This window comes from Sciurus vulgaris, assembly GCF_902686455.1.
Source record: "Sciurus vulgaris genome assembly, chromosome: 11".
In the NCBI taxonomy this organism is placed as follows: domain Eukaryota; kingdom Metazoa; phylum Chordata; class Mammalia; order Rodentia; family Sciuridae; genus Sciurus; species Sciurus vulgaris.
Genome location: NC_136472.1, coordinates 37165323 through 37237411, shown reverse-complemented (window position 1 = coordinate 37237411; position 72089 = coordinate 37165323). Strand labels below are relative to the sequence as shown.

At 44.4% G+C, this 72089-nt stretch overlaps 1 protein-coding gene across 1 annotated transcript; it reads right to left on the bottom strand.

Moving 5' to 3' along the window:
• Positions 1-20553: 20553 nt before the first annotated feature.
• On the bottom strand, positions 20554-50789 carry LOC306640414 (inactive serine protease PAMR1-like). Its single transcript, XM_079104674.1, has 3 exons — positions 50519-50789; positions 27973-28149; positions 20554-20792 (listed from the first exon to the last, which is right to left on the bottom strand). The coding sequence occupies exons 1-3, from the start codon at positions 50589-50591 to the stop codon at positions 20656-20658; spliced, it is 387 nt and encodes a 128-aa protein (XP_078960800.1). The 5' UTR covers positions 50592-50789; the 3' UTR covers positions 20554-20655.
• Between the last annotated feature and the right edge of the window lie 21300 nt (positions 50790-72089).

Here is a 72089-nt window from a genome sequence, read left to right as displayed (position 1 = left end):
AAGCAATTATGAAATTCATCTGGAAGAATAAGAAACCTAGAATATCTAAAGCCAATCCTCAGTAGAAAGAGCGACGCAGGGGGTATCGCAATACCAGATCTTCAACTCTATCACAAAGCAATAGTAAAAAAAACAGCATAGTATTGGTACCAAAATATGACAGGTAGATCAATGGTCAGAATAGAGGACATGGACACAACACAAATAAATACAATTTTCTCATACTAGACAAAGGGGGCCAAAAATATGCAAGGGAGAAAAGATAGCCTCTTTAACAAATGGTGCTGGGAGAATTGGAAAACCATATGCAACAGAATGAAATTAAACCCCTATCTCTCACCCTGCACAAAACTAAACTCAAAATGGATCAAGGACCTCGGAATCAGACCAGAGACCCTGCATCTTATGGAAGAAAAAGTAGTCCAAACCTTCAACTTGTTGGCTTAGGATCAGACCTTCCTTAACAGGACTCCCATAGCACAAGAAATAAAAGCAAGAATCAACAACTGGGATAGATTCAAACTAAAAAGCTTTCTCTCAGCAAAGGAAACTATCAGTAATGTGAAGAGAGAGCCTACAGAGTGGGAGAATATCTTTGCCAATCATACTTCAGATAGAGTGCTAATTTCCAGAATCTATAAAGAACTCAAAAAACTACACCAAGAATACAAATAATCCAATCAACAAATGGGCTAAGGAAATGAACAGACACTTCACAGAAGAAGATGTACAAGCAATCAACAGATATATGAAAAAATGTTCACCATCTCTAGTAATAAGAGAAATTCAAATCAAAACTACCCTAAGATTTCATCTCACCCCAATTAGAATGGCGATTATCAAGAACACAAGCAACAATAGGTGTTGGCGAGGATGTGGGGAAAAAGGTACACTCATACATTGCTGGTGGGGCTGCAAATTAGTGCAGCCACTCTGGAAAGCAGTATGGAGATTCCTCAGAAAACTTGGAATGGAACCACCATTTGACCCAGCTATCCCACTCCTTGGCCTATACCCAAAGGACTTAAAATCAGCATACTACAGAGATACAGCCACATCAATGTTCATAGCTGCTCAATTCACCATAGCCAGATTGTGGAACCAACCTAGATGCCCTTCAGTTGATGAATGGATAAAGAAACTGTGGCATATATATACAATGGAATATTACTCTGCCATGAAGAATGATAAAATTATGGCATTTGCAGGCAAATGGATGAAATTGGAGAATATCATGCTAGGTGAGATAAGCCAATCTCAAAAATCTAAAGGATGAATGATCTCACTGATAAGCGGATGAGGACATATAATGGGGGGTAGGAGGGGTTAGTGTTAGGGTTAGGGTTAGGTTTAGGGTTAGGGATAAGGAGGGTGGTAAGAATAGAGGAAGGAAGGACTGTATAGAGGGAAAAGAGGGGTGGGAGGGGTGGGGGGAAGGGAAAAAATAACAGAATGAATCAAACGACATTGCCCTATATAAATTTATGATTACACAAATGGTATGCCTTGACTCCATGTACAAACAGAGAAACAACATGTATCCCATTTGTTTAAATAATAAAAAAAGTCAGTCATTTTAAATTGCTGCATAATTACCCTGTATATGTAAGGGCTCCCCTAAACCCCCATCCCCCACTTTTTTTAAAAATCAGGTTAAACAAATCATCAAGAGCACATGGGGCATCATAAGCTTCACCCAGTCCTTTCTCTGAACTTTCATGCTTAGGAGCAGCCATCTTGGCATCTCTGTATCCAGAATGGGGAATCCATTTACATTAGTCCAGTCCTGGTTCTTGCATAATTCACTTTGAAAAAATGTAAGTTGCTTAACCTCTTAGCCCAGTTTTATGGAATGCCAAAGCAACCAAGACAGGCTGACCAGTGGGCATGGGTCCCATGTATTTGATGAGTGAATGAATGAGGGAGGGAAGGAAGGTTGACAGTCATGATCGCTGTCATCGTCATTATTTTGCACACAGTTTAACTGCCCTGGGACGTGCAGGCGGTTCACTTCAAGTCTCTCTGGCACTGATCTGTTTCTACTGTTCAAAGGATGGACAGACAGTCCCTCCAACATGGGGCGTCCCAGGCAGGGGGCAGGAGCAGCACGGTGACGTGGTCTCCAGGCACAAGGTCTTCAACATAATATATTAAGAAATATGCCACCATGCTGGTAGGAAGGTCCAGCTGAAAGCCTCAAGATTCTTTATGAAGACAAGGGGCAGCCTGTTCCATTCCTGATGGAAACATCACTTGCCAGAGCAGAGGCCCCAGTCAAGACCACCCCAGAAGGTGGCAAAGAAGGGCACTTTCATCAGGTACCAGATCCTCTTCCTTGATGTTAGACCCTGCTTTTGAATCTGCCAAAAATCCCACAGTCCTCCCATTTGACCTCATTTAATAAAAATTTCTACTGAGGGCTTTTTTTTTTTTTTTTTTTTTTTTTTTTTTTTTAACCATCTTGCATTTTATAAGTCTTCTGAGACCAGAAAGAGGGAAAAAAAGAGGCTGGAATGAGAGGGCCATACGATTAGGCAGCTCCAGCTCCTCTCTCATCCCTGCTCCTCCCGCCCTCCTCCTGGGCTGCTGGACTCACCACATTGATGTCCAACAGCACACAACATTCCTGACTGCTGGAGGGTCCAACTGCCAGCTCGAGGGACCGAGAACACACAAAGCCCAGGACAGACAGAAAATACTGAGTCAGAGGTGATGGCGTGCTTCTGGGCACCCTGGTGACTCCATCCTTCCTACTGAGCCTTTGAGAGCCTCCCTGTCACCGAGTGACCCCCAGTCCCAGCCTGTCTGGCTCTCACCCTGGGTGATCTCTGTCTTGCCCATTATTATTTTAGCAAAATAATGACAACTAGAAAGCAAAGACCTGTCGCCCCACTGTGGATGCCAGGGCTGTCATTGGGTTCCTTCAATATCTGGTGTCACACATCTTGTACAAAGGGGAGGGCAAGGGGAGCAAAACACACCAGTGCCCTCCTCCTCTTCCTGCTTTACCAAGCACACAGCTCCATGCTGCGACTCCGCATCTTACTCCTCTGCTCCCTGTTCCCACCCCCCACCAGGGCTGTCTCTGAGTCCTGGGCACACTGGAGCCCAGCTCACTGGATCCTCACAACCAATCAAAGTGGGTTATTATTTTCTTCACTTAACTGATGAGGAAACAGAGTAAACACATTGCCCCAGATCACACAGCTTGGGGGTAAAAGAAGAAAAATGAGAACCCAGCTCTGACTGGGGCAAAAGTCTCCTTCTTACCAATGCAGTAATATGTTGATTTTCAAGAGTTGACTCTTCTGACTTTTGAGAAGAAAACAGCATCAATAAAATATAAATATTTGGGAATCAGAATGCCTCAATTTGAATCCCAGCTCTAGCAGTGATTATGTGACTTTGGGTGAGTTGTTGAATTTTTCTGTCTCGGTTTTCTCATCTGGGAAATGCGGGCACTGGGAAGTACACCAATAGTTGTACTTCTCTAAGGAACACAGGAGCTTACATAATTCTATAGTATAGGGACAATTCCTGCCTTTATTTTATAGATGAGGAAACTGAGGTACAGAGAGGGTAAGTCATATGCCCAAGACTACACAGGTAGTGACCAGTAGAGATAGGATTTAAATTTAGGTAATCTGTTTCCAGAATCAAAGCATTAACCATCATACTGGCCTTGTTCTCAGAGATATCATTGGTAATTCTAAATGGCAACAATGTCCAGCTCTGAGCTGAAACCGTGCCCAGTGTTTCCCATGCATTCCCACGTTTCTTTTCTTAAATTCACAATGTTATTAGGAATTTGCTTCCTATAGGTGAAGAAATTGAGGTTCAGAAAGGTTAAGTATCTCAGCAAGTGGCAGAGCTGAAACTGTGTGCATCAGAAGCCCATGTTCTCCTCTAGACCACTACCTGCATGGAAACCACCTGAGATGCTTGTTAATGAGCCTTATTCCTGGACCCCAATCCAGCCTATTCCCTTAGGATCCCTGGGACTGGAGTCTAAGTCTCTGCCTGCTAGCAAGCATGCTCCTTTTTGAGGATCACAGTCCTGTCCTGCAGCTTAAGTCAGCTGCCCTCCAGGCCACGGGAAGCTGCACCTTGCATTGGTTCTCCCTTTCCACTTACATAAATTGCTGACTGTTTAGTGGTTTTGAAAGGTACTCTGACCTTCTGGGCTGTGCTCTGGACCCACAGTGGAATTTGTCCCCCTTTCTGCTTCCGGGCAACCATAGATCACACACCTTGACACGGCATTTCCCCAAAGCCTCAAGGGGATGGAGACACAGTAATGAGATTGTTGATGTTGCTGCAGTTGCAGATGACAGTAATCACAAAGGTTTGGAAGAAAGACTCCCAATTTGTCATGTATCAACATTATTCTCAGCAAATTTTTTTTTAATCACATCTTTGGCTAAGGTGCAGATGGCTAAAAGAACAAAGGGGATGAGCAAAAATGTGTTCTCAGAGGCTCACACGCCCAGAGAATGGTCAGGCAGGCTGTTTGTGTTTCTAGGGTGGTATTCTGGGTTCTTCCCATTATCTCCTCAGTTTTCTAGTTTCTTTTCTCTAATACATCCTATCTTAGTCTGTTTATTGTTGCTGTAACAAAATACCTGAGACCAGGTAATTTATGAAGAATAGACTTATTTAGTTCCTGGCTCTAGAGGCTGGGAAGTTCAAGAGCAAGCTTTTGGCATCTACTCAGTATCTGCACCTTCTTGTTGCATGACGGGGCAGGACAGAGTAAATGTGCCCAAAAGAGCTCACCTTTAAAACAAAGCTGCTTTCTCCACAACCCATCCATTAATCCAAGAATAGCTTAATACTTTCATGAAGGCAGAGCCAATCACCTCCCAAAGGTCCCACTGCCAACTGACTATGAACTTGGAGATTAAGTTTCCAACATATAAAATTGAGGGAGGGGAGAAATTCAAACCATACCATTTCCTCTTCTGACACCATTTAATAGGACACACCTCACTTCCTACTGCTTCTCTTTAGAAATAGAAATTCCACATCAATAGGCCAGGGGAACAAAACTCAAACTCTAGTGTCTTGGAAGAGCCCCCGGTTGCTATCATCCTCAACGGCTGTGTCACTGAGAATCCCTGAAGGACAGCTGCTGCTGGGTTATTTCAAACATGAGAACATGAACTTAATCGGTCTTATTTTTACTAGCATGGTTGCTATAAGAGTAATTGAATAATGCATCTCCACGTACTTGGCAGTAGAATTCAGCAAACATTGCATAGAACAAAGAATCAGAATGGTTACAGTAAAAACAATACAATTTTTAACATTAAACATCCAACCTAGAATTTCTCAGGCCCAGGCAGTCTGCAGATCATCCCACGCGTTCCTGGTCTTCCACACTTGAAAGTCCTGAGTCAGAGTATATCAGGGCTTCACTGGGGGTCTGAGTCTACCCTAGACGACCTCTGCCAGGAGCTTCCGGAGTTAGCGTCGTTGTCTTCACGTTCGGATTCACCAATGCCAGGCAGAAGCCAGACTCTCCCTCTACTGAAGACAGCTGGCCACAACAGATGTCAAGGGTGAAGGAATGCTAAGCAAAGCCTATGCACTTGCAATGGTATGTCTGTTCAGTCCCTCATCCCTGGACTGGTGGCATCTTAGGGCAGACAGCCCCTCAGCACAGGTACCTCCCCCAGCTCTGCAAGCTAGGACAAGATAAAGGGGAACTTCCCATCACAAAGATTTCTGCAGGCTCCATCCTTGAAGCACAAGTGAACAATGATTAACAACATCGCCACTTCAGACTTTTAAGGGGGCCTCAGTGTCCAGGCTGTGAACTCGCTGTCCCAGAATCACCTACACGGTCCCATAGGAGCCTGCAAGAGTCTGCCCCCGCCCTATATCAAACATAGAGGGACAGCATGTGAAAAGCATTTCCTCAAAGGTCGGGAAGGGGAATGAGGCAACCAAGGGAAGGGGGTGAGCCTCGCAGGATAAGCGTAAGGCAAGTCTTTAGGGTTATCAATAGGGTGGGACCGTGATGAAGTGAGCCTCAAGGTCAAGTTCATCCTACTGTGGATGGAACTCCCAGTACCGCTGCTTCCCAATTCCTTGTGAAATGTGTGCTCATGGGAAAAACAGGAGAAGGGGAGAAGAGTAAGAGAATTTAATTTCCTGAATAATCCCTTACTATCAAGCACTATGCTAAGTATTTTAAATGAATTATCTCATTTAGTACTTTCAATAATCCTGTGATGTAAACACGAATCGCCTCAGCCAGTAGATTGGAATGTAATAAGGCTACCTTAGAAAACTCTCCATGAATGACAGCTGGGACTCAAACCCTGGCCTCTCCCAGGACTCTATACCCCCTGTACATACACATTCATATATATACCCAAACGTATACACATTCACATCTGCACTGGTATTCTTCTGCACATGTAAACAGGAACATATCCATACCAAGAGGTGACAGCCAAGACGGCCCCATGCAAACGGACAGCAGGACTGAATCTTTACAGAGAGGATCATGGGTTCCCATATTCTACATAACAAGGACATCTTTTGTAGAAACAGCTGGTTTTATTCCTCACCCATGGTCACTGTAGTCATCCATCTGAAACAAGACTGGGCAGAGAGACAAAGCAAGCCAAACACGATGGCCAAGACACAATGAGAATGATGTTAGCAAAGGCAGGAAGGAAGTGGCTCCCAGGCAGAGTGAATGAGGGGCCACTAACAACTTAAACTCTTTTATTATTATTAATTTTTTTTTTTTGGCAATACTAGGATTTGAACCCAGGGCCTCGTGCATGCTAAGCAAGTGCTCTACTACTGAGCTGCATCTCTAGCCCTCAGCTTAAACTCATGCACCATCTCTATGGGATACAGACCATTTCTAGGTTGTGCAGATCAGAGTCACGGTGACTGAGCTATACCAGAATTGACAGAATAAATGACATGGGGCTAGAGACAAACCTTTGTGTGTAGGGGGAGGGGGTTAATTGGTGATAAAGGGACCTTGGACTCATTGGCCCCAGGCTTCAGAAGGATGATCACATGTTCTCCTTATTTTTGAAGTGGGGGCAATACATTGAGTTGGGAGGTCAAGACACAGCTCTTGCCCAGAAGGGCCAGGTCACCGTGAGCACACTTTAGACAGGGTCATGCCTTCATCTGTCCAGTGCTCCCAGGCTGACCGCGTTACTTTAAGCAACTTGAATACAGGAAATGAGTTTTGGAAATGATGTTCCAGTTCAGTGCTGGTGAGGACCTGCACATGCACAGCTATGTGGGTGTACCATCATCTCTATGGTCTTTTCAACATCTTAGCGAGCACTGAGTGACAAGGACAGCAGACTTCCTGTCATGTCTCAACAAAAGTCTGAAGAGAAGTTCATGCTTTGCAGATTGCCAGATGCCCTTCTTACCCAATCCTCTGTCCTCCTGAGATATTCTTCAGTGCTTTATTTATTAAGAGCAAGAGAACAGAGTTCATAAAACTTTGTTCCATGGAGCACTAATTCCACTAGATGGTATAACATCACATGCCAAAAAGGGGGGGGGGGGGGAGAAGGAAAGTAAAAGAAAAAAAAAGGCTCTGTGATCAAATATCTTTGTAAAATCTTAATGACACCTTTCTTAGTTGCAGGACTTTGCAAATCTATATATGCTTTGTGTACAACCCATCTCCACATCTCCCAGACTTATTTCATCATTACATCTGTGTTCCATTTGTTTTTTATTAAAATGTCCCAGGATTAGCAATCCCTAAACCCACTCTGGGAAGGAGATGCCAGCCTGGGCCATACATTCTCTCAATAGATTGCAAGGGCTTAAGGAAAACCTGCATTATCTTCTTTTCACCAAGGCAATCCAGTCCCTGGAAACACGCCGAGCACCTGACAGGTGCTTGGTAAAGATTGCCGTGCAGATACCTGGATATGGACTTGGGAGGCATGTGAAGCCCAGGTCAGGCTACCTGTGATGAAGACTGATGTGGGCATCCTCTCTTGCTGTGACTTTTCAGTCTCTAGTGTGCAGTGTGGGCAGCCCGCTGGGTTCGTTATTGCTGAATATTTTTGTTTACAGCAGTTTCTATCTCATTTCCATAAGAACTCAGGACCTACCACTCTGTTCCACCACTAGATTCCCCAGGAACCAGGCTTGCCCAGAAGGGAGGCTGAACGCTACTTGGAAGTCAGCAGTTCACCCCCTAGTGGCGGAAAGCCAGACCAAGCAGATTCTTTATCACCAGCAGTCTTCCCTTCTGTTTGCATCCAGGTGAGCCATGGGCATGCTGGAAAACATGAGAGTAGATGTTTCCAGCTAAAAGCTCAGCTCAGACAACTTGTCCTAGGACACTTTGGGCGCTGTCCACCACCACTGTCAACTCCTGAGGAGCGAGTGACCCCATGATGCTGGGGCTTACTGATAACCTTCAATGGAATCCTCTTAAGTACATGAAAGGGGAACTGGGTTTGAAAAAACGATTCAATTTGTCAGAATCCTCAAAGAATTCATTTGATTTGAAGTAAACAAGGCCACCTTCCCCACACCCTACCATTCAGCATTTCTGTACTAAAATGGCCATAATTTTTTTTAACCAAATGTGCTTTTAGCTTATGAAGACAGTTGTGAGTCTCCCCAGGAGCTCAGCTTGGCTGGAGTGTTCTTCACTGTGTTCTGGCAGTAGCAGTCCTGGTTTTTCAATCACCGAACCAACTGACCAGACTGCTACTTACACAGATGCAGGCTGCCAGACCACTAACTCAACCCTGAGACAGCCAGAACCTCAGAGTAGCGGCGACCGAAACACCAAGCCTGCAGCAGCTGAGATAGCCAACTCCAGAGGCTGAAGAGTGGCAGAAAGAGGTGTCTTCGCTTGCTGCTCAGTCAAGGGTGGTGCTGAGCTGACCTACTTCATATAAGAGCCAGGCCATTGGTATCCACAGACAGTAGGACCATTCAAGGTTGAAATGAATTGCTTAAAGCCCATCCTAGTACTAATGAAGGGAGATCAAGTCTCTGTTCTCTGCAATATCCATCAATTATGTTATGCCAAAAAAGAAGTGGGGGGGATAATTTTCCTTTATTCATTCCAGACCTGCTCCCCACAATTGCATGGCTTAGGAGTGTACACATTGATGAACTTGACAGAACAAATCCTAAAGGAGCAGTGATATATAGTGTCAGGGCCAGACTTAAAATATGTCTTATCCTCAATTCTGTTCCTGTGCAAACGGACACATGACGTGGATTGTAAAAGTTGACCATGGAACAAAGAACTTTCCACGTTCTATGTCTAATCAGAGTGAAATGCATGACACTGGATAGCTATCCCAGAAACTGGTTGGATTTTTGGTCTGCTTAGCGCCTGAGTTTCCTCAAGAGAATGTCTCTGTGAGGATCCACATGGTCCCACCAGAGCTGTTGTCTCTGTTCCTTCTAAGCACCTACTCCTGCTCCATGACAATGAGCATGTGACCTTACGTAGGCCAATCTGAGCGCCTGAAATGTCCAAGGGGTAATCAAACTTCTCTACCAATACTGGGGTCATCATTTAGCCAAGATACAGCCAGCCTATCTGCCACGGTTGAGTCAGTCACTTACTGTGGCAGGATTGTACAGGGTTTCAGGACATGTCTTATGGAGTCAGGCTGTCTGGGTTAAAACACAAACATCTAGCATGTGACCTGATAAGTACCAAACCTTTGTCTGAGTTCTTTTGTGTGTGACACGGAGCTCATTATAACAGTACTTGCCTCCCTGATCTGTTGTAAGGATTAAGTAAATGCACGTACGTGCATTGAAAAGCGTCTGGCACTTACACAAACTCCATTAACTATCTGCATAGCCAATCGTGGGATTAGGTCCTTAAGGTGTGCTTCCACCTTTGGTATTTCTATCGTCCAGGTGAAGAATTTGCTGTGCAACCCCTACCTACACCCCTCTCAGTCCACGCAGGTACTGATTCTGTGCCACACAGGTAATTGCAACCTAGAAAAATAAAAGAAAGGAAGTTGCGGGGAGGGCAGAACGTCTCAATTCCTCAGAGAGTGACCATCTCCAGCCAACTCTTAATCCCCTGCCTTCCTTGAGTAGTTTTGTTCACAGTTATGAAACCTGATCTGTCCTGCATTTTTTACTTCTTTCTCTCCATTCTAAACCTACAGTTTTGGCCTACATCTTGTCAAGGCTGACAAACAGAGTTGCTTAAACATAGACCAGGCTTGGAATCTGGTAGACTTTCTGCCACTGATCTGGTAGCTTTCAATGCTCCAGCTGGCTTCTGGGTCCTCTGCCCTGGAATTCAGGAACTGGAAAGTATAAACACTGTATTTCCCTCCTCTTTAAATTAATCTAAGGAGGGAAGGGCTTGTGACTTTCAAATATCCATATGGTGAGGGTGACAGTTCTCCTACTGGCCCCTCCCCCATGGAGGATATGGGAGGTGTACAACCTCCCCTCATTTATCATGGAAACGACACTTTTCCCAATGTGCACATACATGCCCCAAATTAACTGCAAGTTCTAGAGTCGGTATCAGGGGAGGCAAGCACAGAAGTTTTCTCTTGCATCAGGATTGGTCACCCCCATTGAGGCAGATGGAAATCATTTTCTGACTCAAGGCCAGTCATTAGGTCTCCTAGACATTATTATCTCAGCCAGTCTGTCCCCTCAGTGCAACCCAGATGTAGAGAAGATTAAGTCAAACCCACAGTCCATGCCAGTGACATTCCAAAGGTCTCCCCAGGACTTCTGAGTATTTTCAAAGGACTTACATGCTCTAAATCACCTCTGCTTCTGGGCTCCCATGTCCAAAAGTATTATTTTGGACACACAGTTTATTAAGCACAGTGATAGCACCCAGCTTCTTCCTCAGTTTCCATCAAAAGTTCACACTGATGGTCACTCATGAGAATAAAGTATTGTACCAAAGAGTAGGAGGTCACAGGAAGAGGTGAGATTACATTTCATGAAACACACAAGTTAAAATATAGTCCAGTCTTATAAAAATCTCCTATAGTAGGTGCTTTAAAAAGTCCTGTTAGCCAATCATCCTAAGCAGTTTTATTCACTGTCACTGGTCCCCATTCAGCATCCAGCTTCCACCCCATCCCTCTCAGGAATGGCAATCATAAACTTAAATGCCAGTCAAGACTAGCAGGTAGGTGTCAGGCCACAGAGAGGATCCAGCCTCCCTCAAAGCATTCAGTTCCACACATTTCCAAGCACCCTGTCCTACTAAATACTTCTGCAGGCCATGTGACCTGAAGCCTGCCAGCTTGCAGTCTTCGGTTCTGAAACCTCCCTCTTTGCCACAATCAGTCAAGACAGAGTAACAGGAGCTAGCAAGGGCTCTTCCCCTGCTTCCTGTATGTCCTGGAATCAGCACCACCAACCCACGTGCTAAATGTGAGTGTAAGTCAACCAGCTGACAGGCAAATTTGGGCTTTGATGTTGGACAGGGTTCAACCATCGGCTCCCCTAATCTGCCTATGTAGACTTCGATTATTTTATTGTAGCAAAATGTCTATAACATAAAATTACCTTCTAACTATGTTGAAGTACAGTTTAGTAGCATTAAATACATTCACACAGTTGTACAACAGTCACCCACATCTACTTTTTTGAATTTTTACATCATATCAAAATGAAATTCTGCGCCTATTAAACGATAATATCTGGTCCTTCTTCTTCACTTTCCCTGACAATTCCCATCCCATTGTCTCCACGAATTTGACTACTCTAGGTGCCTCATATAAATGGAATCATGTGATATTTGTCCTTTCGTGTCTGATTTCTTTTATATAGTATACTGTTCTCCAGGTTCATCTATGTTGTACTATAGATCAAAATTTCCTTCATTTTTAAGCACAAGTGATGTCCTATTCTATGCCTATAGCATATTATATGTATCCACCAACAGACATTTGGGTTGTTTCCATCTTTTGACTTTGGGGAATAATATGCCAGGAACATCAGTGTACAAATATCTCTTAGAGTCTCTGCTCTCAATTCTTTTGTGTATATACCCAGAAGTGAAATCACTAGATCAAATGGCCATTCTATGTTGAATTTTTTGAAGAATCATGCCTGCGTGTCCTTGAACCAATCATAGAGCCTATTTGAACTTCATCCGTAAAGCAGGGATGACAATAGCATCTGTTTATTAAGGGGAGGGGGATCTCATAATTAATGCACAAAAGCATTTGGATCAAAGGCTGGGCATATCATAAATGTTCACTAAACATCAGCTGGATGGTCAACTCCTTGTCCTCTGAAAATGAGGGACTCAAACTAAAATGACCACTAAAGTCACTCTCAGCTCCAAAAATCCATGATCCCACCACAAAATTATTTTCCTGTTGGGGTGCCAGAAATTTTCAGAGTATATATTAGGGGAACACCCTCTCCTTGATCCCCTCAAAAACCCACCCTTGCCAAGAAGGCCCAATTTTCCTAGCTCTTTCCTTGGAATGTGCTAACACATCCCATTATAAACTAACATCTCATTTTTCTTGCCACTCCTTCTCCCTAGCTTCCTTTCCACATTCCCCTTCTCAGCTGGCTGCTCCTACCCGCTGAATATCTGCGCTTCAAATTATCTCCCCACTGGCATTTGCGTTCATTCCCCACAGGCTAACGTCTGTTGGAAGTAACACTTGTGAAGTTATCCATATTAAGGTTTCATTTCCCAAGAGACCTATATTTTAAATGAGGTTTTCCTCTTCGGCAGAATCACGCTGGCAGAGCTACTGCTGTTGGGTGAAGTCAGTGGATTGGGTTTCCCTTCTCACATGCTGTTTATGTTAGGTTTATCACTTGGCCCAGGGTCTGGAGTCTCATTCTCCAACATGTATCACATGCTCATGAGCAACAAAATCACCCATCCCATCCCAGTGGATGTGTACATTTCATCAGAAACTCTTTTTAGCAAAGCAATTAGAGAAAATACACTTCCCAGCTTTTCTTGTCAGGGGCCAGATTCAAAATTCCAACAGGGAGTGGACGCGTTCACTACATGAAGAAATATTTTCCTTCTCCTCTATTCCTCCGTCTTCCCTCCAGTTCATCAACTGAAATACCCTTGTTAAACACATGGAACTGCTCTCTGGCTTAGTCAACAGCTTGGCTGACAACAAACCACACACCCTCCCTGAAGCTTTTCCATAGCAAAAGGTAAAAGAGATTTTCAGGTTGGTAAGCAATGGATTTTTCAGATCCTGGGCAGCAGAACTTTGGGTTTTGGTGTTTTTTTGGGGGGGGGTTTTTTTTTTAACTTTTATAGGTTTGGACTGTCTCACCTGCCACGTTATAAAAATGGAGCAGGAACCACTAATGCCACCATGAGGAATCAGATCCACTGAGCCCTGGTACTCAGGCAAGAATCGGGGTCTGTGGAGTTGGTCTGACTAGGCTACCACAGCCTGGAAGTTTGGTGATAGAAGAGGGAGGAGTCCTCAACTTACCTGTGGTCAATTGTTGAGGCTTATGGGTTATCAGCCTGTTGAAGGTCTTTTTCCTTCATTAGTCTTTGGGTGGCTCCAGATGGTTTGGAGGTAAAATTCAAATAAAACTTACCATCTTGATGATAAATCACTAAAGAAGATTTAACTGAGGGCAGGCAGGCTCCAAGTAGACAGAAAGCATTAGCCAAAGTGGGGGGGGGGGGAGTCTTTTCACTGATGATGAGGGATGTATCCTAGGCTGTGTCCCCCCTCCCTGCATCAGGCCATTGAACCTAGCATCCTCAACACCCCACTTATCCTGTCCGTTACTCGGGGGACCACTTGTAGAGATGGTGCGCAGGGCCAGACAGCCACAGAAAGGAGGCAGCAGGTACCTGCTGCTGCACAAAGCTGCCCTGTCTCATCAATCTGTACATCTCATTCAAATTCAGGCCCTACTGGTTCCAAGCCCAGGCTGCTAACTACCACATATTACCATCCTCAATTTGGACCCAAACTCTGCATTATTCTTTTCTTCTAGAAATGTCAGTCACAAAAGGTCACAGCGAGATGAGCCAGTCCGCCTGACTTCACCCAGGTGGTTCCACAGTCTTCCAGGAGTTGCCCCTTAGGTCTGTAACACGCCACTTCCGGAGACTTTTAGCCCTCCTTCCCCTCTTAAATTGGCTCTTAATCCTTCCTCTTTATGGCTCAGGTAGCAGCCCGCACAAATCATCTTCTCTGATATTCTAACAACACAAACATTTTGGGGCATGGCTTCTAGCCAATTCCTCTTGCTCCTCTGCCTCTGTCCAAAATATGACTAAGAATAAACGTATTAAGGGCCTGTAATCTCTCCCCCTAAATCCCTTCTCATCTGGGTTGCTTTCCTAACCTTCTTAGATCCCCCAACATCCTTCAGGGACTGAACAGTTGGGACCTCTGTGATGCTAGCTATGAATGTAGCATCCTGGGTGGCCCTGGACCCCCACAAAGCTCATCTCTTCTGTGGTTAAGGAACTCAGCCCAAGGGCTAAGTTAAATAAACACCCCTCCAGGGGTCAGCAGCGGAGGTCGGCAGAGTGGTGGACTTAAGAACTCAACTTTCCAGCTAGGCAGCACTGAGAGGAAGCCTTGGTTTTGACTTTAGAGACCGGTACCTCTAACAGCCACACCTGGATCACAGATCCTAGTACTATTCCCCACTAAAAGGAACCCAGATTCATGGGGAATGGCTGGTTCCAGGAGCTGGGCGCAGGGGAAAAGATGATTGCATTTCCAGGGAACAAGAAAATAAGGATGTGCTCAAAGTTAATGACGTGGTTGAGCTGGTTTGAAGGGTCTTCACTAGCCAAATCTGGGACAATTGGGCAGTCAAACCAAGAAGTTATGATAACGTTAAGAAAAGCAGAAATTTTTTTAAATTTATGAGTCACGGTATAGCAAAAAAAAAAGAAAGAAAGAAAGAAAAAGAAAACCAGACCTAGAAAATGATAATATTTTATGAATCCAGGTAGAGCATATGGATGTATACTGTCCTGGAATCTCTCTGTAGATATGAAATTTTTCAGATGAAAAAGTTTGGAAAGGGAAGAAAGAACAGTTCATTCTTGTGGTAATAAAATATCTCCAGCTCCTGGGTGTTCTGAGATTACTAAACCCATCTTTGCTGGGTGAGAAGATGCGAATGGTCCTCTGCTGGGCTCTGGCCTCTGGCTCTCTGCCTGTTCTGGATGATACTAGCTGCCGTGGTTACCAATGGGCACTCCACATGAGTTAAGGCTGTCGGGAGGTGTACTACCATAACATTGTCAAGACAGGGAGCAAATGACTGCATCTGCTCCATGCCACACGCTCTATAACTCCAGTATAACCACTTTGATCCTTTCTGGCACTTGTCTGTCACTCCTCCTTCGTTCTAAGGCACTATATGGTACTCAGGAGAAAAAATGGCAGTGCCCTGCAGATGGAACTCAGCAAGGAGCCCACCTCCTCGGTACTGGGAAATGGAATTGACCAAATGTATGTTGTGTGCTTGTACAAATATGTCACAATGTATCCCGCTGCTATGTGCAATTAAAGTGCATCAATTAAAATGTTTTAAAAATTAAATAAAAATAAATAAATCTCCTTCAGGATAAAGGGTGGCCTCAAAGGATTGCTTGAGCGCCATCTACTGGTCAAATGCTTGTACTGCCGTGTGATCCTGTGCTGTGACTCAGTCTTGAGTCACCCACGTGCTCAGTTCACCCTTAACGCAGAAGGCACCACAGTGTCCAGCCCCAGGCAAACATTCAACAAATAATGAAATGAATAACTTCTTCCTATGAATCCTCTTACTTATGCAATGCCCCTAAGAACCTTATAACATTACACCGATGTCTTCTTGGGTCGACCTTCTTAGGTTTCTAGGAATGGATTGTACATTCCTTGAGGGCCATCTTATTATTTGGTGACTAGTCCAGTGCTCCACAGGAAATGTTCCATAAGCAATTGTGACTGTGACAACATACACTGCATGCAACGAAGCTTTCAGCACAAAATAATGAAGGGGCTGGGCATGTAGCTCAGTGGAAAAGCACTTACCCTGCATGTGCAAGGCCCAGGATTCAGTCCCCAGCACAGGGGGCAGGAAATTGAACAATCCTAATGGAATTGAACAAGATAGGGATCTAGCCATTATTCCATTTGTTTACTTCGTAGCATTAGTGCATATTTTTTTATGTCTCTTTTCTAAATTGCAAACTCTAGGAGGTAGAGATCACATCTCTCTTCTTAATCCTTGTATGTACGGCACCTAGGAGTATCCATTCATGAAATATTTTTTGAATGCGTTAATAAATGAATGAATAAAGGCATGAGCTCTCTGCTCTGCTTTACTACTGGCAATAACTGGCTGCTCTGAATCAGTCCTGCTGTCCTTGATAAACACATGTCTTGATCACACACATGGGCATCGACGTCAGCCAATCAGACTGTATACAGCCAGCTGTCATGCTGAAGTTCAACCCAGGACTCAGGCAATAGGTGCTTTTTGGAGAGGCACAGGTGCAGGATTTCTCTGAGCAACTGCTGTCTGTCTGTCTGTCTGTCTTATTACCGTGTGTTTTACTGACCTCCTGCCTGCGAATGTTCTTCCTTTTCCCGATTCCCCAAACAAACCCACTTACAAATACAAAGTGACAGGAGCTTTGCTTAGGAAATGCTTGTCCCCTCCCAGCTGGGTCGGCATGCCTGGCCTACTTCAGTGATGTGGAGCTGAGCCACGTGACTTCTTCAGCCCACGGAACGTGAGTGAACGTGATGCTGGCAACCACCTTAAATGTCCTCTGTGTCTGGCTTGGGGCTCCTGGGATCCACCCTGAGAAGAGGACACCCCAAGTAGCTGCTGCCCCAACTGCTTGAGCCCTGCAGCCTGGAGCTCAACCCAGGAAGTGGACCCGTCATGGCCACTGCCCTCAAAAGTTTCAACCTAGAAATTCCAGTCTGGCCACGGCCCCCTTTCTCCCCTGCTTTAATACCACTAAACCTGATTGTCCACCTCCTAAGACCTCCAGACTCTATTCTCCCTCTATAGGCTGCTTCTGGTTTCCTGTCCTTCCCAACCTGGGTCCCTGGGCAGTCATATCTTGGCCAACTCCAGGATCCACCAAACAGCTGGTGTTCTCCACCCCTGCCTCACACTGCTGGAGACCATCACCCTCCATCCAAACTGACTACATCACCCACACAAGGGCTCTGGCTGCTGTGGGGTCCCTCTCTGGTGCCTTTTCTTGTTCCTTACATGGCTGTCCTATGCCTTTGGTACTCTCAAGCCCTGAACTCACTCCACTCTCAGCAGAAATTTCACTTCTGAGTTTCCAAATAAAACAGTCATTAGAGGGGAACTCACCAGTGGGAAGTAGGAGAGTAATTAAGAAAAAGGGGTCTGTAATTGCATGGGCTTTGGTTCCCCTGGGCTTTATCCTTCACTGTGTGACCTTGGGCAAGTTACTTAACATCTCTGAGCTTCAGTTTCATCAGGTCTATAAGAATATAGATATGATGAAGCAATTAATTATACAGATAAATAAATAGGGACATTGCACATAAGGTGGGTAGCACATTCCTATGCTACAGTAAGTAACAACTGGATATATGTTGCTGATAAACAATGCTTGCCTATTTCCTCCTCTCCCCAATCCTTCTTCCACTTGTGTGTGAATGTCGCTACTGCTAAGGGTCCATCACTGCCAGATGCCAAATCAGAAAACATTTTTCCTATCCATGTCCTGCTTTTCCTTCTGTCTTATTTGGAAACTCTTCTCCCCGCTTCCAAAAGGCCACTCCCTCCTGCTTTTTCCCACCTTTCTGTCTATTCTCTCTCACCTCTTCCTATTTTTCTTGCTGTTTATCTCTTTCCTCTGACAATGGCTCTCTGCTGTCTTAGGCTCCCAAGTCTCCCTGGGGAATCTCAGCTAACCCCACGGCTGTGTCTTCACTCTGCAAAGTTCTCTCAAGTTCCGGGGTGTTTCTAAACGCCCGTAGGGTCTCTTACAGATGCTAGATTTCCATGGATCTCAGGTGGGACTCCCTTCTCTCCCACACACCTCTTCTCTTCTATTATCCACTCAACAGCACCCACTTCTGCAGAGTTGCTCAGTCTAGGAAGCTCAGCCATGGTCAAGGTGCCTCGCTCAGAGAGTCGGTGAGTCCTGCCGCTTCTTTGCTCACATCTTGCCCACCCCCGTGCCCTGAACCACCCAAACAGCACTGCTAACCACCACCTTTGACACGACCTTGACTCCACTCCAATGGACCCACCGGGTGCTCCAGTGTCCCTTCCGGGTCGACCTTTGAATGCACCCTGCCCACCATCCTCAGAATGAGCTCTGAGGTCTGCTTCCCTTTGAGGTCTGGTCTCTCCTACCTTTCCAGGTGCACTTCTCACTGCTCCCTAACACTGTCACCCAGATCTAGCCACACCAACATCACACACTCCCCTGAAGACTCATTTTCACACACCTGACCAACCTGCTGCCTCTGCCTGGAGTGTTGTCTGTTCTGCCAGCACCTGGGCAAAGGCACAGCTCAGCCATCACCTGCCAGAGCTTCCCGGCCCTCCCTGCCTGTGGTTAACTGTCCTCTTACCTTCTCAGAGCCTGAAACCCAAGCCTTGTTCACAGCTCTTCCTTGGCTTCCAAGGGCACCTGAACGACATCTGAATTCTTTACCAAATGCACGTCCTTACAAGGCCATGCATGATGGGACCTGCTGAGCACCCCAGCCCCTTCCCATCCTCCCACCCACTCATGCACAAAGAGAAAGAGCAGTCTTCTATAGCATCCCCACACAAGGAAAAACTACGGTTCTTAGAGACTCCAAGATCAACGTGAAATCCAAAGCCATGCATTAAACTCTTTATTAAACTCTTTTTTTGAAAGTATTTTTATTTTTGGACCTCTTATTAACTCAACAATTAAGGAGCATATAGGAAAATAATGATATGTGCATTGCATTGATTGAACCTTTTACTATTGCTAGGCAGAGGACTAATGCTTCACATGCATTTCTCATTGAATCCTTCAGTCAGCCCTATGACTTCCTATTTTGAAAGAGAGGACATTGCTATTAGCAAGGCCAAATGATTCGCTAAGGTCACCTTTAGTACAGACAAAGCCACTATGTAAGCCCAGTCTGTGTCATCTGGATCTTGGGTTCTGATCATCGTACTCATACACACCTGAGCAGCCGCAGAAGAAAACCAGGGTTAAATCTTGCAGCTGACCTACCTGGAAGATAGTCTACCAACTCCAAAATCAAATTTCCTAAAACCACCTGCAATGGCATCTATGTTGTAAACCTGCACCTAATATTAGCACTTTGGTTTGGTTTGGTTTTGTGTTTTGGGGTTTTTGTTTTGTTCTGTTTTGTTTTTTGTTTTCAGAATTCCACTTTTTTAAGTTAATGCTTTATGTTTTTATTAGTGCACTAATAAATTATTATGCACAATGGTAGGGGTTCACTGTGACCTTCATATATGCTAGTCCCTTAGCCTTCCCCTTGGAGTCTCAATTCTGTCCTACAGACTGAGAGACCAGCACTACAAACGTTAGCCACATTCTAGAATTCCCAGGTTCACACTAATGTGCTGACTAAGCCCTTTTCTCCTGGGCGTGGTTGAGTTCCTCAGCTCCAGAACTTTGCTCTAGACACTTGGAACTCATGGTATTTTACTCTAGGTGGGATCAGGCAAAAAAATATCAATACCGCTTCAACCAGCATCTCTGGAAACTGGCAGTAACAGTCCTGGAAGTAAAACTACTCAGATGGTAAGACCATCCAACTGCTCCTGATTCACATAGAGAGCATAGAAAACAGGTTCAACAAAATCATAGCAATTTTTACATTGCTCCAGTTACAGACTCTCACAGGGACAGTCAGCCAAAGGGCATCACACGAAATTTTAGAAAGAGGGAGCGGCTAGATTTCCACTCTGTTTTCAAAGAATTATTGAAGCTCAGAGGGAACTCTAATAAAGATTTAAGTAATTCTTTGAGATCAAGTAGCTTCCAGAAAGAATCCCTTTCTTAGGATAAATCATATACTGGCAATTGCTGTGGATTCCAGGAATTTAGCTTGAGATTCAAGAAGTTTACCAATGGAGAGTCATATTAAAAGGTGTTATGGACAACTTTTTTTTTTTTTTTTTTTTTTTTTTTTTTTTACCAGGGATGACCCCAGGGGCACATCATCCCCAGCCCTTTTTATATTTTTATTTTGAAACAGGGTCTCGCCAAGTTGCTTAGGGCCTCACTAAGTTGCTGAGGCTGACTCTAAGTGCCTCAGCCTCCGAGCCACTGGGATTACAGGCATGCACCGCTGCACCCAGCAAATCCACATTTTTGAAGGACTTATTCACTGTTTGCTGGCCAGTGCCACCACTTTTGCCTCTGGAAGGAACACAGGTCACACTGAGTGCAGATCACCTGGGTTTCATCCAGGAGCAAGGCCAGCTTGAAGAGTGGATAGAAACCTCTCGGGGCCAAAAATTCAGAATAAACAGATGTCCACAGCCCACACCCAGCAGATGGAAACATATCTTTGTTTTCATAGTCTTGCCTAGAAAGCCTGCTGACCCCATGCTTTCCAAAACTCAGATTCCAACAAGATAAAGTTGAGTCCCTTGTCAAGTGAAACTGTAAGCAGTGTGCATTGAGACGGAGCCGTCTCCAGTCTACTCACGCATGCAGTCTCCTCCGTACCAGCCCGCTCTGCATTCTGCACAGTAGAAGCCCTTCACGTAGAAGTCATCCAGGGTGCCCCCCCACGAGCCATTCCGGCAGCTCTTGCAGTTTTCAAAAATGGTACAACCTGAAACATTTCCAAGAAGAGCCTTAGTCTCCATGCTTGCAGGTTCCGATGGTCTGCGGGAGAGACATACATGCACCTGCTCAGAGCCCTGGCTCTCCTAGGGGCATCGGGACCTAGCACGATGCCCACAGTCATTCCAAGAAGATGCCAGGCTCACCAGATTTAGACTAGAGAATTTAGGAGTGATCCGAACCATCCTTCCCAGATAGTGGTTGATGTTTAAAGCAATAAGAAATCACTCAGAGTAAAAGAGAATTGATCAATATAGTGTAATTTTTTGTCTTTATAGAAATATTCCATGTTTCTGTGGAATAGTTAGAAAATCATGACAATCAAAAAGAATTCAATTTAAAAAAAAAACTAAAATCCTAACATCTAGCCAGGTGTGGTGACACATGCCTATAAGCCCAGCAAATTAGGAGGTTGAAGCAGGAGGATTACAAGTTTGAAGCCAGTCTCAGCAAGTTAGCAAGACTCTAAGTAACTTAGCGAGACCCTGTCTCTATATAAAATACAAAAAAAGACTGAGGATGTTGCTCAGTGTTTAAGCACCCCGAGTTCAATCCCCAGTATCAAAAAAATAAAATTACTAAAAGAGCTGGGGCATATAGCTTAGTGCAAAGTGCCCCTTGGTTTAATCCCAGCATCCCCACACACACACACAAACACACACACACACACACACACACACATACACACACACACACAAATATCTTATGACCTAGAGGATTCTACCACTAATACTCTTTCTCTGCATGTACATATACACACATCATTTTAAAAGCTAGGCTTATAACTATATTCTGTTCATCCTCTTTTTATAACTCACTTTTTAATTTAATAACAGATAGTAAATGTCTTCCTGTGTTATTAGACACTCTTCTATGACATATCTCTCTATACCCAGAGTTTGCCACTGAAAACACCCCAAGGCCTGACATTATTCTCACCCTCAAAGTGTCAGGAAGCCCCAACCAGCAGGCCACACCACAGGCACTGAGAAATCCCCAGGCATAAATCTTTCAAAATTATGGTCTCTTGAGGGGCTGGGAATAATGAGGAAAGGTATAAATAATTCTTTCCCATTCATCAAAAACAGAGCTAATTTCTGACTCTGCCATTGTCCAACCAGGTGTCCTTGAGCAAATTCTTTAAAGTCTTCATGCCTAGTGCCCTCACCTGTCAAGCTGGGAATAAAAATTGCATTTACCTCCTAAGATTGTTTAAAATTAAATGAATACAGGTAAAGTGTCTGGCACATTAGTAAGAACTTCCAAGGTGTGACTATATACTATTCTGTTCCCCCATCACCCCACCTGGCTTATCTCTATGATGGCCAGTGTATTAGTCAGGGTTCTCTAGAGGAACAGAATCAACAGGAAGTATGATTATAAAAAGGCGATTTATTAGATTGACTTACACAACCAGAAGCTGGATAGTCCACAATGACCGTCTGCAGGCTAAAGAGCTGGAAGAACCAGCAGCTAAACAGTCCAAGAGGCAGAAGCCCCAGAACAAGAAGTATCAACAGTGCTACCCTAGTCCCAGACCAAGACTTCTGGAAACTACCTGGAGAATCACTGGCAGAGTCTGCTTTGGAAGAGTGAAGAAGCGAGAGTCTGATATCCTCAGATAATTGAAGCAGCAATCAAAAACCCGTTCAAGAAGAATGGAGTTTGCATCTGCATCGGCTACCTTGTTCTTCCAACTTTATTCCATCCAAGCTACCTCCTACTGAACAGTGCTGCCCATACTTAGGGAGGGCCTCCACTTCAGTTCACTATCCCACATGCCAATCATTCCTAGACACACCCTCATTGACACACCTGGAAGCCTCTTAATCATCCACATCTCTTAATCCAATCAAGCTGACAATTCAAATTAACCGTTACAGCCAGTATCATGCTTAATTTTCACTGCCTATGACCTGTCATCCTATAATAGACTCAAGTCAAGAACATATCTTGCTCAATATTGTATTCTCAGCACCTAATACAGTGGTGGCACACAGGAAGTGCTCAATAAATATTATTTGAGTGGCTGAATGAACAAATGAACACCTAATGAACTGCTCCTAATAGCATGTCCTTCAGCATCAGTGTGCTTCTTTACTGTCAACAGAAATTAGGTTTGTCATGAACCTGTGATGTGCATGTTTGCACGTGCTTGCGTGTGTGCATGTGGGTGTGTGTTTATGTGTGTTCCACAGAAAAGCCCTCCTTCCACGCCATCCTGAGTTTCCTTCTCTCCTACCAGAGAAGATGAGTTGCTAATATGATTCATCAATTCCGGTAAGTCATATGGCGTAAAACTGAGTCCCAACGGTGTCACCGTGCCTTCCAGAAGGCCAGCCTCCCTCACGTGCCAAGTTCCTCTTTAATTCCCTATTCACTATGCCACCGAGGAGGCAAATGGACTCAGAGTCTGCCCTCAATGGCCCTGCCAACTCTATTTCTTGGCACAGCAAGCCAGGGTCCTTAAGGAACAAGCCACAAAAACCAGTCTAGTGACTTAGATGAGCAAGGCTATGTTAAAAAGACAGGAGGGAGCACACGGATTACTAGAGGGGCCAGAAGACCAGCTGCAGAGCTACACGGCAAACCGTACTGTCCCACTGAGGACCATGGTGCTGCTGGATGCTGCTGGATGTCACACTGATGTCCCAGCCATTGGTGACCTTTCTGGTCCTGCACCACCACCAATGATCACTGTCTACCATAATGATAGAAATGCAAACTAAAGCCATACTGGATTCCATGTTCCACCTAGGAGACTGGCAAACACATTCCGTTGTAAGGCTTTGAAGAAACAGCACCCTCGCACACTGCTGGAGTGAGTGCCAAACGTACAGAAAAGGATGTGGCGAAGGCTGGAAGATGACATGCACTCCCCATGTATCCACTGATGGCTCTGCTCGGATTATATCCCATGATGCACTTTAAAAATACTAAATGGCGTGTGCAAAATGTGTCCACTGCAGTGTTGCACATACAGTGACCACCCCTAATCTGAAATCTGAGGTCCAAAATGTTCTCAAATCCGAAACTTTTTATACACTGACATGATACCACAAGTGTAAAATACGACATCTGACCTCATGTGTGACAGGTAGTGGCTAAAATGCAGGCGTACTGAAAATATTTTGTAAAATTACCTTCAGGTTGTAGGTAAACGGTGGATATGAAATTTCATGTTTAGACTTAGTTACCATCTCCAAGATATCTCATCATGTAGACCCAAGCATTACAAATCAAACAAATAAAAAATACTTCTGGTTCCAAGTGTTTTGGGATAAGGAATACTCAACTCATAATAACAAAAGGTTAGAAACAACCCAAAGTCCATAAACTGTGGTCATCCACACAATGCAGTTATAGCAACTGTAAAAAAGAAAAAAAAAAAAAAAAAGGAGATGGCTTTATATTGCTGTGGAGTGATCTCCAGCTTTTTGTGGAAACAACAAGATAACATTGTTTGTAGTATGCTGTCTTTTGTGTGACTTGGGGAACGATAAATAAATATACATATACAATTGCTTATATTTTTCAAATATAAAAAGCAGTAAACCAATCTATACACCCAACAGGAGGCGGTGCTGGGAACTGAACTCAGGGCAGCCTCATGCATGCTAAGTCAATTCTCTACCACCGAGCTCTACCCCAGCCCCTTTTTTATTTTATGAGACAGTGCATCACTAAATTGCCCAGACTGGCTTCAAATGGATGACCCTCCTGCCTCTGCTTCCCAAGTAGCTGGGATTATAGGCATGCCCAACCGTGCCCAGCTCCAACAACTGATTTTGATTGGGTGGGAGGCTAGAGACTGAACCTAGGGCCTCACTCATGCTAGGCAAGCACTCTACCACCGAGCTACAATCCCAAACCCATCACTGATTTTTTAAATGCAGTATTTTCACTACACTTACCTAATGGGATATAGTCTAAGGTCAATATAACCATAAAGAAATCATAACTTCATTTAGTGACCTTATTGTTAGTATTAATAGCTCTACTGTTATTTTTTCACAATTATATTATGTCATAAGATACAATAAATAATTAGGTTAGTATCAATAAAAAATAGGTTGTTGAGATGAGAAAAAATTAAAGGCATAAATAATCCTGAATATCACATAGATTCATTTTTAAAAAATTACATTTGGTAGCTCCATTCACTAAAAAGAAAGCAAACCAAAAAAAAAAAAAAAAGCCACCACCTAATAATAATGACAATCCAATAGCCAGGAACACGCCAGGGTCCCAGACTGTGGTCTCAGGGCCCAAATTCCTTGAAGAAATGACTGTTTCCAGATGTGGGCAGAAAATGTCCGAGTCAGAAACGCATTGTCTTGAGAGATCAAGGAAACCTACGACGGGTGTGGCTGTGTCAGAAGAACACAGAAGGACCTGAGGGGCCTCCCAGGGTCCCAGGTGCATGGGTTAAGATGGACAATGACTGACACTGATTCAACTGCATATGTACATAAAAATGCAGAAGTCCATAACGACACACAGAGGATCCCCTCTCATCCGTGGTGACTGCTGGGGACATCTGCTCACTATTCTAAAAACTTAGTTTTAGGAGATGGCCTTTCTTCTTTATCTTGCCTTTCCTTTGGGGGTAACCAAATAGTTGATATGGGACAACCTTTCGTTGGTTAGCACAGTGATCGGTCCCAGCATCGTGATGGCAGACTTGGGTGCCTCCTACGTGAAGCCATGGTGCCATCCAGCACCATCTCCGGTTCTCTTACATAAGGCCTATCAGACGCTGACCTCATGTCATCTTATAGCACCAGAGTTCATGCGTGTGGTTACTCAAAAGTAAGCACTTGGCTTTGAAAATACTGAAAATTGTTCAGAGACTCCCATATCACTGCCAAGGACCCTTCGTGTAGAGACCCAGGCTTTACTCTCAAATTTTCCAAGGAAATTTGAAGGCATTACTCTATCATTTCCCTGCAAACCACACTCACCCATCAAGGAAATTGGGGCAGTGGATTGCTTTTCTGGAAACGAAAAGTACAAAATTTACGCTGAAGTCACTCCTATTTTAAAGCTCGGCATTACTCTCTTCCATGGAGAAAGGGATTAGAAGGATTGTTTGCAGATTTGAGCCCCATTTTCTTTCCTCTTCCATAGCTCTGCACGGAACAAAGTCCCCGGTGGTAAGGTGGTAATGAGCACCATTCTCTGTTGTTAAAAGAAGTGGAAATGCAGAAATGAAAGGAATTCCCCAAGCCCGTTTTTTATATCCTTTCATTCTTCAGTCTTTGGAAAGCTCATTTGAAAAATCTTAATATCCTCCTCTGACCTGGCCTAAAGGGGGAAAGGTGGGACTCTGGGAGATGTCAGAAGCATAAGGTGGTAATACTTTCTTGCTTTTCAAGCACCAGGAAAATGTCCAATGAGTTGCCGATCACATCAGAAACATTATTCACTATGACGCTCAGTCCACGTTGGCCCCGCCCAGCTGAGAACTTCAGCACAGTTATCAGATCTATAACTGTTAGAAAGAATGTCTCACGGCCATAAGGAATGAAATTATGGCATTTGCCTGTAAATGGATGGAACTGGAGACTATCATGCTAAGTAAAATAAGCCAATCCCCCGAAACCAAAGACAGAAAGTTCTCTCTGATATGTGGATGCTAATACACAATAAGTGGGGCAGATATAAGTTTGTTGGAGTAGAATAGAAGTTCAAGAGGAATGAAGAGAAGGGACAGGGGATGGAACTAGGAAAGACAGAGGAATGAGCCAGACACGGAATGAACATGTGAACCAGTGAGACTCCATATCATGTACAACCACAAGAATGGGAAGTCATACTCCATGAATGCACGCTATATCAAAATACATTCTACTGTCATGGATGTCTAAAAACAAAAAGAACATCACAGTCCCCTCGATGGGGGGGGCAGGAGAGCGTGGTGGTACACAAGTTCAGGTTCGGCCTTATGTAAGAAAATAAAATATAGGCAGGGGGGCCTGGGAAGGCCCCGTCTCACCCAAAGACACTCCTGTGACTGGACCACCTCCCACCATCCCACTCAGCACTCAGAGCATCATCCCTATCTTCTGCTCTCTCCTTCCCTTCTCTCTCCTTCTCCATCCAGCCAATCCAGGGGTTAGTCAATTCCACTGCCTAATGACCCAAATCCCTCCACCTCTCTCTACCCATTGGATTTTTACCTTTATTATTAAGGTCCCCTTATTTCTCTTCTGCCTCAAGTCATGTCCCACCTCTTCTCAAAAGATCTCCAATGCTGGTCAAGAGCAGTGGTGCATGCCTCTAATTCCAGTGACTCAGGAGGCTGAGTCAGGAGGATCATAACTTTGAGGCCAGCCTCTGCAACTTAATGAGGCCCTTTCTCAAATTTTTTAAATGTTCTCTTTTTTAAATTATTTTGGGCATGTATTTCAGTAGTAAAGCATCCCAGGTTCACTCCCCAGTACCACACACAGACACACACACACACACACACACACACACACACCAATCTACAAAACTAGCAAAATATCTTCAGGATTTAGCCTAAAATTCATAGCATGGCTTACAAAACCCTTCCTTCCTTGAGACTGCTTTCTCTGATCTCCTCTTGTCTGTCTCTGTCCCTCCATCTCTTATCACATATCACTTCTGCCAGACTGAGCTAATTGCAATTCCTGAAACTCATGCTTACTCTTGCCACAGGACCTTGGCACACGCTATACCCAATCCCCTAGGCCTTTGGCATCCTCAGCATGCACATCACCTCTTCTAATAAGTCTTCCCTGATCTTCCCTCTACTAAGCCTCATTCCCCTCACAGCTGCCAGAGTCCCCTCTATCAGGCAACTCTGTGGCACTTATGTAGTGCTGTACTGTAGCTGCTGTTGGCCATCTCCCCACCAGGCTCTAAGCTCTGCAAGTGCTGGAATACATCTGGTCTTTTTAACCTTTGTATTTCTAGTAGCTGACATGAGCAGCTCAGTCTGCTTGCTAAATGGATGGATGAGCACACGAATTCACGGTGCACAACTTTAACACGGGAAAGAGGACCAGCTCCTCCACTTCCTTGCCTGCAGTGACCTGGGCTGAATCGTGTCCCTTTCAATAATCCAGGCACCACGGCCTCCGGAGGGCCGCCTGCAGGACTCGGCAGCACCAGGGCACCTGAGCTCGGCCGCCCGCACGCACCTGGGTGGATCAGGCAGGAGTCGCACTCGTGGTCCTCGTTCCTGCAGCAGGGGATGGTGTAGCCCACGACTTCCCTCTTGCCAGGGCAGACGCACTCAATCTGATCGTATTCGCAACACTCGCGACACATGATATTCCACTCGGCTCCGGGGCAGGCTTCGTTGATGACTGTGTATTCTGAAAAGGAAAACCAGCGGGCGACGATGGGGCCCGTGAACATCCACTGCCAGGAAGCAACCTCGTTCTGCTAACGAAGGTGCTGCCCTCCCTGTGCGCCAGAGAAGACCCTGGGGATTCTTCCCGGGCAGTGTCTCCAAAGGGAGACCACCTACCCCAGGGGCGTTCAAACCATCCGCGCCAACACAGAGGAAACTTAGGACAATGGTTATTCAATTATTTCTGTAGAATTTTTATTTCAAAAAATCATGTTCAAGCCAGGCACAGTGACTCACGCCTGTAATCCCAGCGGCTCAGGAAGCTGAGGCAGGAGGAGCTCGAGTTCAAAGCCAGCCTCAGCAACAGTGAGATGCTAAGCAACTCGGTGAGACCCTGTCTCTAAATAAAACACCAAAAAGGGCTACGGATGTGGCTCAGTGGTTAAGTGTCTCTGAATTCAATCCCCAGTACCCCCCCCAAAAAAAAAATCATGTTCAGATATATTTATAATCTAAACAGATTGACCGTAGAACATGTATATAAGTTACAAACACATATACATTTCTTAGGTGTCTGTGTGTTTTGTTGTTGTTGTTTTGTTGTTTTGCAGAGCTGGGGATTGAACCCAGGGCCTCATACATGCTAGGCAAGCTCTCTACCACTGAGCTACACCTCATTTCTATTTTTGTTGGGGCATTTTTTAGAGTTGCGTAGATTGTGCACTGAACAACTCCAAGGGAAATTATCCAACTGCAGAACTATAGGGTGCAGCCCTGCATAGTGTCATCAAAAAAAAAGTTTGGAGATTATTCTGTAGACGCGAGGCCGTTCAAGTGCAAGGCTGATTGCCAAGTACAGACTATGTCATTGCTTCCAAAGTTGGCTCTTCAATTTTACAGCGTGCCAATTTTGTAGTATCTTCAAAGCTAAAACCAACAGAAAAGACAAAAGTACCTTAATTAGTATGTTTGGGAGAATTTCAATGTTTTACAAGGGTGAACTCATTAACCCAACTTCATTCAGTTCCCCAAGTACAACCGAGCCTTCTTTCCCGTGAGAAAGCAGCGTTCCCTTTTGAGTAGGATTTTTTTATTCCTTGTTTTTTATTTTCTTTTTTGATATTTATATACCTTAAGTAAAAAAAGAAAATCATCTGGCAAAATCTATAAGGGAAATCAGTCAGAGGTTGTGCAGAGGAACTCAGACTAAAGAACAAAAACCTTCCAGCTTCGATGGGCTTGTCTTTTATTCCCACTCTCCATTTCTAAAAATCTTGGACAAAGATTAGGATTAAAGCAGAAAGGGGTCAGATATGTGAGGAAGATATTGAGTCTGGCTAAGGTACTGAGAAGCCTTCACCAGGGGCACCTGGCATGCTTCACAGACCCATGAAAACTAACCCTGGCATCTGCAGTGGCCTCTAAATCCCTGACTCCGTAGCTTGATTTTCTGTTTCCCTCCCCAACACTTGGAATTCTGACGCAGGGTTGATCACTCCTAATCTGCCAAGTGGAGTCGCTTAAAGAAACTATCACCCTCTACCCTCAACCTCAGGTCATAAGAAGATTCTAGTAGCATGAAAAGGCACCACTTGCATAAGGGATAGTCTCCAAAATTGGATAAATTTAGTTTTATGGAAAACTTACTTTCTTTCCTCATTTTGAACAAATATCAGTGGACCAGCAAAGACCCTCAGCCTGGCATTACATGGGCACAAATCACATGGCCTAGTCACTGTTGAGTCTTCTCTTCCCTCTCCTTTCTATGAGCAACTTCGGAGAGGTCACCGTGACTTACTAGCTGAGCTTACAGGCTTCTGTTACCTGCCAAAGTGACTGACCTCTAAAATCTAGATAAGAACTGAATGGTTTAAAAGAGAGAAAATAAAACATAGATGTGAGTCTCCATGATTCTAGGCTTGGCAATGGATTTTTGGATAGGATACAGAAAGCATGAACAACCGAAGAAAATAGATAAATTCAACTTCATCAAAATTAAAATCCTTCTTGCATCAGACATTATCAAGAAAGTGAAAAGACAGCCCACAGAACAAGAGAACATATTTGCAAATCATATATCTGATCTGAGTTTAATATCCAAAGCATTTTTAAAACAACTCTTACAACTCAGCCACAAAGAGACCAATTTAAAAATGGACAAGGGACTTGAATAGACATTTCTCCAAAGAAGAGATACAAGTGGTAAATCAGCACAGAAAAAGAAGCTCAATGTCACAGGTCATTTAAGAAACACAAATCAATGCCACAATGAGATACCACTTACTGCAATGGCTATAATCCAAAAAAAAATTTATAAAGTGTTCGCAAAAATGTAGAGAAACTAAAACTCTCCTGCGTGGCTGATAGAAATGTAAATGATGCAGATACCTTGGAAAACAACTTAGTGGTTCCTGTAAAAGTAAAACACTGAATTACTGCATGACCTGACACTTCCACTCCAAGAGATATATCTAAAACAGTGAAAAGAGAAACTCAAATATACTTGCATGCTAATGTTTATTCACAACAGTCAAAAGGTGAAAACAACCAGAGGGTTCATCAAGAAATGAATAGAGAATCAAAATGAGGTAGGTGTAACAAATGGAATATTATTCAGTCATAAAAAGGAATGGAATACTGATACACACTACAACACGGAGGAACCTTGAAATCATTACTCCAAGTGAAATAAGCCACACAAAAAAGGCCAAATATTTCCAGGCACAGTGGTGCATGCCTGTAATCCCAGTGACTCAGGAGGCTGAGGAAGGAGGATTGAGAGTTCAAAGCCAGCCTCAGCAAAAGCAAGGCTCTAAGCAACTCAGTGAGACTCTGTCTCTAAATAAAATACAAGATAGGCTGGGGATGTGGCTCAGTGGTTGAGTGCCCCTGAGTTCAATCCCTGGTACTAGAGGAAAAAAAAATGGCAAATATCATCTGATTCTATTTTTATATGAAATATGTATAATAGGCAAATACATAGAGACAAAATATATTAAAGAGGGTAGACGGGGGGAAGGAGGAGCGGGAGAATTATTGCTTAGTGGTTACAGAGTTTCTATGTGGAGTGATGAAAACATTTGGACCTAGGTGTGATGCTTCCCCAACAGAGTGAATATAATGAATGCTACTGAATTGCACATTTAAAATGGATAAAATGGCAACTCGTTTTACATAGATATTAACTTGTATGTTTCCCGTATTTGGAGAGCTGGCTCCCTCCCTGCTGCTCCAACCTTCTCTTAGCCACTGTTTCCTACTTTCTATAAGTGTCTCAAAACCGCCAAGCTCTTGCCAGCCCCAGGTGGAAGAACTGGCTTATCCACAGCTCTGTCCCAGCTAGGAGGCCTCGGTATAAATGAGACCTGTTCAGAGAGGGCACCCTGGCCTTCTCTTCTGAAACGACACCCCACAACTCACGGCCATGGCCTCTGTTATAGCTCCTACTGACTGTCTTTGAGCCTTTACCATAACTGATCATCATTTCCGGTCACCCTCCACACCCACGGGTCCTGCCTCCTCAATCGACTTCAGATCAAAAATATTTTTCCCTTTGTGCTTGTTCTGTTTCTTCTTATTTCCTGAACAGTATAACAGCTATTTACATTGTATTAGGTATTATAAGTAATTCAGAGATCAACTAAAGTATATGGGAGGATGTGTGTGGGTTATATGCAAATATTACCCTACTTTATATATGGTATTTAAGCATAAGCAGGTTTTCATATCTGCAGAAGGCCCTGGAATCCCTGTACTTCAGGTGCTGAGGGGCTGAAGGACTTGCTCATTGTCTGCCTCCCTTGTATGACCACAAACCAGTAGGAACCACAACTAGACCACAGCTGCTAGTACAGGGCCTGGCACACAAGAAGTGCTCAATAAATAACTTGTTGAATGCCTCTGGTCTTAACTCTAGAGCTACCTTCCCTTTGAAAGTCAAATATTTCCACCCATTGCGTCCAGTGGGGGCCATGAGGCAGGAGAGCTGGCTTTGCCCTTAGTTTGCTGATGTCAGAAGGAGGGTCCTTTCCTCCCTTTATGAAGTGCTTGGAACTGCTGGGGGTCCAGGCTGCCTGCCGTGGACCCATATTCCTCCTCTCCAGCCTCGTCCAACAGTGTGCTTCCTCCACTCTCCAAATAGCAAATACCCCCATGGGACATGGCTCATGTCTACCCTTCTCCATTTATTCATCCTGGGGCAAGCACTGCGTGCTTCTAGGTGTTCTATGACTTTATAAATATGAATAACTTCTTGAGGGGGCTCATTTCAGGATAAAACTCATTTGCAACTTTTAAATAAATTGCAAATTTTAATATAAAATTTAAACCTCAACATGGAAAGCCAAGTAAGGTATGCAAAGCCTAGTCACCACCCCCACTCCTTCCCCACAGTAGCAGGTGTGTCTACCACCACACTGGTTGCCTCTCTTTTACCCAAGAATTAGCCTCCCCTAAAATACTTTATTGGTAGGTCTCTTTATTTCAATGAGCAAGGCCCACCTGTACCCCTCTTGAGACTATGCTATAACTTTCTAGTTAGGGTACATCTCAGCCTAAGGAAATGATCCCAAGAACACCTGCCAAAAGGGATTTTGCACATGCAACTGACTGAAGAATTCTTGAGATGGGGAGAATATGCTATATTTACCCAGGTGGGATCAAGGTCTGCGAAGACCCTTATATAAGAGGAAAGCAGGAGGGTCGGAGTTAGGGAAGGAGGTGCCCAGACAGAAGCAGAGTTTGGAGTGATGTGCTTTGAAGATGGAAGCAGAGATTCCTGACCCATGGAATGCATGCCAGCTTCCAGAAGCTGGTAAAGACCAGGAAACAGATGCCCACCTCTGCTCTAAGAAGGAATGCAGACCTGCCTACACCCTTGATTCTGGCCTTGTGGAACTCATGTCTGACTTCTGACCTCTATAATAGAAGAACTGGAAGGGAATCCATGTATGCTGTTTGAAGTCACGATATCGTGGTAACTTGTTACAGCATCAATAAGATACTAAACTTACTGATGTCTTCTCAAAAGAAAGGCTGATCCACAGAAGCCATCTAGCCACCCTGTCCTTATTTCCCCTACTCCACCACCAAAGCATGAGTGAAATGATGAAATCATCTTCCACTCATGAGTATTTACTGTCACCTGTGTCCAGGTAGGAGGCTGGTGCTGGAATGCAATGGAGAGGAAAACACCATCCCTGACCTCCTGGACTCACAGCTTAGGAGAGGAACAGACATTTGTTAAGTGGACCCACAAATACATAATCGCACAAGGGTAGGAAACTATGAGGATGATGAATAGTCATGAAGGACATTAGCATCGAATCTACTGACCTCACAGGGTTAGGGAGGTTTAAATAAAGAATTGCAGGAAGAAATTGATCTATTGGCAAGACTAAGACCACTTCCAGGAATATGGTGGTGATGGATGGAGATGATGGTTTTGATGGTTTTGTGACTTGGCCTTTTCCCCTCTGGTCTCACAAGTCCACCACCCTTCCTACTCCCCCAGCTTGAACAGAGACAGGAAAGTACCCCCAAAATGGACGTGTAAGAAATAAATAGATACATAAAATACCCTATGAGAAATATTTCAACTTGACAAGCTAAGGAGATTTTAAAATGCAATAAGCAGACAAGAGCAACGTTCGGGACTTTTGTCCCCCCCTCCATTTATTAGAATTACATTCGTGGAAAGGGCACATTGACCATTTGGCTTCAGCTGTACAAATTGCAGGGAATTTCAATATGGTGCTAAGGGCCAGTTCCAGAAACTAAGATGGAGAGAAACAACAACAGCTGTAAAAGTTATGGAATGTTTTCTGATATGTATGCTAAAGCACTTTGACGTTTCAGTAGAGAAAGTACTTTATATTCTTTGTCCAATTTCATCTTTGAAATGATCCAAGGAGGTTGGTAATACATTTTCTTTTACATTAAAAGCATTTACTTTGACCCCTTCACTTTACCAGGGAGGAAAGGGCTAGGTAGGGAAGAGAAGGATTTTTTTTATGGAGGCAAAATGCCAATCTTTTTGAGGGAATTAATTCTGAGGGAAAAAGAGAGGTCCCCAGAATTCCAGGGCTGTGGGGAGGTGAACAAGCTTGCTCCTGGGGCCAGGGGAGAGGCTAGACCAGCCTTCAGTTCTGCCAGATACGAGAGCTGAGCAAACTTGCTTTACTTTCCACATTTAAGAACAGCCTTGCAAAAGTGGCCAATGAGTGTTCTACTGTAAGTGCTTCCAGTCAATGAGCATCAACGAACACAAAAGCCATGAACCTCACCCTGGGATAAACGGAGACCCTGGATGATTGAGCCATTGCCATGATCACGTAGCAAAATCAAGCTTATGGAGGGAGTACTAAGTGCCCAGGTGGTCCACTCCCTGCCAACCCCTCCTTTGGAATAAATATGTATTTCTTCTTCATCAAACACTTGGAGACCTCATTATCAGAGTAATTTTAGGTTTGTGACAAAATGAAGTGGAAGACAGAGAGATTTCCAATATACGCCCTGTCCCCACCCACCTGCAATCTCCCCCCATTACCAACAGCCCCTCCACAGTGAAGCAGTCATTACCACTGATTGACCTACAGTGACCCAAAGTCCACAGTTGACAATAAGGTTCACTCTCAGAGGTGAGCACTCTGTGGGACTGGGACACAGGTATGTGGCATGTATCACCACTACAGTATCACACAGTACCTTCACTGCCCGAGAAATCCTCCGCTCTGCCTGGCCCTCTTTCCCCACTCAAAACCAAAGCAATGGACCTTTTAGTACCTGAAGAGGAGGAGAAGGAGAAGGAGGGGAGGAGGAGGAGGGGAGGAGGAGGAAGAGCAGGGGGAGGAGGGAAAGGGGAAGGAGGGGGAGGAAGAAGAAAAAAAGAGTTCTTTGTGAAACTTTTGGGAAATGAAGAAAAGCATCAATAAGGGAATAAAAAGTATTCACAAAAACAACCAACATTTTGACATCTAACCTCAAGCCCTCTGTTTTCAGTGGACATATATACATCACATGTATGAATGGATGTGTAAACCCAGAGTCTTCTGGCCTCTCAAAATTGGTAATATGATTTGTTTTAGAAATTGTTTTTTTTTTTTTTTTTTGTCCCCTTTACTTCTATCACGGGGATTTTCTCTTGACTTGAAAAGTCTTCAAAAGTCAGTCATTTTCTCTAGCCAGAGCAATTAAACAGACCAAGGAAATTAAAGGGATACGAATTGGAAAAGAAGAACTCAAACTATCCCTGTTATCACTGATGACAATGATTATATATTTAGAGGAACCTGAAAATTCCACCGAGAAAACTCTTAGAACTCATAAGTGAATTCAGTAAAGTAGCAGGTTACAAGATCAATGCTCATAAATTTCAATGCTTTTTATACATAAGTGATGAAATCTTCAGAAAGAGAATTAGAAAAACTACCCCATTCACAATAGCATGGAAAAAATAAAACACTTGGGAATCAATCTCACAAAAGAGGTGAAAGACCTGTACAATGAGAACTACAGAACACTAAAGAAAGAAATTAAAGAAAACCTTGGAAGATGGAAAGTTCTCCCATGTTCTTGGATAGGCAGAATTAATATTGTCAAATGGCCATACTACCTACAAGTGCTATACAGATTCAATGCAATTCCCAATTAAAATTCCAATGATGTACCTTACAGAAATAGAGCAAGCACTTATGAAATTCATCTGGAAGAATAAGAAACCTAGAATATCTAAAGCAATCCTCAGTAGAAAGAGCGACGCAGGGGGTATCGCAATACCAGATCTTCAACTCTATCACAAAGCAATCGTAAAAAAAACAGCATAGTATTGGTACCAAAAATAGACAGGTAGATCAATGGTACAGAATAGAGGACATGGACACAAACACAAATAAATACAATTTTCTCATACTAGACAAAGGGGCCAAAAATATGCAAGGGAGAACAAGATAGCCTCTTTAACAATGGTGCTGGGAGAATTGGAAAACCATATGCAACAGAATGAAAATTAAACCCCTATCTCTCACCCTGCACAAAACTAAACTCAAAATGGATCAAGGGACCTCGGAATCAGACCAGAGACCCTGCATCTTATGGAAGAAAAGTAGGTCCAAACCTTCAACTTGTTGGCTTAGGATCAGACTTCCTTAACAGGGACCTCCCATAGCACAAGAAATAAAGCAAGAATCAACAACTGGATAGATTCAAACTAAAAAGCTTTCTCTCAGCAAAGGAAACTATCAGTAATGTGAAGAGAGAGCCTACAGAGTGGGAGAATATCTTTGCCAATCATACTTCAGATAGAGTGCTAATTTCCAGAATCTATAAAGAACTCAAAAAACTACACCAAGAATACAAATAATCCAATCAACAAATGGGCTAAGGAAATGAACAGACACTTCACAGAAGAAGATGTACAAGCAATCAACAGATATATGAAAAAATGTTCACCATCTCTAGTAATAAGAGAAATTCAAATCAAACTACCCTAAGATTTCATCTCACCCCCAATTAGAATGGCGATTATCAAGAACACAAGCAACAATAGGTGTTGGCGAGGATGTGGGGAAAAAAGGTACACTCATACATTGCTGGTGGGGCTGCAAATTAGTGCAGCCACTCTGGAAAGCAGTATGGAGATTCCTCAGAAAACTTGGAATGGAACCACCATTTGACCCAGCTATCCCACTCCTTGGCCTATACCCAAAGGACTTAAAATCAGCATACTACAGAGATACAGCCACATCAATGTTCATAGCTGCTCAATTCACCATAGCCAGATTGTGGAACCAACCTAGATGCCCTTCACAGTTGATGATGGATAAAGAAACTGTGGCATATATATACAATGGAATATTACTCTGCCATGAAGAATGATAAAATTATGGCATTTGCAGGCAAATGGATGAAATTGGAGAATATCATGCTAGGTGAGATAAGCCAATCTCAAAAATCTAAGGATGAATGATCTCACTGATAAGCGGATGAGGACATATAATGGGGGGTAGGAGGGGTTAGTGTTAGGTTAGGGTTAGGTTTAGGGTTAGGGATAAGGAGGGTGGTAAGAATAGAGGAAGGAAGGACTGTATAGAGGGAAAAGAGGGGTGGGAGGGGTGGGGGGAAGGGAAAAAATAACAGAATGAATCAAACGACATTGCCCGATATAAATTTATGATTACACAAATGGTATGCCTTGACTCCATGTACAAACAGAGAAACAACATGTATCCCATTTGTTTAAATAATAAAAAAAGTCAGTCATTTTAAATTGCTGCATAATTACCCTGTATATGTAAGGGCTCCCCTAAACCCCCATCCCCCACTTTTTTTAAAAATCAGGTTAAACAACTCATCAAGAGCACATGGGGCATCATAAGCTTCACCCAGTCCTTTCTCTGAACTTCATGCTTAGGAGCAGCCATCTTGGCATCTCTGTATCCAGAATGGGAATCCATTTTACATTAGTCCAGTCCTGGTTCTTGGCATAATTCACTTTGAAAAAATGTAAGTTGCTTAACCTCTTAGCCCAGTTTTATGAATGCCAAAGCAACCAAGACAGGCTGACCAGTGGGCATGGGTCCCATGTATTTGATGAGTGAATGAATGAGGGAGGGAAGGAAGGTTGACAGTCATGATCGCTGTCATCGTCATTATTTTGCACACAGTTTAACTGCCCTGGGACGTGCAGGCGGTTCACTTCAAGTCTCTCTGGCACTGATCTGTTTCTACTGTTCAAAGGATGGACAGACAGTCCCTCCAACATGGGGCGTCCCAGGCAGGGGGCAGGAGCAGCACGGTGACGTGGTCTCCAGGCACAAGGTCTTCAACATAATATATTAAGAAATATGCCACCATGCTGGTAGGAAGGTCCAGCTGAAAGCCTCAAGATTCTTTATGAAGACAAGGGGCAGCCTGTTCCATTCCTGATGGAAACATCACTTGCCAGAGCAGAGGCCCCAGTCAAGACCACCCCAGAAGGTGGCAAAGAAGGGCACTTCATCAGGTACCAGATCCTCTTCCTTGATGTTAGACCCTGCTTTGAATCTGCCAAAAAATCCCACAGTCCTCCCATTTGACCTCATTTAATAAAAATTCTACTGAGGGCTTTTTTTTTTTTTTTTTTTTTTTTTTTTTCTTTTTAACCATCTTGCATTTTATAAGTCTTCTGAGACCAGAAAGAGGGAAAAAAAGAGGCTGGAATGAGAGGGCCATACGATTAGGCAGCTGCCAGCTCCTCTCTCATCCCTGCTCTCCCGCCCTCCTCCTGGGCTGCTGGACTCACCACATTGATGTCCCAAACAGCACACAAACATTCCTGACTGCTGGAGGGTCCAACTGCCAGCTCGAGGGACCGAGAACACACAAAGCCCAGGACAGACAGAAAATACTGAGTCAGAGGTGATGGCGTGCTTCTGGGCACCCTGGTGACTCCATCCTTCCTACTGAGCCTTTGAGAGCCTCCCTGTCACCAGAGTGACCCCCCAGTCCCAGCCTGTCTGGCTCTCACCCTGGGTGATCTCTGTCTTGCCCCTTATTATTTTTAGCAAAATAATGACAACTAGAAAGCAAATGACCTGTCGCCACCACTGTGGATGCCAGGGCTGTCATTGGGTTCCTTCAATATCTGGTGTCACACATCTTGTACAAAGGGGAGGGCAAGGGGAGGCAAAACACACCAGTGCCCTCCTCTCTTCCCTGCTTTACCAAGCACACAGCTCCATGCTGCGACTCCGCATCTTACTCCTCTGCTCCCTGTTCCCACCCCCCACCAGGGCTGTCTCTGAGTCCTGGGCACACTGGAGCCCAGCGCACTGGATCCTCACAACCAATCAAAGTGGGTTATTATTTTCTTCACTTAACTGATGAGGAAACAGAGTAAACACATTGCCCCAGATCACACAGCTTGGGGGTAAAAGAAGAAAAATGAGAACCCAGCTCTGACTGGGGCAAAAGTCTCCTTCTACCAATGCAGTAATATGTTGATTTTCAAGAGTTGACTCTTCTGACTTTTGAGAAGAAACAGCATCAATAAAATATAAATATTTGGGAATCAGAATGCCTCAATTTGAATCCCAGCTCTAGCAGTGATTATGTGACTTTGGGTGAGTTGTTGAATTTTTTCTGTCTCGGTTTTCTCATCTGGGAAATGCGGGCACTGGGAAGTACACCAATAGTTGTACTTCTCTAAGGAACACAGGAGCTTACATAATTCTATAGTATAGGGACAATTCCTGCCTTTATTTTATAGATGAGGAAACTGAGGTACAGAGAGGGTAAGTCATATGCCCAAGACTACACAGGTAGTGACCAGTAGAGATAGGATTTAAATTTAGGTAATCTGTTTCCAGAATCAAAGCATTAACCATCATACTGGCCTTGTTCTCAGAGATATCATTGGTAATTCTAAATGGCAACAATGTCCAGCTCTGAGCTGAAACCGTGCCCAGTGTTTCCCATGCATTCCCACGTTTCTTTTCTTAAATTCACAATGTTATTAGGAATTTGCTTCCTATAGGTGAAGAAATTGAGGTTCAGAAAGGTTAAGTATCTCAGCAAGTGGCAGAGCTGAAACTGTGTGCATCAGAAGCCCATGTTCTCCTCTAGACCACTACCTGCATGGAAAACCACCTGAGATGCTTGTTAATGAGCCTTATTCCTGGACCCCAATCCAGCCTATTTCCCTTAGGATCCCTGGGACTGGAGTCTAAGTCTCTGCCTGCTAGCAAGCATGCTCCTTTTTGAGGATCACAGTCCTGTCCTGCAGCTTAAGTCAGCTGCCCTCCAGGCCACGGGAAGCTGCACCTTGCATTGGTTCTCCCTTTCCACTTACATAAATTGCTGACTGTTTAGTGGTTTTGAAAGGTACTCTGACCTTCTGGGCTGTGCTCTGGACCCACAGTGGAATTTGTCCCCCCTTTCTGCTTCCGGGCAACCATAGATCACACACCTTGACACGGCATTTCCCCAAAGCCTCAAGGGGATGGAGACACAGTAATGAGATTGTTGATGTTGCTGCAGTTGCAGATGACAGTAATCACAAAGGTTTGGAAGAAAGACTCCCAATTTGTCATGTATCAACATTATTCTCAGCAATTTTTTTTTTAATCACATCTTTGGCTAAGGTGCAGATGGCTAAAAGAACAAAGGGGATGAGCAAAAATGTGTTCTCAGAGGCTCACACGCCCAGAGAATGGTCAGGCAGGCTGTTTGTGTTTCTAGGGTGGTATTCTGGGTTCTTCCCATTATCTCCTCAGTTTTCTAGTTTCTTTTCTCTAATACATCCTATCTTAGTCTGTTTATTGTTGCTGTAACAAAATACCTGAGACCAGGTAATTTATGAAGAATAGACTTATTTAGTTCCTGGCTCTAGAGGCTGGGAAGTTCAAGAGCAAGCTTTTGGCATCTACTCAGTATCTGCACCTTCTTGTTGCATGACGGGCAGGACAGAGTAAATGTGCCCAAAAGAGCTCACCTTTAAAACAAAGCTGCTTTCTCCACAACCCATCCATTAATCCAAGAATAGCTTAATACTTTCATGAAGGCAGAGCCAATCACCTCCCAAAGGTCCCACTGCCAACTGACTATGAACTTGGAGATTAAGTTTCCAACATATAAAATTGAGGGAGGGGAGAAATTCAAACCATACCATTTCCTCTTCTGACACCATTAATAGGACACACCTCACTTCCTACTGCTTCTCTTTAGAAATAGAAATTCCACATCAATAGGCCAGGGGAACAAAACTCAAACTCTAGTGTCTTGGAAGAGCCCCCGGTTGCTATCATCCTCAACGGCTGTGTCACTGAGAATCCCTGAAGGACAGCTGCTGCTGGGTTATTTCAAACATGAGAACATGAACTTAATCGGTCTTATTTTTACTAGCATGGTTGCTATAAGAGTAATTGAATAATGCATCTCCACGTACTTGGCAGTAGAATTCAGCAAACATTGCATAGAACAAAGAATCAGAATGGTTACAGTAAAAACAATACAATTTTTAACATTAAACATCCAACCTAGAATTTCTCAGGCCCAGGCAGTCTGCAGATCATCCCACGCGTTCCTGGTCTTCCACACTTGAAAGTCCTGAGTCAGAGTATATCAGGGCTTCACTGGGGGTCTGAGTCTACCCTAGACGACCTCTGCCAGGAGCTTCCGGAGTTAGCGTCGTTGTCTTCACGTTCGGATTCACCAATGCCAGGCAGAAGCCAGACTCTCCCTCTACTGAAGACAGCTGGCCACAACAGATGTCAAGGGTGAAGGAATGCTAAGCAAAGCCTATGCACTTGCAATGGTATGTCTGTTCAGTCCCTCATCCCTGGACTGGTGGCATCTTAGGGCAGACAGCCCCTCAGCACAGGTACCTCCCCCAGCTCTGCAAGCTAGGACAAGATAAAGGGAACTTCCCATCACAAAGATTTCTGCAGGCTCCATCCTTGAAGCACAAGTGAACAATGATTAACAACATCGCCACTTCAGACTTTTAAGGGGGCCTCAGTGTCCAGGCTGTGAACTCGCTGTCCCAGAATCACCTACACGGTCCCATAGGAGCCTGCAAGAGTCTGCCCCCAGCCCTATATCAAACATAGAGGGACAGCATGTGAAAAGCATTTCCTCAAAGGTCGGGAAGGGGAATGAGGCAACCAAGGGAAGGGGGTGAGCCTCGCAGGATAAGCGTAAGGCAAGTCTTTAGGGTTATCAATAGGGTGGGACCGTGATGAAGTGAGCCTCAAGGTCAAGTTCATCCTACTGTGGATGGAACTCCCAGTACCGCTGCTTCCCAATTCCTTGTGAAATGTGTGCTCATGGGAAAAACAGGAGAAGGAAGGAGAAGAGTAAGAGAATTTAATTTCCTGAATAATCCCTTACTATCAAGCACTATGCTAAGTATTTTAAATGAATTATCTCATTTAGTACTTTCAATAATCCTGTGATGTAAACACGAATCGCCTCAGCCAGTAGATTGGAATGTAATAAGGCTACCTTAGAAAACTCTCCATGAATGACAGCTGGGACTCAAACCCTGGCCTCTCCCAGGACTCTATACCCCCTGTACATACACATTCATATATATACCCAAACGTATACACATTCACATCTGCACTGGTATTCTTCTGCACATGTAAACAGGAACATATCCATACCAAGAGGTGACAGCCAAGACGGACCCCATGCAAACGGACAGCAGGACTGAATCTTTACAGAGAGGATCATGGGTTCCCATATTCTACATAACAAGGACATCTTTTGTAGAAACAGCTGGTTTTATTCCTCACCCATGGTCACTGTAGTCATCCATCTGAAACAAGACTGGGCAGAGAGACAAAGCAAGCCAAACACGATGGCCAAGACACAATGAGAATGATGTTAGCAAAGGCAGGAAGGAAGTGGCTCCCAGGCAGAGTGAATGAGGGGCCACTAACAACTTAAACTCTTTTATTATTATTAATTTTTTTTTTTTTGGCAATACTAGGATTTGAACCCAGGGCCTCGTGCATGCTAAGCAAGTGCTCTACTACTGAGCTGCATCTCTAGCCCTCAGCTTAAACTCATGCACCATCTCTATGGGATACAGACCATTTCTAGGTTGTGCAGATCAGAGTCACGGTGACTGAGCTATACCAGAATTGACAGAATAAATGACATGGGGCTAGAGACAAACCTTTGTGTGTAGGGGGAGGGGGTTAATTGGTGATAAAGGGACCTTGGACTCATTGGCCCCAGGCTTCAGAAGGATGATCACATGTTCTCCTTATTTTGAAGTGGGGCAATACATTGAGTTGGGAGGTCAAGACACAGCTCTTGCCCAGAAGGGCCAGGTCACCGTGAGCACACTTTAGACAGGGTCATGCCTTCATCTGTCCAGTGCTCCCAGGCTGACCGCGTTACTTTAAGCAACTTGAATACAGGAAATGAGTTTTGGAAATGATGTGTCCAGTTCAGTGCTGGTGAGGACCTGCACATGCACAGCTATGTGGGTGTACCATCATCTCTATGGTCTTTTCAACATCTTAGCGAGCACTGAGTGACAAGGACAGCAGACTTCCTGTCATGTCTCAACAAAAGTCTGAAGAGAAGTTCATGCTTTGCAGATTGCCAGATGCCCTTCTTACCCAATCCTCTGTCCTCCTGAGATATTCTTCAGTGCTTTATTTATTAAGAGCAAGAGAACAGAGTTCATAAAACTTTGTTCCATGGAGCACTAATTCCACTAGATGGTATAACATCACATGCCAAAAAGGGGGGGGGGGGGGGGAAGGAAAGTAAAAGAAAAAAAAAGGCTCTGTGATCAAATATCTTTGTAAAATCTTAATGACACCTTTCTTAGTTGCAGGACTTTGCAAATCTATATATGCTTTGTGTACAACCCATCTCCACATCTCCCAGACTTATTTCATCATTACATCTGTGTTCCATTTGTTTTTTTATTAAAATGTCCCAGGATTAGCAATCCCTAAACCCACTCTGGGAAGGAGATGCCAGCCTGGGCCATACATTCTCTCAATAGATTGCAAGGGCTTAAGGAAAACCTGCATTATCTTCTTTTCACCAAGGCAATCCAGTCCCTGGAAACACGCCGAGCACCTGACAGGTGCTTGGTAAAGATTGCCGTGCAGATACCTGGATATGGACTTGGGAGGCATGTGAAGCCCAGGTCAGGCTACCTGTGATGAAGACTGATGTGGGCATCCTCTCTTGCTGTGACTTTTCAGTCTCTAGTGTGCAGTGTGGGCAGCCCGCTGGGTTCGTTATTGCTGAATATTTTTGTTTACAGCAGTTTCTATCTCATTTCCATAAGAACTCAGGACCTACCACTCTGTTCCACCACTAGATTCCCCAGGAACCAGGCTTGCCCAGAAGGGAGGCTGAACGCTACTTGGAAGTCAGCAGTTCACCCCCCTAGTGGCGGAAAGCCAGACCAAGCAGATTCTTTATCACCAGCAGTCTTCCCTTCTGTTTGCATCCAGGTGAGCCATGGGCATGCTGGAAAACATGAGAGTAGATGTTTCCAGCTAAAAGCTCAGCTCAGACAACTTGTCCTAGGACACTTTGGGCGCTGTCCACCACCACTGTCAACTCCTGAGGAGCGAGTGACCCCATGATGCTGGGGCTTACTGATAACCTTCAATGGAATCCTCTTAAGTACATGAAAGGGGAACTGGGTTTGAAAAAACGATTCAATTTGTCAGAATCCTCAAAGAATTCATTTGATTTGAAGTAAACAAGGCCACCTTCCCCACACCCTACCATTCAGCATTCTGTACTAAAATGGCCATAATTTTTTTTAACCAAATGTGCTTTTAGCTTATGAAGACAGTTGTGAGTCTCCCCAGGAGCTCAGCTTGGCTGGAGTGTTCTTCACTGTGTTCTGGCAGTAGCAGTCCTGGTTTTTCAATCACCGAACCAACTGACCAGACTGCTACTTACACAGATGCAGGCTGCCAGACCACTAACTCAACCCTGAGACAGCCAGAACCTCAGAGTAGCGGCGACCGAAACACCAAGCCTGCAGCAGCTGAGATAGCCAACTCCAGAGGCTGAAGAGTGGCAGAAAGAGGTGTCTTCGCTTGCTGCTCAGTCAAGGGTGGTGCTGAGCTGACCTACTTCATATAAGAGCCAGGCCATTGGTATCCACAGACAGTAGGACCTCATTCAAGGTTGAAATGAATTGCTTAAAGCCCATCCTAGTACTAATGAAGGGAGATCAAGTCTCTGTTCTCTGCAATATCCATCAATTATGTTATGCCAAAAAAGAAGTGGGGGGGATAATTTTCCTTTATTCATTCCAGACCTGCTCCCCACAATTGCATGGCTTAGGAGTGTACACATTGATGAACTTGACAGAACAAATCCTAAAGGAGCAGTGATATATATAGTGTCAGGGCCAGACTTAAAATATGTCTTATCCTCAATTCTGTTCCTGTGCAAACGGACACATGACGTGGATTGTAAAAGTTGACCATGGAACAAAGAACTTTCCACGTTCTATGTCTAATCAGAGTGAAATGCATGACACTGGATAGCTATCCCAGAAACTGGTTGGATTTTTGGTCTGCTTAGCGCCTGAGTTTCCTCAAGAGAATGTCTCTGTGAGGATCCACATGGTCCCACCAGAGCTGTTGTCTCTGTTCCTTCTAAGCACCTACTCCTGCTCCATGACAATGAGCATGTGACCTTACGTAGGCCAATCTGAGCGCCTGAAATGTCCAAGGGGTAATCAAACTTCTCTACCAATACTGGGGTCATCATTTAGCCAAGATACAGCCAGCCTATCTGCCACGGTTGAGTCAGTCACTTACTGTGGCAGGATTGTACAGGGTTTCAGGACATGTCTTATGGAGTCAGGCTGTCTGGGTTAAAACACGAACATCTAGCATGTGACCTGATAAGTACCAAACCTTTGTCTGAGTTCTTTTGTGTGTGACACGGAGCTCATTATAACAGTACTTGCCTCCCTGATCTGTTGTAAGGATTAAGTAAATGCACGTACAGCGCATTGAAAAGCGTCTGGCACTTACACAAACTCCATTAACTATCTGCATAGCCAATCGTGGGATTAGGTCCTTAAGGTGTGCTTCCACCTTTGGTATTTCTATCGTCCAGGTGAAGAATTTGCTGTGCAACCCCTACCTACACCCCTCTCAGTCCACGCAGGTACTGATTCTGTGCCACACAGGTAATTGCAACCTAGAAAAATAAAAGAAAGGAAGTTGCGGGGAGGGCAGAACGTCTCAATTCCTCAGAGAGTGACCATCTCCAGCCAACTCTTAATCCCCTGCCTTCCTTGAGTAGTTTGTTCACAGTTATGAAACCTGATCTGTCCTGCATTTTTTACTTCTTTCTCTCCATTCTAAACCTACAGTTTTGGCCTACATCTTGTCAAGGCTGACAAACAGAGTTGCTTAAACATAGACCAGGCTTGGAATCTGGTAGACTTTCTGCCACTGATCTGGTAGCTTTCAATGCTCCAGCTGGCTTCTGGGTCCTCTGCCCTGGAATTCAGGAACTGGAAAGTATAAACACTGTATTTCCCTCCTCTTTAAATTAATCTAAGGAGGGAAGGGCTTGTGACTTTCAAATATCCATATGGTGAGGGTGACAGTTCTCCTACTGGCCCCTCCCCCATGGAGGATATGGGAGGTGTACAACCTCCCCTCATTTATCATGGAAACGACACTTTTCCCAATGTGCACATACATGCCCCAAATTAACTGCAAGTTCTAGAGTCGGTATCAGGGGAGGCAAGCACAGAAGTTTTCTCTTGCATCAGGATTGGTCACCCCCATTGAGGCAGATGGAAATCATTTTCTGACTCAAGGCCAGTCATTAGGTCTCCTAGACATTATTATCTCAGCCAGTCTGTCCCCTCAGTGCAACCCAGATGTAGAGAAGATTAAGTCAAACCCACAGTCCATGCCAGTGACATTCCAAAGGTCTCCCCAGGACTTCTGAGTATTTTCAAAGGACTTACATGCTCTAAATCACCTCTGCTTCTGGGCTCCCATGTCCAAAAGTATTATTTTGGACACACAGTTTATTAAGCACAGTGATAGCACCCAGCTTCTTCCTCAGTTTCCATCAAAAGTTCACACTGATGGTCACTCATGAGAATAAAGTATTGTACCAAAGAGTAGGAGGTCACAGGAAGAGGTGAGATTACATTTCATGAAACACACAAGTTAAAATATAGTCCAGTCTTATAAAAATCTCCTATAGTAGGTGCTTTAAAAAGTCCTGTTAGCCAATCATCCTAAGCAGTTTTATTCACTGTCACTGGTCCCCATTCAGCATCCAGCTTCCACCCCATCCCTCTCAGGAATGGCAATCATAAACTTAAATGCCAGTCAAGACTAGCAGGTAGGTGTCAGGCCACAGAGAGGATCCAGCCTCCCTCAAAGCATTCAGTTCCACACATTTCCAAGCACCCTGTCCTACTAAATACTTCTGCAGGCCATGTGACCTGAAGCCTGCCAGCTTGCAGTCTTCGGTTCTGAAACCTCCCTCTTTGCCACAATCAGTCAAGACAGAGTAACAGGAGCTAGCAAGGGCTCTTCCCCTGCTTCCTGTATGTCCTGGAATCAGCACCACCAACCCACGTGCTAAATGTGAGTGTAAGTCAACCAGCTGACAGGCAAATTTGGGCTTTGATGTTGGACAGGGTTCAACCATCGGCTCCCCTAATCTGCCTATGTAGACTTCGATTATTTTTATTGTAGCAAAATGTCTATAACATAAAATTACCTTCTAACTATGTTGAAGTACAGTTTAGTAGCATTAAATACATTCACACAGTTGTACAACAGTCACCCACATCTACTTTTTTGAATTTTTACATCATATCAAAATGAAATTCTGCGCCTATTAAACGATAATATCTGGTCCTTCTTCTTCACTTTCCCTGACAATTCCCATCCCATTGTCTCCACGAATTTGACTACTCTAGGTGCCTCATATAAATGGAATCATGTGATATTTGTCCTTTCGTGTCTGATTTCTTTTATATAGTATACTGTTCTCCAGGTTCATCTATGTTGTACTATAGATCAAAATTTCCTTCATTTTTAAGCACAAGTGATGTCCTATTCTATGCCTATAGCATATTATATGTATCCACCAACAGACATTTGGGTTGTTTCCATCTTTTGACTTTGGGGAATAATATGCCAGGAACATCAGTGTACAAATATCTCTTAGAGTCTCTGCTCTCAATTCTTTTGTGTATATACCCAGAAGTGAAATCACTAGATCAAATGGCCATTCTATGTTGAATTTTTTTGAAGAATCATGCCTGCGTGTCCTTGAACCAATCATAGAGCCTATTTGAACTTCATCCGTAAAGCAGGGATGACAATAGCATCTGTTTATTAAGGGGAGGGGGATCTCATAATTAATGCACAAAAGCATTTGGATCAAAGGCTGGGCATATCATAAATGTTCACTAAACATCAGCTGGATGGTCAACTCCTTGTCCTCTGAAAATGAGGGACTCAAACTAAAATGACCACTAAAGTCACTCTCAGCTCCAAAAATCCATGATCCCACCACAAAATTATTTTCCTGTTGGGGTGCCAGAAATTTTCAGAGTATATATTAGGGGAACACCCTCTCCTTGATCCCCTCAAAAACCCACCCTTGCCAAGAAGGCCCAATTTTCCTAGCTCTTTCCTTGGAATGTGCTAACACATCCCATTATAAACTAACATCTCATTTTTCTTGCCACTCCTTCTCCCTAGCTTCCTTTCCACATTCCCCTTCTCAGCTGGCTGCTCCTACCCGCTGAATATCTGCGCTTCAAATTATCTCCCCACTGGCATTTGCGTTCATTCCCCACAGGCTAACGTCTGTTGGAAGTAACACTTGTGAAGTTATCCATATTAAGGTTTCATTTCCCAAGAGACCTATATTTTAAATGAGGTTTTCCTCTTCGGCAGAATCACGCTGGCAGAGCTACTGCTGTTGGGTGAAGTCAGTGGATTGGGTTTCCCTTCTCACATGCTGTTTATGTTAGGTTTATCACTTGGCCCAGGGTCTGGAGTCTCATTCTCCAACATGTATCACATGCTCATGAGCAACAACAATCACCCATCCCATCCCAGTGGATGTGTACATTTCATCAGAAACTCTTTTTAGCAAAGCAATTAGAGAAAATACACTTCCCAGCTTTTCTTGTCAGGGGCCAGATTCAAAATTCCAACAGGGAGTGGACGCGTTCACTACATGAAGAAATATTTTCCTTCTCCACTCTATTCCTCCGTCTTCCCTCCAGTTCATCAACTGAAATACCCTTGTTAAACACATGGAACTGCTCTCTGGCTTAGTCAACAGCTTGGCTGACAACAAACCACACACCCTCCCTGAAGCTTTTCCATAGCAAAAGGTAAAAGAGATTTTCAGGTTGGTAAGCAATGGATTTTTCAGATCCTGGGCAGCAGAACTTTGGGTTTTGGTGTTTTTTTGGGGGGGGGGGGTTTTATTTTAACTTTTATAGGTTTGGACTGTCTCACCTGCCACGTTATAAAAATGGAGCAGGAACCACTAATGCCACCATGAGGAATCAGATCCACTGAGCCCTGGTACTCAGGCAAGAATCGGGGTCTGTGGAGTTGGTCTGACTAAGCCTGGAAGTTTGGTGATAGAAGAGGGAGGAGTCCTCAACTTACCTGTGGTCAATTGTTGAGGCTTATGGGTTATCAGCCTGTTGAAGGTCTTTTTCCTTCATTAGTCTTTGGGTGGCTCCAGATGGTTTGGAGGTAAAATTCAAATGAAACACTTACCATCTTGATGATAAATCACTAAAGAAGATTTAACTGAGGGCAGGCAGGCTCCAAGTAGACAGAAAGCATTAGCCAAAGTGGGGGGGGGGGGGGGGTCTTTTCACTGATGATGAGGGATGTATCCTAGGCTGTGTCCCCCCTCCCTGCATCAGGCCATTGAACCTAGCATCCTCAACACCCCACTTATCCTGTCTGTTACTCGGGGGACCACTTGTAGAGATGGTGCGCAGGGCGCAGACAGCCACAGAAAGGAGGCAGCAGGTACCTGCTGCTGCACAAAGCTGCCCTGTCTCATCAATCTGTACATCTCAAGCCCTTACCTCATGAGTCCCACCTGACATGACACCTCATGCCTGCAGCCATATAAGGACAGATGCTCCTTAGAAGTCCTTACTTCTCTGCCTGGCAGCAAGCCATTATAAGACCCTCATTTCTTGGCTTCTGCCCTTTGCATGCTCAAGAGACTTCCAGGAACTCTGTGTCACGTCCCAGCCTCACTTGTCCTGGGAGCCCATTTGACCTGGGAATTGTGGCTCAGAAAAATGGCATGTGAAAAACAAAGAAACCAGAATTCCTTCAAAACAAACATTGTACATTCCCCAGAAACAGCTTGTACTTTTAACCCCAGCTTTCTCTTCTCTCTCCTTATCAGAAAGGGCATCTATTTTGGGTGAGGAGATCTCTTGTGTTGGAAATCTGTTCAGATAAGTTGTAAGACATCGTTAAGCAAGATTCACCAGGAGGAGCACCCAAGCTCTCTCTTTCCAGCTCACCTCTGCGGGAGCGCTTTCCAGGGGAAACTTTGCTTTTGCAAATCAAAGCCTGTAACTCAGACTAAATTGATTCCCCAAGGTAATTTCATGCTTTAAAGCAGATACACTAAAAATGAGCAAAGCATACCGGACCTCGCCCCTCTTCCTAAGGCAGTTCAGTCCCACAATTAGGGATGACAAAACTGTATCCCCTTGTAAGGGAGGTAACAGCCTCTCCAGCGCCACCAGTAAAGTCCCGGAGATTATCACCAGAGAAAGCCCCCACCCAGACTCCCGGTCCCGCTCGGGGCAGCCCCCTGGAGGGAAATGCCCCTTCTCCGGGCGTCCTGGACGCTACTCACAGTACCTCTTGGCAAGGAGGAGATGAGAAGGAGTTGCAGGAACGCGAGCCCCAGCTGCGTCCACCGGTCCAGCTCCATCTTTCCCGCGGTGGTGCCGAGCGACTGCGGGGGAGCGAGAGGAGGGACGCGGGAGGCCGGCGGGCTGGCGGCTCTTCCAGGGACCTCCCCAGCCCCAGCTGAGCGGCAGCTCGGGTTTCAGCTCGCCGGGCTCTCCCATCCTCATCCGAGGGAAACCACCTTCAGCCAGAGCGACGTCAGCCCAAACCTCTCCTCTCCGCGGCCTTAACCCTTGCGGGGCCCGGGAAGGTGTGGCGGGCGGGGAAGCTGCGGGGACCCAGGCTGGCCCATGTCCCGCTGGGCTCCCGATGTCCCGCGCCTGGGTGATTATGGGGGTGGAGGGCGCGGCCCGCGGCACCCGGTATGGACGTAGGCGGGGCGGTGGGGCTGCTCAGGTGAGGCAGGGTGGTGCCCACCCGACGCCCCAGCCCTGTGGGAGCCTGGCACTGGAGCTCGCACGCGGGTGGGCTGCGCCTGCCCTCAGCACACGTGGAACCCGATGGCCTGGGAGAGGAGTCGGTGATGGGAGGAGAAAAGGAGCCCACCTCTCTCGGCTCCCAACACTCCTACCTCTGAGTTCTTTCCCTTCCCTCTGTTCCAGAGGATCGCAGTTTGGGAACAGCTTTCTTTGCATCTGTAGTCTGCAGGGGGGACTTGTTCACCTTCCCATGTTGGTGAGTGAGTTCAGCGATGGAAATCACTCCTGAGCCCGTGTGGGGCAGGTCAGGTCACGGTGCTTGGGGACACTGTACTGTGAAGGAGCTCAGTTTCCACACCCACACTGCAAATCACATCTTGAAGTGAGAAAGGATGCTTTACAAGATGTCTGACTTTTCTCAGCTTCTCTGTGTCAGGTGCCTTACCTCCTTTCTTTCTTTCCCACAATAAACCTATCTTCTCCTACCTACAAGAATAGGAAAATTGAGCCAATGAGTTCAATAACACCTCCGAGGTCACACAGTTGGTAAACGGCAGAGCTAGGGTTTGCACCCACAACTATTAGATCCAGAGGCTATGGCCCAAGCCACAAGGCTATACAGATTCTTACAATGTTACCCTTGTAAAATCGTATTTAAATATTTTGGGCACACTGCTGCCTATACAGAATTTTATTTAACGATTATAGTCGTGATGTACTGTAAGTGGTATTATCTGTATGTTATCAATGCCAAAATGGAGACTCAGAGAATTAATTGACTTGCTCAAGATCACTCAGGGACCATTCCTGGTCCCAGGTTCTACTGCCAGATTAAAAGCCAAAGTTAGAGAAGCAGGTGATCATTTCAAGCCAGGACTAGTGGGAAAGCTTCCTAGAGCGCAGAGGCTTGGCCTGAAGTCTGAGAAAGACCTATCTCAAGCCATAGAAGGAAGTAAAAAGGACTATTTAGGAGGATGGACTGACCTTGGCTGATGCTATTAGGAAATGGTGGGTGTTTATATGTTTAGGTCATAATTTGCATATATATGTTCCCCCAAAAGATCCATGGCAAGACATACCACTAAAATGCCTTTTAAACAATTTTTATAAATAGAGAGTAGACAGATAGATGATAGAAGGCAGTAAAATAGAGACAGACAGAACAAAGCCAGCTGAAGACAAAAGCCAACTGAAGATTAGAGACAAATGAATGTACAGTTTGGATGTAGCAAAGAATCTGAGTGCGACCAGGGCAATTTGATTTTATTCTTTAAGTTGTTGGAGGTACTGATGATTTAGGAGTGGAGGATTCTGAGTCCAGGGCAAGCCCCCAGGAAGATAAGTGATCCTCAACTGTCATCGAAGGGCTGAAGTAAGGAGTAAACATCTGAAGTAGAAGGGAAAAGAAAATGGGAAAAACTTGAGAGAGGTTGAAGGCCCAAGCTCTGGGCAGGTTTGGAAGGGTGGAACCCTGACATTTCAAATGCTTCTCTTCCTCCATTCAGGAGCGATTTCTAAACTCCCAGTCCTGCTAGGAGCACCCTGCAATAGAGTGACCAGAAGCAAGAACTCAGCACTCAGAGCCCTGTGTTCAAATCCTTGACTCCCCGCTTCCTGCCTGCATGACTTCCAGCAAGCTAACTAACTCTCTGAGTCTGTGTTCTTCTCTAAAAAAATGGAAATAGTAATCAAACCTACTTTGTTGTCCACAGGAAGAATTAAATGAGGTAACCCATGTGAGGCTCATAGCACGGTGCCTAGCACATTCTAACTGCACTGTTTTATTCACTACTGAGGACTGAACCCTGGGGTGCTCTACCACAGAGCTACATCCCCAGGCCTTTTTATTTTTTATTTTCATACAGAATCTTGATATATTACCAAGACTCAGATCAAACTTGCAATCCTCCTGCCTCAGTCTCTTGAGTCCCTGGGATTGTGGCCTGTGTCACCCATAATAAATACTAACTGTCATCTGTATTATCTGTCCTAAGTCTGCCCAGAGAAAAATCCTCACTCTCAACTTCCTTGTCCAGGGGGAATTTGTATAAAACAAGCACAAAGGGTAGTCCTCAAGAAGAGGAAAATAGCAAAGGCAGAATACCTAAGGGGTGCAGCTTAGGTAAAAAGTCATTTATTGCTGGCCAAACTTTCCTGGCCCTTTGGCAATGGTAGTGGAGTGAAGGTGACTTTGTTTCCAAACGCCATGTGACTTACAGCCTCTCAGGACTTTATCACAATCTGACAATACTGCTTCCTTCTCCCATCTCCTCCACACACAGCCTCCCTGCCTCAGTGCCCAGCAGCCTCATCCCTATGGCAATCGTCCCCTGACAGGGTAGCTCCAAGTGACAAACAACTGAAGGGCAGCAGAACATGTCACTCAAAAAGTGCCACTTTGGCATTAGGATTCTTTTGAGCTGAAGCCAATTGAGAAGAAGCAGATATAGGAGCTTTGTACCTTCCCCGTTTGCTTAAAATCGGAGCATCATTTATAAAGGTGCCCCCATCTCCTCTCTCTACTAGGAAGAAAGGAAGTTAATCACCAGAGACAACTCTGGACCCTTTATCAGCCCGGGGGGAATCTATACAGCAAACCTTACTGACGAGTCCTTCTTTTCCAAGAGTTCTCCATATATTTGCTTCCCCACAATTTGTTGCCCCAGGAAGTTCAAGTTCAAAATCCATTTTTTTTTTTTTTTTTTTTCTCCTTTTGCGGTGCTGGGGATTGAACCCAGGGCCTTGTGAGGCAGGCACTCTACCAACTGAGCTACATCCCCAGCCCCCTTCACCACCCATTGGAGTTATTCATCACGACTTGTTTCCCTGCATAATGGTCTTTGTTTTTCTCTTAATTAATGTCTTTTGTTTTTTTCTTGTTAATCTGTCTTTTGCTAGTGTCATTTACAGAACTCCAGTCAACCTCAGATGTTTAAAGATCTTTTTTATCCTCCCCTACAAAGCTGATTGTCTAAGGAAGTCCCTGCTCTTTGCTCCTCCAGGTTCAGGGACCTGGAAACAGGAACTTGTGTTCCTGGAATCTCCACAGGAGTCTGCTTGCTATTTGTGTCACTAATGTGAGTTTGCAAATTTTCTAAGGCTAGGGAACCTGGAAACTAACTCTGAGAAAGACACACTACAAAGGAGTGGACTCTTTTCTTCAGTGAACTCAAAGCAGTGATTCGCTATTACTTTGTAGAAATTCACAATAAACTCTGAGCTGGGAGAAGGACAGGGAAGCTATAACTTTGAAACAAAAGTCCATGGTTTACCTGAGGCCATATAGTCCTACCCAAATGTCCATTTTCCTCCATGAGTTTAGCTTCCTCTGTTTCTATTATATCAAATTAATTTCTCATATTGATCAAGTTTAATATTGTTCCAAATCAGTTACTTAATATGGGAGTTCCATGGGGTCCCTTAGGAGGGGTACTTTAGAGGGACTTTGAACCTCTCAAAATTATATGCAGAATTTTTGCCTGCAGTTTTTTGGAGTAAGAGGTATCCCTAGCCTAGTTTGAAGTCTCACTTGCAAACTCCCAACTTTTTTGGACTCACTCACTTTCATAAGATGAAATGGGAAAATTGATCAAATATTTATTATATTTGGGGAAGTGATTTTGTATCTGCATACAGTTGTTGAGTCTAAGCTATAACCTGCACCATGAACACTTGCAAGACTCTCCCAAATGCTGAGTGTCACTAATGTGAGTTTGTCCACTTGCTGTGGACCATGACAGACCACTTACCATTTATGAACACCTGGGCATGTCATTTCACCTATACTGGCCCTTGTTTTTTCATTTGGTAAGTGGGAAAAAATAATGATTCCTGTCTCCATAGGGTTGGAGTAAAGAGCTTAGAAAAGTGCCTAAAATATAATAGATATTCAGTAAATGTTAGCTATTTCCCTCATGCTGATCTCCTCCTCCTACCCTTACCTCCTACAAATATTCCAGGGAAGAGCAAATCACAAGAAAGCCAATGGGTGGAAAAGGCCAAGAAGCATGCTGGGAAGTGGGGACTGATACCTGGAATTAAGAATTATCCCTTACAATCAGCATTTAGAAACCAACAATTTCTGCAGTCGATGGAGTCAGGCCACCCATTTAATTCAAGTTATAATACTAATTTTCACTTGAAAGGATGAGAGTCTCTGACAAAATCTGTCCTTTTTTCCTTTGCCACCAGGGAGGCTTGTTGCGTGTGGTTAGACAGGGACAGCAGCAGAGAAGGCGGTCTCTGTGAATGCCAACCGTGCCCAAGCTGTAACTGCTGTAGATCAGCAGCTGAGCAGCCACCACACGCTGGGAAAGTCAGAGGCAAGAGTGCTGAGTAAGGGGTCTGCGAACTGAGAGGCATCCCAGATTTCTGGTAATTAAGTTGGGTTTTCACCAGCAGCACAAAACACAAAGTTCAAGTCAAGCAGGGCCAGAGACAGAGAAGGGTGTCACTGTGAACAAGACAAAGGGCCCTTCCACCACAGCCTGCCGTAACTGGCCCCACCGTGGTAGTCTCCAGCCCTAATGAATCCCGTCTGTTCACCTACACAACAAGCAACCATGTCTGCCTCCAGGTCTGGCTCAGCTCCACTCTCTTTCCACTGGGAACCAGGCAAGGGGGCAGGTACGTCTGTGGTTCTTTCTCTGGCCACATTCTTCTGACTGTATGTCATTCTTCATGCAAATTGCTAAAAGTCTGCAAGCTTCTATGCTTCACAGTCAATATGCTTCTGAATCACTAGGGGAAACCTGTTCTTGACTTCCATACAGATATTTATGAACTTCATTTTTTAAAAAATGATCTGCTATGCAACTGAACTGCACAGTTTTATAAATAACACTGGCAAAAGTTTGTCTATGATCCAAGTAGCTAGCCCAAGAGTTAAAACCAATCAAGCCATCATGGGAAGGGAAGGAAATAAAAATAAAATAACTCCCAGAGAAGGCAACGGGGACACAAGAAAGGACCCTGTGGTGAACAGACCCAGTATGGATCAAGACTCCACTCCCTACCAGATGTGTGAACTCAGGCAAATCCATCGTCTCTCTGGGTCTCAGTTTCCTCATCCATAAGTAGGAAGTAGTAGCATTTTGGAGAGAAGATTAAGATGAGGCTGGTATATACAGTAGGAGCTCAATCAATGTTGACTATTACTATATCTATGAATATCTTATCTTGAGGTTTTTTAAAATATCCTCCCTTCAAGTAGTTAGCCAAAATTAAACTAAAGCAGATATTATATTCCTCAGGTCTGTAATTAAGTTAGGTTATGTCACTATATTGATCTGAGGCAAATGCACATCTGAAAAATATATTGCCTTGGACATTTATGCTTCCAGCTGGATGTCCAGAGGCAGGAGGGTTGGGGTGGGAGAGACAATTGCTTAAAGACAAAACCGAGAGGTCTGTTCCAATTGGATGCTCCTCAGGATCCAGAAAATCCCCTGAGGAGACCTGGCATTGACTGTCTGTCTGGTTCAATCCTGCCACAGTGTTCACTGGGTTAAGAAGGTGTTTGTATTTAAAGCAGCTCGTCTCCATCTATGGAAGGAAGTAAAGGACACTGAAAAAATACGAATCAAGTAAACATCATTCACATTCACTTAATACCATTTGCTGCGTGCCTACTGTGTGCATCATTTCAGGTCCTGAGAGAGATGGCTGTGACTAAAATCTTCATGGTCCCTTACCTTGCAGACTTACAGACCAGAAGGGACTAAGTCATCTAGCAAATGTGACGAGCAACACAAGTGAGGACAGAACGTTCTGGAAGATGGTAACAGGGTGTGAGGGTCAGAGAAGCTTCCCTGAAGAAGTGACATTGAACTTCAGACCTAACGAAAAACAAAGGGAAGAGAGTAGAGAATAAAGGATTCGAATGGAACATATTCTGGAGAGGGGCTAGTGTTGTAGGCAGACCTTGAAAACAGTGGCTTTGTTCTAAGGGCAGTGAGAAGCAATTTGAGGGGCAGACAACGATTGGGCCAGATTGCACTGGGGACTGAGCCCCCTCTGCATCCTCCATTCAACAGGGTAGGGAGAGGTGACTTGATCTGAGAGGCACTGTGGAGGGTGACAGTGAAAGCCGTCCTAGATACCTCCCAAGTTGGCTGATGCACGGTGATGTGCTCTAGGGAAAGCTGACTGCCATGCTGTATGAGCTGCGCTATGGACAGGAACTAAACTCTCCTGACAGCCATCACATGAATGACCCTGGGCCCTGGCCCCAGCAAGCAACATGGCTTCGTGCTTCATGAGAGATTACCTAGCCAGAACCAGGCAGCTAAGATGCTCCCAGATTCCAGATCCTCAGAAATTGGATGAGGTCATTCGTTTTGTTTTACAAAATTTGTTGCACAGTGTCTCAGTCCATTAGGTTGCAAAAACAAAATGCCATAAGTAGATTGACTTATAAACAACAGAAATTTATTTCTTACAGTCCTGGAGACTGGGAAGGCCAAGATCAAGATTCAGTGTTTGATGAGTGCTTGCTTCCATTTGATAGCTGGTACCCTCTAGGTATTTCCTCACACAGCAGAAGGGAGGAAGTCTGATCTCTTCACCCCTCTTACGTTCTGAATGTTTGTTTCCTCCTAAAATTCTTACGTTGAAACCTAATTTCCAATGTAGTAGTATAAAGAGCTGGGGGCCTTTGGGCATAATGAGATCTTGAGGGCAGAGCCTTCATGATTGGTGCCCTTTCAAAAGAGCCCGGGGGAGCTTGTTCACTCCTTCTGTCAAGTTAGGTCACAGCAAAAAAGTGCCACGTAGGAAACTGAGAGCGGGCCCCAGGCACTGAATCCATTGGCACTTGATCTTCAACTGCCCAGCCTCCAGCACTTTGGACAATTAATTTCTATTGCTTACAAATTACCCAGGCTATGGTATATTGTTTTACCCATCCAAATAGAACAAGGCAGCTCCTTATAAGGGCACTAATCCCATTCATGGGGCCTCCACCCTCATGACCTAAACACTCCCTAAAGTCTCCACCTCCTCATACCATCTCATTAAGACCATTTCAGCATGTAAATTTTGGAGGGGCACAAACTGTCAGACCATAGCACACAGCCACACATTACAAACACAAAACGTTTCTGAACCATGAAATATGGAAGAAGAGAAAATTAAACTCTATACCCCGGTAGACCTACAGTCAAATGAAAACTGCTGGCCTGGCCACAGCTTAAGGACTCAACAATGGGAAATGTTAGTGGAGTGAGACTATCACAGTTAAGAGGCTTCCAACTGTACATGACAGCAAATCCAATTATGTGGTTTAAATAACACATAACTTTATTATATCCTATAACTATAAGTCCACGGGTAAGTTGATCCTAGTATTGTTTAATTCTGAGGTTCAACAACACTGTTAAATACCCAAGACCAAATGACCAAAAGATATATACCACATACAAGTGTTTATCCAAAATCTTGGAACAAGGAAAAGTCACATCTATTGTTTATGAACACAAACATATTATTAAACTATTAAAACATAAGGAAATGGCATTCTTCGCCTTCAAGATAGCAGCTACCACTGAAATGAAAGGATAGAGCAAAACACAGGGTTGGAAATTTTAGTTAAAATCTAAAAGAAGCAAAGGATAAATCTGAAGTTATTGAAGCAAAATCTTAACCTCTATTTCATCTTGGAGGCCAGTACCTAGATTATTGTTTGAACATTTTTGTATGTTTGGATTGTCTACATTTTATAGTGCTATAAAGAAGATGTAAGAGGGAGACACATGTGAAAATATTTTGCAATGGGTAGAGAAGACAAGTACTTATTCATGTATTAAAGAAAACATTATGAGTGTTTGCCATATGCCAGATTCTAGGCAGTGGGAATAGCATAGTGAAAAAGGCAGAATGATTCTTGTTTTCATGGAGCTTACACACTACTGGACAAAGATGCATAGCAAAGAAAGACCAGATGGTCAAAGTGCCATGTTAGAACTGAAACAGGGTGTCTTAGTCAGCTTTTCATTACTGTAGCAAATGCCTGAGGTAAATCAACTTATAAAGTGGTAAAGTTTATTTTGGCTCACAGTTTCAGAGGTTTCAGTTCATGGTCACTTGAACAAGTATGCTTTGTTACATTGGGCCTGTGGCAGGACAGTATATCATGGCAGGAACATGTGACTGAGGAGAACTATTCACCTCATAGTGGCCAGGACACAAAGAGAAAGACAGGAAGGGGATGGGGTCCCAAGATCTCTTTCAGGGGTCCACTCATAATGGCCTAACTTCCTCCCACTAGGCCCCACCTCTTAAAGGTTCCACCACCTCCCATTAACACTATGCTGCAGATCAAGCCTTCCACGCATGGACCTTTGGGGGACAGTGCAGATACAAACTGTATTCCAGGGAAATATGCTAGAAGGTGATAGAATCCTATAATTTGTGGAATCAGGGCAGGTCTCTCTGAGAAGGTGACATGTAAACTGAAACCTGAGGTTTAAAAACAAAAAGAAAGACAGCCACAGGGGCTTCTTAGGAGAATGCATTCCAGGCACAGGGGACAGCCATGCAAAGACCCTGAGCTTGAATGGCTTTAGTGTGCTTGAGGGGCACAAAGGAGGCCAGAGTAGCTGGCACCCAAGTGCATCAACAATTCTTTAAGCAAGAGAGAAAGCCAAAGGGAGAAACATCAGAAGATCAATGAAGCTTCATACCAAGTGCAGCGTCACCCTCAGGGCCTCAAAGAATCACCTGAGAATTCAGTTAGCAGCTATGGATCCTGGAGAAATACACGCATACTAATTTTTGATTACAATTCCAAGGTGTGTGTGAACCCTCTGAAGCCTATGCCAAAGCAACCTAACTCCTGCCTTCAAGCCAAGGCTCTTCCCAGGCAGGCCCCAGTCAGAGAGGGTACAGTGTAAAAGCCTATGAAACTGTCATTCCCTCCCAAAAATAGTGAATCAAAACCAAGATCACCCCAGAGTGGTGGAACACACCTTTAATCCCAGCAACCTAGGAGGCTGAGTCAGGAGAATCACAAATTTGAGGCCAGCCTCAGCAACATTGCAAAATCCTGTCTCAAAATAAAATAAAAATGGCTAGGGTTGTATTTCCATGGTAGAGTTCCCTGGGTTCAATTGCTAGTAAGGCACAGGGTTGGGGGTACAGCATCGTATTCCAAGAGGATGGTGATATTAGTGCCACTGCTAATAACCTTAACAATATAGTGGTGGTATTTTTTAAAACATCTCCCTATCTCAATTAAATTCACCAGTCTGGTCCCTTCAGAGGTTGGAATAACTACAGACTAAGCACATACTCAATTCACTAGTGGTTCCAATTATGTCTTCCCTATCAGGCATGGCATCTGTGCAAGAGAACATCAACATTGACTTAGGTACATGGTATGAACCTAGTGAGGTCTTTTCTATCCCAGTCAGAGAAGAGAAGCAGGAACCATTTATAGCCATGTGCAATGATAAGCATCTTCCCAAATCTTTGACAACTCTCCTGAGTTAGGTCATCATATATTCAAAAGAAATTTGGACCATCTGAGTATCTTACAGACTATCACACTGATCCATTTCGTCAATTATATCAATGTCAGAGCTGGGAGAGGAAGAGGTGACTGACACACTGGAGTAAAGCAATTCAGTTCAGGTGGTGGAGACAAACCCCTTGAAGACGCAGGAGCATGGCATACTGACAAAATTACAAAATTACTAGGCACTGAGTGATTAGGAGCATGGTGTGAAATCCTGTTCAAAGTAGAAGATAAATTGCTGTACCTTGCATCTCCTACCACAAATAACAAAGTACAAAGTCTCAGACCTCTTTGGATTGGATTCTGGAGGAAACACACATTTTTATGCCTAATAATGTCACTCTGACCTTTATTTCAGGAAATTAAAGGTTGCAACTTCATGTGGGACCTAGAGCAAGAAGGAGGTCTGTGGTCTGTCCAGGCTGCAGTACAAGATGCCCTGCTACATGGAGCATGTGCCGGGGCACACTGTCTGGTATGGGACGTGTCAATGATAGAAGAGATGCAGTATGGATCTAATGGGAAGTTCCAGTGGGAGAATCAACATAGGCACCTGAAGTTCTGGATCAAGATCATGCCATCTGCAGCACAGAAGTATATGCCTTTTGAGGAACAAATCCTGGAATGTTACTGGACCCTGGTGTACATAGTGAACTTGACACTGGCTATCAAGTGACCAAAAGTATGGAACTGCTCATCATGAACTAAGTTTCACATCATCAAATTACACAGACCCACAGCAGTCCATCCTTAGACAGAAATAGTCCATCCAGAATTGAGCCTTAAGCAGGACCAGGTGGCACAATCCAATTTCATAAGCAGAAAGCCTGGACCCACCAGGCCATCCTCCAGCGTTTTCCAGAGCCCTGCTCTCAGCTCGTACCTATGATGATACGACTTGGGTACCACCAGCTGAAGGAGGAGAACCCAAGCTTGGCTTAAGGGTTAGGCATGAGAATATGAATACAAGCTGAGATGGATGGCAGGTGCATCGCAGTCACATTCAGAGTGGACTGGAAGACAGGCTGAGGGGAAGTCCAATGGACGGGGCTTTCAGTGGTGCCCCTCCTCATCCACTTTGAATGGAAGAAGTGGCCTGAGGTGAAGTAGGCATAAAGGCTCCTGGGCCGTGGTGAGGGGCCTTGCTGACGGATAAGGAGCCTGCAATGAACTGAAAAGTTGGAGGCAAGAAGGTTTGAGAAGAGGCATGTGGATGGATGGGAGGAGAAGCCGGTGGGAGTGGTCACCAAGTGAGAGCAAAGAACGTGATCGTGGTGGAAAGAAAGCAGCCTTCTGAGAGGAGGCCCAGAATTGCCAAGGACAGACACTCCCTGAACAAGGATGGGTCTACTCATGACTTTTTGACTTTATGATGATGTGAAAGGGATACAAATTCAGTAGAATCCAATCTTCAGATTTTGAATTTGGATCTTTTCCTGAGCTGGCAATATGCAGTACGATACCCTCTTGTGACGCCGGGTGGTGGCAGCTAGCCACAGCTCCCAGGCAGCCACATGGTCATGATGGAGACCACAGAATCTGTTCTTCTAACAAGATTCCAAATGGTGCCAATGATGCTAGTCTGTGGACTCTCTTTTAAAAAGTAAGAACTGAATGGAACGGATGTCACATCCTCTAAGATCACAGGCTGAAATATTAATAGAGAGAAAAGGACTTTGAATAGGCTCTAAAGGAGAATCCTGAAGCATTTTAGCAGGGAACAGTGTTTCCTTCAAGCAGCAAAGAGGGACAGTGACCCTTGGTAAAGCTGGTATCCATAGACTGGCCTGGCTTGATTAGGAAGACTTCAAGGCATGCTCCTTGGGAATGTAAGGGTTACTTACTCTTTGCTGGGCAGCTTAGAGGGGAGCTGTAGGAACTATTATCACTGGAGGGATTTAGGATTTGTAGCCCTCTTCTCTTTTCCCTCTGACCTGCTGGCTTGGCCATGGACCTTAAATTTTCAATCTTGAATCTCCATGACCTGCAACAGAATTGTCACCAGGGAAGCATGCTGTTCTCCTAAGGAGTTAGAGGTCAGGAGGGATCTGGCCGGGGCTCCCATAAATCCAAGTCTGTGCATGCCTCCCTTGGGCTTTTCCAATCTACTTTTCCCCTCCTCCTTCACTGTGGGCTTCCCAGAACCTCAGGACAACCATAAGTCAGACTGTACCAGGGCACTGTTGACATCAGGCTCCTCGTGAATGTCCCCCAGCGGACTGGATCCATTTACCTGTGATTCGCCTCTGGACTCCTTTTTTCCTTATCATATTTCATTGGAAAATCTGATCTCATTTAAGGTTTGTGTTTCCAATCCTGTTTCTGGGCAGGTAACCAGTGGAATGCAGCCAGGGAAATGTAAACAGTTAATGAAATTTAACAGGGTCTACATTTTCCATGGTATTTCATGCTTCCAAGTCAGTCCCTCCGATTTCTCCACGGGCCCTTCCTCCTAGGTACCACCAGAGTCTGTTCTCCATCATCATGGCAAGTGCTTCAGGGAAACACAGGTGTCTGTGGTCATTAGAAATGCAGATCCACCTGCTGGACCATGTGCACAAAGGAGGGCAACTCTGGGTCAGCCTGGTTGCAGGGTGGCCGTCTGGCCAGGAGCTCAGAGGGGCCTGTAAATCGTGCTGGTTTCCAGAGGCAAGGAGCTCTCATGGGAGTTAGGTAAGAGGCCCACCTGCAGCCTGAAGGCTGGATGCTATTAAACAGTGGCCCCAGAAGGTCTTTAAAGTGGGTGTATTTCGTTCCTTATACCCTGAAAGCAATTTACTGCCCTTGCCTGCTCTTTCTCTTTAGGAGTCTGTGCGTCTCTCTGCGTGCATGTGTTTGTGTCTGAAATTTCTTTCACATCTCTGTCTTCTTTCCCTCCTCTACTCTCCTCTTCTCCCCTCCCTTACTCTCTCTTCCCCTTTTCTTTTCCTTTGGCCACCCCTAACCCCTATCTCTACCTCTCTCCTTGCTCTAGAGACCCAAGATCTAGAATCTAAACATGAGGTCAGATGGGAACATCACTTAAACTAGAAAAGGGAATTTATGAGCACATAACTGATGCACATAAGACCATTTGAAACCAGGGGCTCCTGCCTCAAGGAAGCGCAGAAAATAAGCTGGGACCTCCATGTAAAATTGGGAAATGGCTCACCTTTTCGCTGTCTTCCACCTCCACTCTGTCCTCATTTCAGCAGTTGCTGGCCTTTCTTGGCATCCCCAAGGGCCTCCCCTTCAGGCCTCTCCCAGGCCTGCCTCCACTTGGGCAGAGTTGACACCATCTCTGAGAGTGCTATGGACTTCAGCCCCCATCTCCAACCTCCCTCCCAGGCCGTCAGGAAGAGTCCAGTTCCCTGGGAATTGTCCTTCTGTGCTGGGGTTAATTACAAAGTGCACAGCTTCAGACCAAAAGATCCCTTTGATGGAAAACATTCCTGAGTCCAGGGTGAGCCATCAGGGGGGCATCTCAGGTGGGCTGACTTCCTTCTGCCCCTGGTTACACCACCTGAAGGCAGCCGACCTGGGACCCTGCCTGTTTTTTAGCATCAGTCTGCCCTTGATTACAGTGGGTTTGATGAAATGTCAGTGATACATGTTAAGTTCCCCCAAACTCCCCTAGGCACCAGGAGTGGCAAGGTCAGAGCTCAGATATCCACCTTAGCTGTCTGCCCTGGGAAAACCAGCCTTTCTGGCTGGGCTCCTGCATCCTACCTATAAAGGAAAGGAAAGGAGCAAAGTGAACCATTGATCTCTAAAGTCTTCTAAGCCTCCAACTTCAATGGGAGATATATATATATATATATATATATATATATATATATATATATATATATATATATATATATATCTGAGTTTCTCAAGTTTCTCTGATCTGTAGGTAGAAACCAGTGGCCCATCACTGGTTTCCCACACGCCATTGGCTCTTTCTCCCACAGGATCCTAGAGAACACCAACACCCCGTGAGACCACTGTCTCTTGCTGCTCAATGTTCTCTGGAGCTGTCCCCCAGGTGATCTTCAGCCACCAGTCACCATAAACACAAGGCAGTCACTGGGTTTTTATCTTCTCCACCCCACTCACCTGTGTTGCCTAGAGTTCACGATGTGTGCTCCCAGCTGCTGCTGGCCCCAGTCCATCACTCCAGTGCCAGTGTCCCCAGTCAGGGTGCTGCCTGCCCTACTCCCACAGCTCCAGATGCCATTAGGCTTCTCTGGTCCATTCAGTAGGAGGAAATTGTCCCTCTTCCCCACATGGGGTTGTCCAGACCTGGAAAAGGCCCTGCTTATGCCCTCAAGGATCATAAAGTCGATTGTACAAAGAGTTTCTCATTTTCTCCCCTAAGAGCCTCCTTTTACAGGACTCAAGTGCATTGCAAGGCCGACTTCATGGTTCGTCCAGACCCTCTCGTTTGTCTCGGCTAGCGGGTGGGAGAGAGCCTTCCTGCAAATCATCTCCTGATGGTCTCCCTGCCACTTCTACAGATGGGAATTCCATTTTAGACTTAAGCTAAGACATTTCCACAGCCCCCCAACATATATACAAGTACACATATATCTATGAACTGTAATTTACACCACTGCAGCAAATACATCAAAATAATGTGTGTGAGTATGAGAGAGAGAGAGAGAATATGTATGGAGTAGGGGAGAAGAGGACTGGAATCAGAGCTGAACTCTGAGTAGCTCATTTCGTATGCCAAACCACAGTACCAGGTAAAAATAAGAATCCTTCTCTCCAGTTCTTTCCCCCAATGAATTCTAGAAGCAGATCTCAATCGTCAAAGAAAACCTGTGACAAATAGTGTTGCTGATGACGCTTTTAAACTTCTGTGCTTACTGACAAAAAAAAAAAAAAAAAAAAAATCAAACTGATGAGGGAAAAAGTAATAATGTGAAGAGTGCTTTCTGGTGATCAATGTAGGGTGCCTGGAAGCAAAATTATAGGCTGAATGCTCAGTCTGGAAAATGCGTCTGATTCTATTTTTAGAACTAATCAAAAGAGCCTTGTATAAGCACAAGGCACAATAACAGCTATTTTTCTCCCTCCAGGAATGAAGAGTAAAAGGTAGTTATTAAGAGTCTGGACCCTAGCCAGGCACTGTGGTGCGTGCCTGTAATCCCAGTGATTCAGGAAGCTGAGGCAGGAGGATCACAAGTTCAAGGCCAGCCTGGACAACTTAGCAAGACCCTATCTCAAAAATTTTTTTAAAAAGTGGGGGGGCAGGTATATAATTCAGTGGTAAAGTGCCTGTTAATGGTTTGAATATGAGATATCTCCCAAAAGCTCCTGTGCTTGCAGGAACATTCAGGGATGAAGTGATTAGATTATGAGAGCTGTAACCTAGTCAATGGATTCATCCATTGATGGATTAATAATTTGAATGGACTAACTGGGTGGTAACTGTAGGCACATGGGGCATGACTGAAGGAAGTGGGCCACTGGGAGTGTGCCCTTGGGGTTTCTAACTGCCTAGGGGCTGCCATAAGCAGGGCAGTGCCCCTCCACCATGCCCTTCCACCATGATGTTCTGCCTTACCCTGGGCCCAGAGCAATGAAGTTGGCTGACCACAAACTGAGACCTCTGAAATCATGAGCCAAAATAGACTTTTTTATTTTCTAAGTTGTTCTTTTCAAGTGTTTTGGTCACAGTGATGGAAAACAGACTAAGACAGTGTCCCTGGTTTCAATCCTCAGTGAGGAGGAGGAGGAGGAAGAGGGGGGAGGAGGGGAAATGATGATGAGGAAGAGTCTGGATCCAGAATTCTGAGTGGAGAAACTTAAATCTGAGGCTCACTCCAGACAAAGGGAGTGAGACCATAGATTCCTCTAAGGGAGACATCTGTTCAATAGCCAACACACCCAATATCACCAACACAGCACATGTGATCAGAAGGCTGGACCCATTTTAGGGAACCAGGAAGGCCTCCCAGATGAACTGTTAGCAGAGCTGAACCTTATACGACGAAGAAGAATTGATGAGAGACTGCAATGATACGTTAATGTCTAGGTGCAGAGGGCAATGATTCAAAGGCATGCTGGGAAGGAACATGGTTCACATGATGAGTTGAAGAAAAATCCAGTGTCAACTGAAGCTGGAGATGGACAGGGAGCATTTTATGAGTTGAGGCTGATGAAGTAAGCAAACCTCTTAGGCATGTTAAGGGCTTCGTCTAACTTTAGACGGTATGATCACCAGCCTATAAGGTGGTGTCCCATGATGGCCACCTCCTGCCAGTCACAAACTCACACAGAGATGCACAGCACTTCTGAGATTGGATTATGAAAGACACTGCCACTTCCATCGGTGCCGCCTCTCAGATCACATGCACACTGGGGTCTTCATGTCCCAAACAGCCCTGTGGGAAGACGCACCATGACTAGGAACTGCAGCCTCCTGATAACAGCCAGGCAAGTCAATTGGGAGGGGCATCTCCCTCTACCCATCTTACATTCCTTGGTATTTTGTGTTTGTGGACTTGTCAATGCTGTGACCAAAATATGTGACAAGAACAACTTAGAGGAAGAAGAGTTTGTTTGGGCTTACCATTTCAGAGGTTCAGTCCACAGTCAGCCAACTCCATTCCTCTGGGCCCAAGATGAGGTAGTACATCATGGCACAAGGACATGAGGAAGAAAGATGCTGTCTTCCTGGCAGCCAGGAAGCAGAGAGCGAAAGGGGAAGGAGCTGCCGGGAAGATGTACCCTTCCAGGGTATAGCCGCAGTGACCCACCTCTTCCAATCGTGTCCACTCTGCCTACAGTTACCACCCAGTTTGTCCATTCATACTAGGATGAACTGATTAGGTTACAACTCTCATAATGTAATAATTTTACCTATGAATATTCCTGCATGAATACAGGAGCTTTTGGGGGACACCTCATATCTAAACCATAACATATTTGTAGAGAATTTGCAAGACAAAGGAAAAGGGCTTTGAGTTTCCAGTGGAAGACATTTGTGGAAAGATAAATATATGGGGAGCTAATGAAAGATAAGTGCTGGTAAATTTTGCTGTGTTAGATTCCTCTGGTGACATCCAGACTGATAAGAGTCTGGAGTTGTTTCTGGTGATTCATTTATGTCTTTCCTCAGTAGAGAGGAGAGGGGGGGACACCTTTGCAAATTTGTGTCCTACCTTTAGACAAATAGGGGAAGGCACAGATTTCTTTGGGTATGTGTTTCTCAATTGCCTTCAGCTCAAAATACTTCATATGCCAAAGTGGCAGGTTCAGAATGGCATGTTCTGCCACCATTCAGAGGCATCTTGGAAATGGATCCTCCAGCCCTGGTCAGGTCTGTAGAAACCATAGCCCCAACCAACACCTTCACTGCAACCTCTTGAGAGACCTAATAAAAGAACTACATAGCTAAGCTACTTTAAGATCCCTGACTCGCAGGACCCATGTGAGGGAATACATGTTTATTGTTTTAAGGTACTATGTTTTAGGGTCATTTATTATGCAGCAATAAATACTTAATACCTAAGAGTAGCAACAGAATTGAATTTCCTATTAGGTAATAGAATGGTAGTGGAGGAAAGAATTTAGAGATAATCTTAGTAAGGCATTAGTCCCTGAAGGCAGACCAGTGTGCAGTGATGGGGTAAAGTGTAGAAAAGACTGGGTGTAGGTAGAAAAGACTCAGCAGACACTGTGCATGCATGTAATCTCATGTAATTTCACCGTCTAACCTGAGGTAGATACTAGGTTGTCCCATTTTACAGAACAGAATATGAGTTGATGACAATTGCACCCTCTGTGCTTCTGAACATCGTTTTAAAAAAAGTTTCAATCTAGCAATCATTTCTACAAAGGACCAGGCAGAAAACACTTGCTCTTCTGCCCTCTCCTTGATTATACGTCGCACCTCCCCCATCGGCATCCCTCAACAACCATCCTAGCCAGATAATCTCTCAAATGGCCCTGTCTACCTCCTGGGTCCAAATTTCCAATTTCCAACTCCACTTGACCAAGGAGCTTGGAGGTGGGGACCATAAATACCAGTGGGATTTGGTGGTGATGGTGGAGGCCAAACAGCAGCCACAGAAGTGACTTCCCATCATTCATTTCCTGACAAAAACCATAAATATGGTTACTGAAAGTTTCTCCAGATTCCTTGGAATTTGGGGGTCTTTGTCCCCATGTCTGGAAACACATCAGCTGCTTATTTTGGTAACAGGGTCTGGGACAACACTCATGGCTTTTATCATTATTTTTGGCACAAGTACTACTAAATGTTTCTTATATTTTGGTTTTGAAGTCTCACTTTTCAGAGAAGATAAATCAACTGTAGAAGTATGTTATGAAAACCAGCTTGGCAAGCAAGGTCTCCTGGAGCAGAGCAGGAGTAGCTTTATTTTCCATTATCTCAGTGTAAAACAAATAGATTTATCCCCTTAAGATGTTCTTGTAAGGTCATTGGGAGCACAGTGATTGAAACCATGGCCCTTGGCCGACTCAAGTCCAGAGCATGACCTAATCAGGCCTGGAATTCTCCAAGTAAAAATAAAGAAAAAAGAAGAAGGAAAAAAATTGGCCTAGATATGAAGTTTTCAAAGTTATCTCAGTACAAGGAAGTTTTCCCTTTCTGCTGAATCCTCCTGGGAATCTTCCAAAGGAAGCCTGATTCTTCACGTCTTTTAAAGTTTCTTTTCTTCTGTAAAGGAGAGAAGTTAAGACTGAGCAGACCAGGCCCTTTTCTTTTCTTCATCCCTCTCCTGCCAGGCTCAGACCTTCCTGGGCTTGATGGCTTTAATGGGAATGTCAGTAGCTGAGTGAACTTGCCCAAAGTATTTAACCTACCTGAGCCAGTTTCCTCATCTGCATGAATGCGATTGAACTCATACCCAAACTTGGTTGTTTTTGTGCAAAATTAAACTGATGTTTAATGTTACATGACTGATATAACATGATTAGTACATGGCCAGACACATTACAAGGCATCATTTAATAGAGAAGCAGTTGTGTGATCAAGAATGTAAGGACCACAGCTGGAGTTGCTATATTTGAAACTTGGCTCCATCTTTTACCAGCTACTGACAAGTCACTTAATCTGCTAAGTCACAGTTTTCTCATCTGCAAAAGGGGATAATAAAGTGTGTCTGTCTGGTACCTCATAGGAGAATGCAGTGAGATAATATTTAATAACATGATAAATATCAAAGTTAGTACTGCCGTGGTTTTGAAAATGGTAACCACGATAATTACAACTACTCTGACTTGTATTACCCCCCAAGTACTCCTTAGGGTTCTTTGATTAGTAAGCAAAGCAAATCACGTCTGGTAACTTAGGAAAAAAGAAAATTTATTTGGTGGCTCAGATAGATGATAGAATCAGAGAATGGGTTGAGTGGCCAAGAAGCAGGGGGACAGATGTAAGTCACAGACACTAATAACGTTATCTTCATGGTGTCACTCTCAGAAAACATCAGCTCCACCAGGGACATCTGTGAATTGCTCTCCAGAGGCAGGTGTACACTTCCACATGCCTACCAAGACCAGATCCAGTGAGGGGAATACTCATCCAAAGGAAAATCTAGCTGTTACCAAAAGCGGGAGGCTGGGAGCCTGGGCAAGCAGGAACAACAGATGCCAACTCTAATTATGATTAGTCCTACACTATTCCTGCCAGTATTAATATTTCTAATGATAAGCACATCAGTGGCTGCTGATATCATTCATTCAGGGAAGGGCAAAAATCAATCAAAAGCAACAGTGACAGGTGAACTTGCACTAAACCTGGATTATGGAAACCTGAACTTCGTGGATACTATCATTACTGTCTTTCCTTGATAATCACAACAAACCATGAGGCTAACATGGTTAGCCCATTATATGATAAATAAAGTTAATACTGCGGTAGCTTTCCTCCTTTGGAAAAATTAAGTTTTTCAAAATGAAGACCACCATTTCTTAACTGCTTTCTAAATGTTTGACAATGTGTTCAACACTTGACATCTTTTATTTCATTCACTGGGTTGCCAGATTGAGTCAGGAGAAATGATTAACCATTGTTGAATAAAGTTTAATGGAAACAATAAAAATTAATGTTGGAGTTGGAATAATTTTTATAATTGTTAATAATTAATATGAAGCTACAATAGGTTTCAATTTTGCAATAAAACTTCTTTATATAGTGAATGGGTCATTCAACTCACCAGGACATATAATTAAATCCCAGCAGCTACCTGCCCTGGATCATGCTACATAAAGTCGCCTGCATGAGGAGTGATTCAATCGCCAGTCAATGCTGTAATGGGGGAGGCCCGCTCTTGTCTTAGTGGTGAAACTAGAAGCTGTTTTAGTCAGCTTTGTTACTGCTGGGACCGAAGGACCCAACCAGCACAACTGTAGAGGAGAAAAGTTTTATTCAGGGGCTCGCAGTTTCACAGGTCTCCAGCCACAGACAGCAGGCTCCATTCCTTGGTGCTCAAGGTGAGGCAGAACATCATGGCGGACTGTGCAGCAAATGCAAGCAGCTCACATGATGATCAGAAAGCAGCAGAGCCGAGAGATTCCACTCAAATATATACCCCGTAGCTGTGGGGGTCCTCTCCGCCATATCCTGTGTGGAGAAGAAAAGGGTTAACCACTGGAGGAGGATGCTGGCGATTTTTCTATTTCCCAGAAACCTTATCTACTGAAGGAGCACACAAGAGCCAATACTCTTTCATATGAGACGGGGTGTGACGGGTCTGGCCATAACAGCTCTGACCTCTTACAACAAGAACTCGTCCAACTTTCTTTTATTAATAGACACATAGGTAAAGGGGGCAAGGACCAGGAGGAGCTTCTTCTGTGATGGACAAGATAGGGTGGAGTTAGGGGAGCCACCTTCTTGGGGGAAAATTCCAGAAGGAGACAGGGAACCACTCCCACACAGTGGCATATACTTCCCAGCAGTTCCTAGAAACCAGGCCTCTGCGCCCCATGGCTCAGCCTAGTCTGATTCTGCTAAATAAGGACGGATTCCCATACGAAGCCACACCCACAGTGAACCACTTCCTCCAGCCACACCCCACCTGCCTCCAGTTGCCACTCAGTTAATCCCATCAAGGACTAATTCACTGATTAGGTTAAGGCTATAACCCAATCATTTCTCCTCAAAACCTTCTTGCATTGTCTCACCTGTGAGCTTTTGGGGGACACCTCACATTCTGACCATAACAGATGCTGATTAGGATGGCTACTGTCTGTTGAATTAAGCGATTCAATGCATAGAATTACAAGGTGCTGTCATAGCATTTAAAATTTGGGATAATTGTACTGCTTCTTAAAACAGTGTTAACTTTCAGAAATTGAATTGCTGCTAGATTCTTTGGCTTAATTCATTTAGGGTTCATCTTTGAAACCACTATGGAAACCACCATCTATTTTTGATGGAGAGTGCATCTTTACAAAAAGGCAATTCAAGATTCTTTGGGTTAGAATTCCATTGCAGCTGCTTTGAGGGCTTGGGCTTCATTCATCTGCCATGGCTTGGTTCTCTGAGCCTCTCTCTGGATTCCATTTAAGCAGTCCCAGAGCACTGTAACCTGTTTCATTGAGACCCCCATTTTTTTTCAGTACTGGGCATTGAACCTGAGGTCTC

Bases quoted from the DNA above. Each gene is read 5' to 3' on its own strand.
- LOC306640414 (XM_079104674.1), bottom strand. From the start codon at position 50,591: ATGGAGCTGGACCGGTGGACGCAGCTGGGGCTCGCGTTCCTGCAACTC. The intron at 28,150-50,518 runs GTACTGTGAGTA...TTTCCTTTTCAG, and splicing joins CATCTCCTCCTTGCCAAGAG to AATACACAGTCATCAACGAA. The intron at 20,793-27,972 runs GTGCGTGCGGGC...GAAATGTTTCAG, and splicing joins CTCCTGCCTGATCCACCCAG to GTTGTACCATTTTTGAAAAC.